The sequence below is a fragment of the Dipodomys spectabilis genome, unplaced genomic scaffold (assembly GCF_019054845.1).
Source record: "Dipodomys spectabilis isolate Male_0828 unplaced genomic scaffold, ASM1905484v1 ptg000213l, whole genome shotgun sequence".
In the NCBI taxonomy this organism is placed as follows: Eukaryota; Metazoa; Chordata; class Mammalia; order Rodentia; family Heteromyidae; genus Dipodomys; species Dipodomys spectabilis.
This window is the reverse complement of record NW_024870890.1, coordinates 33,958-103,804: the sequence shown is the minus strand read 5'-3', so window position 1 is coordinate 103,804 and position 69,847 is coordinate 33,958. Positions and strand designations below refer to the sequence as shown.

General features: G+C 53.8%; 2 protein-coding genes across 2 annotated transcripts; both read left to right on the top strand.

The window, feature by feature from the left end:
* The first annotated feature begins 14,253 nt into the window (after positions 1–14,253).
* Hmgcll1 (3-hydroxymethyl-3-methylglutaryl-CoA lyase like 1) lies at positions 14,254–65,230 on the top strand. Its single transcript, XM_042696956.1, has 9 exons — positions 14,254–14,391; positions 15,637–15,717; positions 15,946–16,053; positions 28,595–28,690; positions 29,279–29,427; positions 33,394–33,457; positions 35,977–36,165; positions 52,059–52,184; positions 65,006–65,230. The coding sequence occupies exons 1-9, from the start codon at positions 14,254–14,256 to the stop codon at positions 65,105–65,107; spliced, it is 1,053 nt and encodes a 350-aa protein (XP_042552890.1). The 3' UTR covers positions 65,108–65,230.
* Positions 65,231–66,171: 941 nt separating this feature from the next.
* LOC122122642 (keratin-associated protein 10-7-like) lies at positions 66,172–67,779 on the top strand. Its single transcript, XM_042696955.1, has one exon. It carries the CDS (start codon positions 66,172–66,174, stop codon positions 67,777–67,779), a length of 1,608 nt encoding a protein of 535 aa, XP_042552889.1.
* The last annotated feature ends 2,068 nt before the right edge of the window (positions 67,780–69,847 follow it).

Sequence of the window (69,847 nt, the reverse complement as noted above, 5' to 3'; positions counted from 1 at the left end):
ACAGTGAGATCACAGTGAGATCACTGTGAGATCATAGTGAGGACACAGTGAGGACACAGTGAGATCACAGTGAGGACACAGTGAGGACACAGTGAGATCACAGTGAGATCACAGTGAGAACACAGTGAGATCACAGTGAGAACACAGTGAGATCACAGTGAGATCACAGTGAGATCACAGTGAGAACACAGTGAGATCACAGTGAGAACACAGTGAGAACACAGTCAGATCACAGTGAGATCACAGTGAGGTCACAGTGAGGTCACAGTGAGATCACAGTGAGGTCACAGTGAGGTCACAGTGAGGTCACAGTGAGAACACAGTGAGATCACAGTGAGATCACAGTGAGGACACAGTGAGGACACAGTGAGATCACAGTGAGATCACAGTGAGGACACAGTGAGGTCACAGTGAGATCACAGTGAGGTCACAGTGAGGTCACAGTGAGAACACAGTGAGATCACAGTGAGATCACAGTGAGGACACAGTGAGATCACAGTGAGGTCACAGTGAGGACACAGTGAGATCACAGTGAGGACACAGTGAGGACACAGTGAGGACACAGTGAGATCACAGTGAGATCACAGTGAGAACACAGTGAGATCACAGTGAGAACACAGTGAGGTCACAGTGAGGACACAGTGAGATCACAGTGAGATCACAGTGAGATCACAGTGAGATCACAGTGAGATCACAGTGAGGACACAGTGAGATCACAGTGAGGTCACAGTGAGGACACAGTGAGATCACAGTGAGATCACAGTGAGGTCACAGTGAGGTCACAGTGAGATCACTGTGAGATCATAGTGAGGACACAGTGAGGACACAGTGAGATCACAGTGAGGACACAGTGAGGACACAGTGAGATCACAGTGAGATCACAGTGAGAACACAGTGAGATCACAGTGAGAACACAGTGAGATCACAGTGAGATCACAGTGAGATCACAGTGAGAACACAGTGAGAACACAGTGAGAACACAGTGAGGACACAGTGAAATCACAGTGAGATCACAGTGAGAACACAGTGAGATCACAGTGAGGACACAGTGAGGACACAGTGAGATCACAGTGAGATCACAGTGAGATCACAGTGAGAACACAGTGAGATCACAGTGAGATCACAGTGAGAACACAGTGAGATCACAGTGAGAACACAGTGAGAACACAGTCAGATCACAGTGAGGTCACACTGAGGTCACAGTGAGATCACAGTGAGGTCACAGTGAGGTCACAGTGAGGTCACAGTGAGGTCACAGTGAGAACACAGTGAGGACACAGTGAGATCACAGTGAAATCACAGTGAGATCACAGTGAGGACACAGTGAGGACACAGTGAGATCACAGTGAGATCACAGTGAGGACACAGTGAGGTCACAGTGAGGTCACAGTGAGGTCACAGTGAGATCACAGTGAGATCACAGTGAGGACATATTGAGATCACAGTGAGATCACAGTGAGGTCACAGTGAGGACACAGTGAGATCACAGTGAGATCACAGTGAGGTCACAGTGAGGACACAGTGAGATCACAGTGAGATCACAGTGAGATCACAGTGAGAACACAGTGAGATCACAGTGAGATCACAGTGAGAACACAGTGAGATCACAGTGAGAACACAGTGAGAACACAGTCAGATCACAGTGAGATCACAGTGAGGTCACAGTGAGGTCACAGTGAGATCACAGTGAGGTCACAGTGAGGTCACAGTGAGGTCACAGTGAGGTCACAGTGAGAACACAGTGAGGACACAGTGAGATCACAGTGAGATCACAGTGAGATCACAGTGAGGACACAGTGAGGACACAGTGAGATCACAGTGAGATCACAGTGAGGACACAGTGAGGTCACAGTGAGGTCACAGTGAGATCACAGTGAGATCACAGTGAGGACACAGTGAGATCACAGTGAGATCACAGTGAGGTCACAGTGAGGATGCAGTGAGATCACAGTGAGATCACAGTGAGGTCACAGTGAGGACACAGTGAGATCACAGTGAGATCACAGTGAGATCACAGTGAGGACACAGTGAGATCACAGTGAGGTCACAGTGAGGACACAGTGAGATCACAGTGAGGACACAGTGAGGACACAGTGAGATCACAGTGAGATCACAGTGAGATCACAGTGAGAACACAGTGAGATCACAGTGAGAACACAGTGAGATCACAGTGAGATCACAGTGAGATCACAGTGAGATCACAGTGAGATCGCAGTGAGGACACAGTGATGACACAGTGAGATCCCAGTGAGATCACAGTGAGATCACAGTGAGATCACAGTGAGAGCACAGTGAGATCACAGTGAGGACAAAGTGAGATCACAGTGAGGACACAGTGAGAACACAGTGAGATCACAGTGAGAAAACAGTGAGATCACAGTGAGATTACAGTGAGATCACAGTGAGAACACAGTGAGATCACAGTGAGAACACAGTGAGAACACAGTGAGATCACAGTGAGAACACAGTGAGATCACAGTGAGATCACAGTGAGATCACAGTGAGATCACAGTGAGAACACAGTGAGATCACAGTGAGATCACAGTGAGGACACCGTGAGATCACAGTGAGATCACAGTGAGATCACAGTGAGATCACAGTGAGGACACAGTGAGATCACAGTGAGATCACAGTGAGATCACAGTGAGTACACAGTGATGACACAGTGAGATCACAGTGAGATCACAGTGAGATTACAGTGAGATCACAGTGAGAAGACAGTGAGATCACAGTGAGATCACAGTGAGATCAGAGTGAGATCAGAGTGAGAACACAGTGAGATCACAGTGAGGAAACCGTGATGACACAGTGAGATCACAGTGAGATCACAGTGAGATCACAGTGAGATCACAGTGAGATCAGAGTGACGACACAGTGAGATCACAGTGAGATCACAGTGAGATCACAGTGAGAACACAGTGAGATCACAGTGAGATCACAGTGAGATCACAGTGAGATCAGAGTGAGGACACAGTGAGATCAGAGTGAGAACACAGTGAGGTCACAGTGAGATCACAGTGAGATCCCAGTGAGATCACAGTGAGATCAGAGTGAGATCACAGTGAGATCACAGTGAGATCACAGTGAGATCACAGTGAGGTCACTGTGAGATCACAGTGAGAACACAGTGAGAACACAGTGAGATCACAGTGAGAACACAGTGAGATCACAGTGAGATCACAGTGAGATCACAGTGAGAACACAGTGAACACAGGGAGATCACAGTGAGATCACAGTGAGATCACAGTGAGATCACAGTGAGATCACAGTGAGGTCACAGTGAGATCACAGTGAGATCACAGTGAGATCACAGTGAGAACACAGTGAGATCACAGTGAGATCACAGTGAGGACACAGTGAGATCAGAGTGAGATCACAGTGAGATCACAGTGAGACCACAGTGAGATCACAGTGAGATCACAGTGAGATCACAGTGAGGACACAGTGATGACACAGTGAGATCACAGTGAGATCACAGTGAGATCACAGTGAGATTACAGTGAGATCACAGTGAGATCACAGTGAGAACACAGTGAGATCACAGTCAGGACACAGTGAGATCACAGTGAGGACACAGTGAGAACACAGTGAGATCACAGTGAGGACACAGTGATGACACAGTGAGATCACAGTGAGATCACAGTGAGAACACAGTGAGATCACAGTGAGAACACAGTGAGAACACAGTGAGATCACAGTGAGAACACAGTGAGGACCCAGTGAGATCACAGTGAGATCACAGTGAGATCACAGTGAGATCACAGTGAGATCACAGTGAGATCAGAGTGAGGACACAGTGAGATCACAGTGAGATCATAGTGAGATCACAGTGAGAACACAGTGAGATCACAGTGCATCACAGTGAGATCACAGTGAGAACACAGTGAGGACACAGTGAGATCAGAGTGAGAACACAGTGAGATCACAGTGAGATCACAGTGAGATCACAGTGAGATCACAGTGAGATCACAGTGAGGACACAGTGAGGACACAGTGAGATCACAGTGAGATCACAGTGAGAACACAGTGAGATCACAGTGAGAACACAGTGAGATCACAGTGAGAACACAGTGAGAACACAGTGAGAACACAGTGAGAACACAGTGAGATCACAGTGAGATCACAGTGAGAACACAGTGAGATCACAGTGAGGACACAGTGAGGACACAGTGAGATCACAGTGAGATCACAGTGAGATCACAGTGAGAACACAGTGAGATCACAGTGAGATCACAGTGAGAACAAAGTGAGATCACAGTGAGAACACAGTGAGAACACAGTCAGATCACAGTGAGATCACAGTGAGGTCACAGTGAGGTCACAGTGAGATCACAGTGAGGTCACAGTGAGGTCACAGTGAGGTCACAGTGAGGTCACAGTGAGGTCACAGTGAGAACACAGTGAGATCACAGTGAGATCACAGTGAGGACACAGTGAGGACACAGTGAGATCACAGTGAGATCACAGTGAGGACACAGTGAGGTCACAGTGAGATCACAGTGAGGTCACAGTGAGGTCACAGTGAGAACACAGTGAGATCACAGTGAGATCACAGTGAGGACACAGTGAGATCACAGTGAGATCACAGTGAGATCACAGTGAGGACACAGTGAGATCACAGTGAGATCACAGTGAGGTCACAGTGAGGACACAGTGAGATCACAGTGAGATCACAGTGAGGTCACAGTGAGGACACAGTGAGATCACAGTGAGATCACAGTGAGATCACCGTGAGATCACAGTGAGATCACAGTGAGGACACAGTGAGATCACAGTGAGGTCACAGTGAGGACACAGTGAGATCACAGTGAGATCACAGTGAGGTCACAGTGAGATCACAGTGAGATCACTGTGAGATCATAGTGAGGACACAGTGAGGACACAGTGAGATCACAGTGAGGACACAGTGAGGACACAGTGAGATCACAGTGAGATCACAGTGAGAACACAGTGAGATCACAGTGAGAACACAGTGAGATCACAGTGAGAACACAGTGAGAACACAGTGAGAACACAGTGAGGACACAGTGAGATCACAGTGAGATCACAGTGAGAACACAGTGAGATCACAGTGAGAACACAGTGAGATCACAGTGAGATCACAGTGAGAACACAGTGAGATCACAGTGAGAACACAGTGAGAACACAGTCAGATCACAGTGAGATCACAGTGAGGTCACAGTGAGGTCACAGTGAGATCACAGTGAGGTCACAGTGAGGTCACAGTGAGGTCACAGTGAGGTCACAGTGAGAACACAGTGAGATCACAGTGAGATCACAGTGAGGACACAGTGAGGACACAGTGAGATCACAGTGAGATCACAGTGAGGACACAGTGAGGTCACAGTGAGATCACAGTGAGGTCACAGTGAGGTCACAGTGAGAACACAGTGAGATCACAGTGAGATCACAGTGAGGACACAGTGAGATCACAGTGAGATCACAGTGAGATCCCAGTGAGGACACAGTGAGATCACAGTGAGATCACAGTGAGGTCACAGTGAGGACACAGTGAGATCACAGTGAGATCACAGTGAGGTCACAGTGAGGACACAGTGAGATCACAGTGAGATCACAGTGAGATCACAGTGAGATCACAGTGAGATCACAGTGAGGACACAGTGAGATCACAGTGAGGTCACAGTGAGGACACAGTGAGATCACAGTGAGATCACAGTGAGGTCACAGTGAGGTCACAGTGAGATCACTGTGAGATCATAGTGAGGACACAGTGAGGACACAGTGAGATCACAGTGAGGACACAGTGAGGACACAGTGAGATCACAGTGAGATCACAGTGAGAACACAGTGAGATCACAGTGAGAACACAGTGAGATCACAGTGAGATCACAGTGAGATCACAGTGAGAACACAGTGAGAACACAGTGAGAACACAGTGAGGACACAGTGAGATCACAGTGAGATCACAGTGAGAACACAGTGAGATCACAGTGAGGACACAGTGAGGACACAGTGAGATCACAGTGAGATCACAGTGAGAACACAGTGAGATCACAGTGAGATCACAGTGAGAACACAGTGAGATTACAGTGAGAACACAGTGAGAACACAGTCAGATCACAGTGAGGTCACAGTGAGGTCACAGTGAGATCACAGTGAGGTCACAGTGAGGTCACAGTGAGGTCACAGTGAGAACACTGTGAGGACACAGTGAGATCACAGTGAAATCACAGTGAGATCACAGTGAGAACACAGTGAGATCACAGTGAGGACACAGTGAGGACACAGTGAGAACACAGTGAGATCACAGTGAGGACACAGTGAGGACACAGTGAGATCACAGTGAGATCACAGTGAGATCACAGTGAGAACACAGTGAGATCACAGTGAGATCACAGTGAGAACACAGTGAGATCACAGTGAGAACACAGTGAGGTCACAGTGAGATCACAGTGAGATCACAGTGAGGACACGTTGAGATCACAGTGAGATCACAGTGAGGTCACAGTGAGGACACAGTGAGATCACAGTGAGATCACAGTGAGGTCACAGTGAGGACACAGTGAGATCACAGTGAGATCACAGTGAGATCACAGTGAGAACACAGTGAGATCACAGTGAGATCACAGTGAGAACACAGTGAGATCACAGTGAGAACACAGTGAGAACACAGTCAGATCACAGTGAGATCACAGTGAGGTCACAGTGAGGTCACAGTGAGATCACAGTGAGGTCACAGTGAGGTCACAGTGAGGTCACAGTGAGGTCACAGTGAGAACACAGTGAGGACACAGTGAGATCACAGTGAGATCACAGTGAGATCACAGTGAGGACACAGTGAGGACACAGTGAGATCACAGTGAGATCACAGTGAGGACACAGTGAGGTCACAGTGAGGTCACAGTGAGATCACAGTGAGATCACAGTGAGGACACAGTGAGATCACAGTGAGATCACAGTGAGGTCACAGTGAGGACGCAGTGAGATCACAGTGAGATCACAGTGAGGTCACAGTGAGGACACAGTGAGATCACAGTGAGATCACAGTGAGATCACAGTGAGGACACAGTGAGATCACAGTGAGGTCACAGTGAGGACACAGTGAGATCACAGTGAGATCACAGTGAGGTCACAGTGAGGTCACAGTGAGATCACAGTGAGATCACAGTGAGGTCACAGTGAGGTCACAGTGAGGTCACAGTGAGATCACAGTGAGATCACAGTGAGGATACAGTGAGATCACAGTGAGATCACAGTGTGATCACAGTGAGATCACAGTGAGGACACAGTGAGATCACAGTGAGGACACAGTGAGGACACAGTGAGATCACAGTGAGAACACAGTGAGGTCACAGTGAGATCACAGTGAGGTCACAGTGAGATCACAGTGAGAACACAGTGAGAACACAGTGAGATCACAGTGAGATCACAGTGAGATCACAGTGAGGTCACAGTGAGGTCACAGTGAGGTCACAGTGAGATCACAGTGAGGTCACAGTGAGGACACAGTGAGATCACAGTGAGATCACAGTGAGGTCACAGTGAGGTCACAGTGAGATCACAGTGAGGTCACAGTGAGGTCACAGTGAGATCACAGTGAGATCACAGTGAGGTCACAGTGAGGACACAGTGAGGTCACAGTGAGGACACAGTGAGATCACAGTGAGGTCACAGTGAGGTCACAGTGAGGTCACAGTGAGGTCACAGTGAGGTCACAGTGAGATCACAGTGAGGTCACAGTGAGAACACAGTGAGATCACAGTGAGATCACAGTGAGCGTTGTGGCGGAGTCATCTTGGGTGGCACTTCTCCTGCTGGGGTGGAACTCTGGTCAGCCACAGGGCCGCAGGTGCTGCTGGACAACCGGAAGTGCTCTCTGCTGGCACCGGCCGCCGTCCCGCCTCAGCACAGGGAGTGAGGCCGTGTAAGTCGTCACTGAAGGTTGGAACAGTGAGACAGCTGACCACTGAGAGCAAGAGGTGGGCCAAAACGAGGGTCCGTGTGAGGATGTTGGAGTCAGTGAGCGTCCGTCCGTGTGAGGATGTCAGTGTGAGTGTCCGTCCGTGTGAGGATGTCGGAGTCAGTGAGCGTCCGTCCGCGTGAGGATGTCAGGGTGAGTGTCCGTCCGTGTGAGGATGTCGGTGTCAGTGAGTGTCTGTCTGCGTGAGGATGTCAGTGAGTGTCCGTCCGCGTGAGGATGTCAGTGTGAGTGTCCGTCCGCGTGAGGATGTCGGTGTCAGTGAGTGTCCGTCCGCGTGAGGATGTCGGTGTCAATAAATGACTATCTGTGCGAGGAAGTCAGCGTGAGTGTCTGTCTGTGTGAGGATGTAGGAGTCAGTGAGTGTCTATCCATGTGAGGATGTCAGTATAAATGAGCATCTATCCGTGTAAGGATGTTGGTGAGTGAGTGTCTATCTGTGTGAGGATGTTGGTGAGTGAGTGTCTATCTGTGTGAGGATGTCGGTGTCAGTGAGTGTCTATCTGTGTAAGGATGTTGGTGTAAATGAGTGTCTATCTGTGTGAGGATGTCGGTGTCAGTGAGTATCTATCTGTGTGAGGATGTCGGTGTCAGTGAGTGTCCATCCGTGTGAGGATGTCGGTGTCAGTGAGTGTCCATCCGCGTGAGGATGTTGGTGTCAGTGAGTGACTATCTGTGTGAGGATGTCGGTGTCAGTGAGTGTCTATCTGTGTGAGGATGTTGGTGTAAATGAGTGTCTATCTGTGTGAGGATGTCGGTGTCAGTGAGTATCTATCTGTGTGAGGATGTCGGTGTCAGTGAGTGTCCATCCGCGTGAGGATGTCGGTGTCAGTGAGTGACTATCTGTGCGAGGATGTCAGCATGAGTGTCTGTGTGAGGATGTAGGAGTCAGTGAGTGTCTATCCATGTGAGGATGTCAGTGTAAATGAGTATCCGTGTAAGGATGTTGGTGAGTGAGTGTCTATCTATGTAAGGATGTTGGTGAGTGAGTGTCTATCTATGTAAGGATGTTGGTGTAAATGAGTGTCTATCTGTGTGAGGATGTTGGTGTAAATGGGTGTCTATCCGTGTGAGGATGTTGGTGTCAGTGAGTGTCTATCTCTGTGAGGATGTTGGTGTCAGTGAGTGTCTGTGTGAGGATGTGGGTGTCAGTGAGTGTCTGTGTGAGGATGTGGGTGTCAGTGAGTGTCTGTGTGAGGATGTTGGTGTCGGTGAGTGTCTGTGTGAGGATGTTGGTGTCGGTGAGTGTCTGTGTGAGGATGTTGGTGTCGGTGAGTGTCTGTGTGAGGATGTTGGTGTCAATGAGTCTATCTGGGTGAGGATGTCAGTGTCAATGAGTGTCTATTGAGGTCTCGATTTGAGACTCGTGAGTAGCGCAGAGGACGGTGCTGGCATCTTTGGGGTAGTGGTGTCTGGTTTATAAAGTCTGAAGCGGCTTCCTGTGGAGAATATCCAGGCGTGTTCTGAGGAAAGGTGGGGAGAGTTTAAAGGAGACGCAGGTTTGAATGAGTCCAGCGACTCACGTGCTCTGACACGAGCACTGTTCTCTGCTCACCAGGGTCCCGACTCTGTGCATGTAGGTTGTTAATCCACAGGCAAGCTGGCGATGTGGGGTCATGCCTTCTGCGTGCAAGCCCGTGAGTGGGAGACTTGTCAGGGGAGCGTGGCCGTGTTCCCGGGCCTCTCACGCTCCTCTGTGTTCTCAAGCCCTCCCGATCCAGCCTGCTACTGTCTCTCTGGATTATCTCTACAGCCTCCTGATTCATAGTCTTCCCGTTTCTGCCCACAGACCATTCGATCTACTCTCACACCGCGCCATTTCTCTATTCCAGTACCCAGGGCCTTTCCATGGCCCCAAATAGATATCTTTACCCAGGCCCTCCCAGTGGCTCCAGTTCCAGCCTTTTCCACTCGTGTCTGGCCTTCTAGCTCTTCTTGGAACAGTTAGCCATTAACGTTTCCCATGCAAGTACTGGCTGTTCCCCCAAACCTCTGCACCCTTGCTCTCATCTTCTGATCTTCTCTCAAAACGCACATTCTTGTATAACATTGCAACATGTCTCCTGTGACCACGTTTCTCTTCTGTTTCCTCATAGGCTTTCTCTTCGTAGCGTTATGCTATGCCTACCTATCCATATTAGTTGTTGTTCTGACGTCTGTACATTTGTGAAACAGTGATCTTTTGAGTGTCCTGGTCACACTGCTGCATGCTGAAACTTACCAAATGAAGGAATCAAGGAACCAAACTTATCAATAACCACCGAGCACCACAGGCCCCTGGTTGATCTTATTGGCAATGACCAGGATCTTTTCAGCCTGTGACATAAAGTATCTCCAATGATCCTGTGACCTGGAAGGCGTTTGGAATGGTAGGCTCAAGCATCTTGATATTCTGGCAGTTGGTATCCATATAAAGATGCAACTCTACCCGACTCACCCCAGGACCAGGAGAAAGCCTGTTTTTAGAAGAGAAAATGGTGTTCAGCTTACCTTCCTTTTGGAGGAGCTTTCTTACTACATGTGTCTCCCATCAATGTGTTTTTGAGGGTGTTCCTTGGACAAGCCCTGAAGGAATACTGACGCTAGTTGTCTTCTCCAGGGTATCGGAGGTCGGGGGCCAGGGGAGAGGATTTTTGAAGCCATAACATGACATCCTCCCTTATATGACTAAGTGATTAGAAAAATTGGCATGTTTGTGAACTCTGGAGGAATCATTTCAATGTATTCTTTCCGTAAGTGATTTTTGCACACTGTCTGCACACCAGGCTCTGTTGTAAGAGGAGGAACACGCACTGAACCTACCAGAGTCGATATCCTCATGGGGACCTCAGTCTCGGGGAAGAAGGAAACATCAGACAAATAAATCGACACCTCTGTGGTAGCACAGGGCGACCATGGAAGCAAGACGCACAGCAAAGTGGAGAAGAGTTTGTTCTTGGCTTCATGTTGCTGGATTGGGGAGGTGGCAGTACTCAGGGCCTTGTGAAGATGAACATTTTCATAGAGAGTGTAGGGATCGCCACCCCAAAGGGATGGCAGCGTGCGTAGCTGGGTTATAGAAAGGCGTGTGGTGTCTACTCGGCTCATGGTCAACTCAAACCTCCCTCTGGGATGAGGAAGCCTAGCTATGCTCTTCCTTTGCCAGCTCTGTATCCTGCAGAGATCTGCATGATCGGAACAGGGAGACTCCAAGCTGCGCTTGAGGGGGAGAGGCCAAGTCCTGGAGTGAGGGAAGCAGAACCCAGACTCTGGAGAGGTGACAGGGCTTCCGAGACTCGCTTGCCCCTGAGCACAGGGTGCAAATCAGAACTAGCATTATGTTTTATCTTGCCTCTACATCAGCATATTTTCCACAGACACATTTGTGGCAAGTGAATTGCTGTGACTCCTGTATTAACGAATGGCGTTATCCAGGCCGGTCTTGAATTGGGCTTTTGTGTGTCTTCTGGTGGAGGAGAGGGCAGAGGAGAGGGAGGCTGGAGGCTGGTGCCGCTCTGAGGTTCAGAGTCAGGTTGGCGTGGCCAAGTGGAACAGCATGGGTGGGGCCGGTGGCGTCGGCCGGGGAGGCGCAGGACGGTTGGCAAGTCCGGATTGGCCTCACGCCTCTGAAGTGCCTTGCGGTCCTGGCTGAAAAACCTTGAATAATTTCCACGTACTTCTTTGATTGTGGCAAGCGGGGCAGAAAGCAATCCACTGTTCCATCAACAACGATCTCTTTCATTGAGACGTGCATTTCTAAACAATACATGGAGTATTTAAGTTGTTAATTTATCATAAAGAACCTTTCTGGGTCATCCAGTGACCTGTACAAAAGGCAAGTAACAGAAGCGCATCGAGTACTAAGTCCTCACTAGGCACCACGTCAAATCGCTTAGCCTCTCATGTAACCCGTCCAGCACAGTTAGGGGACTAACAGCACCAGAATTCCATCTCAGTGGGAGGGAGCCTTGGCCGCCTGTGTTAGCAAAGGGCTCTGTGGCTGGGCTCGTGACCCCCACGGGCTCTTTTTTCCCCCTTTTCTTTTGAAGCAGGGTCTCAGGAAGTCTCCTGGGCTAGCCGCACACACTCTTCTTGCTTGGGCTTCCTGAGTAGCATTCTTCTCAGTTTGAACACTAGTTCCCCATATTTGTGCCATAGTTGGTAGTATGTCCAGGATATGGGTCTCTGAACTTTTTCACGACTGCAATGACTAGCCAGCTCTAGTAAGAAATTTCCAAGGAAATGTGACTCCTCTAAAACCAATGTCTATATCCCAATAAGCTTTCTTTGATCAAGTGAGGCCTCAGTGTAAAACAAATGAGTAAACAAACAGAAAACAATTGGATCTGCATATTTTGTCTGTGTGTGTCACATATGAAGGACAGACAAGCCATAGGAACGTCTCCCACTACCCCAGAACAGCAAGTTGATGTTGCCCTGTTGGCTAGACTCAGCTCTTCGTGGATCTCTGGAGCTAGTGGGTGAGATCGCCTGGTGGTCGATTGTGGAGCAGATGGTTGTGCTGAAAAACTCCTGGAGAGCATGCCCAGGCTCCTGTGAGGATGGTTTATGTGTGACTGCATGTCAGTGTGTGTGATCGTGTGTGACTGCGTGTGATGGTGTGTGAACGGAGGAGGAGGAATTCACCCGACAGAGACAGGCTCTCTCTGTAGCATCTGTCAGACTATTTGGCCAATTGAATTCTATGCCGAGTATTTAAGATTGTTTTGTTTGTATATCTGCATTAGAAAGAAGTCCCTCCCCCTACATTACTTCTGTAATTTCCTAATGAACTTTTCCTATCTATATATAATTTCCTAATGAACGGCTTTTCTTTCCGTATGATGAGAGCTTTGATTGAGGATTCATCTATGCTGTGAGTTACAAGTCATTCGCTGGTTCTCTCTGTTCAGCGACCCGCCCCGCCCCGCCCCGCGGGCAGCCGAGCTGTGTGCTGCTGAAATGTGGTTCATTCCATCTGCCTAACTAATGTGACGTGTGATCAGTGAGAGGCCAGCCTTACTTCTCCTCTGAATCGTCTATTCATCAGCTCCACCTAAAGAGCATCCATCAAGTGTTTGAACGTTGTGGTGATGCCAAGGTTTCATGCAAGGGAAGGTTAGGGAGGGAGAGTACCTCTGCTTTCCTGCAAAGATTTTCTTGCAGCTGTATCTTTAAACCGGTCTTAGCATGAGGTTACCTACTCCATCCGGAGAGACCCTCGACCCGCGCGAGGCCCCTCGGTGAGGTCGGCCCCTCCCTCAGTGTTGCTGCCCGGCTTGGTGTTGAGCTTCACAGGTGTGCGATGTGGGGGAGAGCTCGCCAAGACGCGGTGCCAGCACAGAGAATGGAAGGCTACGTGTGCTCCAGCCCCCGCCGCTTCCGCCCGTGTTGAATGTGCGCATGGCCGGAGCTGACAGTTCGCTCCAAACCCAGCAGCCAGCACAGTGCATCACGGGCACTCCGTGCACGATCATTGCCAGTTGGTTGTTCCGGGGCATTCTCTGTCACTGGATTAGGATTGTCTAGAAAGACTAGAGGGCAGCATAGAACCAAGAAGAATCTAAAGTCGTATCAAAGGAACACATGCCCTGCTGGCACGGAGAGGTGACTTGTCTCTCCTCTGGGGGGGGGGACCTGTTAGGTAGGCACTCTACCACTTGGACCTCACCCCCAGCCTCTTGCTTTAGTTATTCAGGTACGGTCTCACTCTTGCTCAGGCCAGGCTTTGGGCTGTGAGTCTTCTTGAGCTGGGATTACAGGTGTGAACCCCCTGCTTGGCCTTGCTCGCTCTCCTCGGGACACACAGGAGCCGTGCTGGGTGGATCATGGGAATGCTAGGAACTTTCTCCTCAACATGTTGTCATCACCGTGCTCCTTCTTGGGGTGAACATTCTGGTGTAAAGGAGAAGTGCTCCTGGTCCATGCCTACTATGAGCCTGTGGCTCTTGAAACTGCCCTTTGGGGAAGCCATCACTGTCGGTGGTAAGGAGATCATGTGTTTAGGGCTGCCTGGCCTTTTGTTTTTGTTCCACTTGGGGATGTTTAGGACTGGATGTGATGGGAGAGGAGAGTGAGCGTTCCCTTTGGCCCGTCTTTCCATTCCATGCTTCCTGGTTATTGCATTAGGCATGCTTTCGTGATGGTCCACCAAACCTGCCTCGTCCCTCTCATCCCTCCCAAGTTCACTAACCCGCACAGGAGGTGCGGACATGAAGAATCCCTTCCCGTCTCCATTCCCTTTTGCTCATGAATCGCTCAAGTGTGTGGAAATGGTGGATGGTGGTGTCTTGAAGCCCCTTTGGGCCATCTGGTTACGTTCATTGACTTAGCACATGATGCTGATGAAGCCAGTCAGGGCTCTGGGCACACCAAAGGCTGCAGAACAATTTTCCTTGGTCATAAATTGCATCCTGCACCCAGAAGTGGGCACCTCCAAAGTGCCCACTGATGCCCACGGGGAGGGACATTGGGTAAACGGCCAGCGTCCAGCATCAAATCATCACACTTGACAAGAGACAAAGACAAAAGAAGAGCGCGCAGGGGATGAGGTCAATCTGACTTGATCATGATCCATGCACGTGTGAGTCACCATGGGGAAATAAAGCTAACAGCGAGACTTGAACGCAGGGCCCTGAGGTAGCTCAAGCCATGCCCTCGGTCCTTTGGTTTCTTGTGTTTGTGTGGGGTCTCACTAGTTGCTCCTGATTCCTCATGACCTTCCTGCCTCTGCTTCCTTAGCACCTGGGAATGACAGAGGTGTACGACCCCTGCCTAGCCCGTCTGACTTTTCACGGAATCTCTACGCTGCCTCATCTGCATTTTCACTAGCAGCGCGTGAGGACACGTTTGCTCACCATCTTCACTACATCTTCTTTTCTGTTGATGGAAGCCGTGCTGACTGAGATAAAATTTCAGTGTAGTTTTGGTGTACATCGTAAAGCAGTTAAAGATTGTGCTTTTTCCTTTGCAATATACCAGTCGAATGTACTTGTCCGTTTTTGGATTCGATTATTTGTTTTGGGGGGTGTGTGTACGGTGTGTGTCCAAATTCTTATTCTGAATTTCTTTCTGGACATGAGATACATAGCTGACAAAAGAGTTTTGGTTTTGTTTTTAATTGATCCTGGGGCTTAAACTCAGGGTCTGGGTGCTGCCCCTGAGCTCTTTTGCTCAAGACTAGTGCTTTTCTACCACTGTGAGCCACAGCGCCCCTCCCAGATTTTGACTGGTCATTTGGAGATGAGAGGCTCACATGGGGACTTCTCTGCTTCATCTAGCTTCCAATTACGATCCTCAGATCTCAGCCTCCTGAATAGCTCGGGTTACAGGTGTCAGTCCTCAGTGTCCCAACAGGGATTTTCTAATGAGTGATAACAGTAGCACAATTACAAATTTACACAAAATTGCTCAACACATTTGCTCTTTAGATCCTGCGTAGATTACTTAATCCACTGTTCTATTTTGGGAATTTTTATTCATTTGGGGATGAGTTACTTTGAATTTTAATCATAGACAGACGGAGTCCCACTTGGTTATAAGAAATAAACTCCTGCTTCTTGCCAATAGCATCGATGGATCGATGGATATATGAATTCCTTCTCTATGCTGCCTCCTCACTGTTCGAGCTTTCTGGAGCATGAATTCAGCAGAGTGCAGTTGTTTAACCTGTCAAGTCCACTGGTGATGTGTTATTGTTCTCATGTGTTGCGTTTCAGGAATCGCCTCCGTTGTCTGGACTTCCTGAGTGTGTCAAAGTTGTAGAAGTTGGTCCTCGGGATGGGCTGCAGAACGAGAAGGTAGGTTCAGGCTCATCTGGCTTCACAGAGTACATCCCAAGTTCCAAGCCCAAACCCTGACACTTGTTTAGGTTTCAAAGGCTCATTGATTTGTGTATGTTTCTTTGCCCACGGCTTCCGGAATTTATAAATTGTATTTGCTTTTCAGCCAGGAAGTCATTTTCTACTCGTGCTTCAACAGACCTTACGTCAATTAAATTACGAAAATACCCTCTTATGTTTTCACAGATTATAGTTCCTACAGATATAAAAATCGAATTCATCAATCAACTTTCCCAGAGCGGCTTGCCTGTGATAGAAGTGACCAGCTTTGTGTCCTCAAGATGGGTGCCACAGGTGCGTACGTAGCCTCTCGCATGCAGCGTCCCGAACGTAGCGTATTTGGTATTGTGGGGAGCGCCCCCGTGACACCACACTGTTGCCAGCTCACAGACTAGCAGGACTGAAGGAAGCCTTGTGCGTGGGGTCCTGTGTGGACTCAGTCTTGGTCCTGTGCACGGGTGGGGCTGACCTGCAGCCAGGGCCACGGGCCTTTGTAGCCACCATGTTGGGGGCTGCCTCCTGCCGGCCACTGGGAGCACGTCTGAGCCTCACTGTAGAGCAGTGTGGTAAGTGGCCGGTCGCTTCCCCCTGGAGCCTCGGCCCTGGGTGAGAAGTGCAGGCCTTGAGTCTTGCTTCTTTTAGCAATCGACTTTGTCGTGGGGATGGGGAGGGAGGCAGCACCGGAGGTGAGGCACCGGGTCGGGAGCTGCCCGTAAGAACGGCAGAGTGCTGGGCTTCACTGAGTGTGTACAGGCCATGGAAGAAGACCGGGTTCTGAGACTCGCTGAGCACAGGATGGAGCCCCCGTGGCGACTGGAAGCCCGCACAGGCTTCCTGTGCTGCTGCCACCGCGCCTGCCCTTGCCGCCCGCCTCCTGTCTCTCACCACCTGGTGGTCTAATGGATTTCTTGGTCTCTTCTCTTGGTGTCCGGTCTCTCCTCACTGGTCAATCACGGCCCAGCCTCTCCGCATCCTCGCTGAAGTCCTTCCGTAACCCCTGGGCTGGGGCTCTTACCTGACGATGGCCTCCTCCTCCTCCTGGTCTCTGTTTCTTTGTCCTTATCAGGGCCCCTTCTGTGGGGATGACGTTCCTAGCTCTGGTCCCATTTTCTCTGCTGAGCTGATTGTGTGCCAGACTCCTAAGTCCATTGGGTTCAAAATCAAACTCGTGCTGCCTGATGCTGACCCCAGTGCCTCCCGCTGGGATGCTGGACGTGCCTCTCCACGAGAGCTCTGGCCTTCTGTTCACGCTCTGCCCTGGGACTGTGCCCTCGGGTGGCTTAGCATCGGAGGTCTGCCTGTCCTGTCTCGGATCTGGAGGTCAGGAGGTCTGCGGCGAGCAGGCTGGCAGGGCTGGCATCTGGTGAGGGTCTGCGGCGAGCAGGCTGGCAGGGCTGGCATCTGGTGAGGGTCTGCGGCGAGCAGGCTGGCAGGGCTGGCATCTGGTGAGGGTCTGCGGCGAGCAGGCTGGCAGGGCTGGCGTCTGGTGAGGGTCTGTGGGGAGCGTACTGGCAGGGCTGGCGTCTGGTGAGGGTCTACGGGAGCGTGCCGCAGGGCTGGCGTCTGCTGAGGGTCTGCGGGAGCTTGTCGGCAGGGCTGGCGTCTGGTGAGGGTCTGCGGCGAGCAGGTCGGCAGGGCTGGCATCTGGTGAGGGTCTGCGGGAGCGGGCCAGCAGGGCGTCTGCTGAGGGCTCCTGCCCACACGTGGTGGACAGCAGAGGTTGTGCAGGCTTCCCCTGCCTCCTCTGAAGAGCGTGTTCTGCACTATCCCAAGGGCTTCCCGCCCAGGGCTCAGCTCCTGAGGGGCCAGGAGCTCCACGCACCAATTTTGGGTTCAGGCACGGTGACTAGCGACTCCTCAGTCCCTTTGGTCCCCGTGCGCCTCTGCCTGTCTTTGCTTTCCTATCCGGTGGATATGGTAGCACCACCCGCACTGAGTGGAGGCCACGCAGCCTCTCACGGATAGCCTACGCTGCCACATCCTCACTGCTTCTGCGCAGTCTCCAGAAATGCCGCCTCTGACAGGAGCTGCCTTCTTTAATAGTTCCCCTCCTTCCTATCCAAAACACAAAACCTCCAGACTTTGTGTGGTCTACAAGACTCCTGCGCCCTCCCCGCCGCGGCCTCCCCCCTGCGCCCTCCCTGCTGCGGCCTCCCCCCTGCGCCCTCCCCGCCGTGCCCTCCCCCTGCGCCCCGCCCCCTGCGCCCCGCCCCCTGCGCCCCGCCCCCTGCGCCCTCCCCCTACGCCCCGCCCCCTGCGCCCCGCCCCCTGCGCCCCGCCCCCTGCGCCCTCCCCCTGCGCCCTCCCCGTGGCGCCCTCCCCCTGCGCCCCGCCCCCTGCGCCCTCCCCCTGCGCCCCGCCCCCTGCGCCCCGCCCCCTGCGCCCTCCCCCTGCGCCCTCCCCGTGGCGCCCTCCCCCTGCGCCCCGCCCCCTGCGCCCTCCCCGTGCGCCCTCCCCCTGCGCCCCGCCCCCTGCGCCCTCCCCGTGCGCCCTCCCCCTGCGCCCCGCCCCCTGCGCCCTCCCCGTGCGCCCTCCCCCTGCGCCCCGCCCCCTGCGCCCTCCCCGTGCGCCCTCCCCCTGCGCCCCGCCCCCTGCGCCCTCCCCCTGCGCCCTCCCCGTGGCGCCCTCCCCCTGCGCTCCGCCCCCTGCGCCCTCCCCGTGCGCCCTCCCCCTGCGCCCCGCCCCCTGCGCCCTCCCCGTGCGCCCTCCCCCTGCGCCCCACCCCCTGTGCCCCTCCCCGCTGCGCCCTCCCCCTGCGCCCCGCCCCCTGCGCCCTCCCCCTGCGCCCTCCCCGTGGCGCCCTCCCCCTGCGCCCCGCCCCCTGCGCCCTCCCCGTGCGCCCTCCCCCTGCGCCCCACCCCCTGTGCCCCTCCCCGCTGCGCCCTCCCCCTGCGCCCCGCCCCCTGCGCCCTCCCCCTGCGCCCTCCCCGTGGCGCCCTCCCCCTGCGCCCCGCCCCCTGTGCCCCTCCCCGCTGCGCCCTCCCCCTGCGCCCCGCCCCCTGTGCCCCTCCCCCTGCGCCCCGCCCCCTGCGCCCCTCCCCCTGCGCCCCGCCCCCTGTGCCCCTCCCCGCTGCGCCCTCCCCTCTCTGCTGCGCCTGTTCCCGGCTGCGCCCCTCCCCGCCACGCCCTCCCCGCCGCGGCCCTCCCCCTGCGCCCCGCCCCTTGTGCCCCTCCTCGCTGCACCCTGCGCCCTCCCGGCCGCACCCTCCCCCTGCGCCCCTCCCTGCTGCGCCCTCCCCTCCCCGCTGCACCTGTTCCCGCAGCGCCCTCCCCGCTGCACCCTGCGCCCTCCCGGCCGCACCCTCCCCCTGCGCCCCTCCCCGCTGCACCTGTTCCCGCCGCGCCATCCCCGCGGCGCCCTCCCCCTGCACCCTCCCCGCTGCACCTGTTCCCGCAGCGCCCTCCCCGCTGCACCCTGCGCCCTCCCGGCCGCACCCTCCCCCTGCGCCCCTCCCCGCCGCGCCCTCCCCCTGCGCCCTCCCCGCCGCGCCCTCCCCCTGCGCCCTCCCCGCCGCGCACTCCCCGCTGCACCTGTTCCTGCCGTGCCCTTCCCCTGCGCCCTCCCCCTGCACCCTCCTCCTGCGCCCTCCTCCTGCGCCCTCCCCGCTGGCCTGTCCCCAGGCTCCCTTCTGCCCTTCGTTCTGTTACCCCACGTGCTCCGCGAAGCTCCTGCCTCCGTTTCCTTTCCTGCTTCTTCTAATCACACGGACCTTGTAGAGGACTGGATCTGCCTCTCGGTGTCAACATTTTTATCCTGCAGTTTTCACGGGGTGGTGTAAAAGAGCTGGAAACCATGGCGGCCTTGGTAATGTCGTACATGGAGATGGCACAGTAGGAAGGTGGCTGCCTGTGGCTTTCCACCCTTCCGTTTATTGATCCCAGTGATTTGTTCTGAGGGACAGAGGCCTGGCAGGGAGCCGACAGCGGGTGCAATGCTCTGGGTGCGAATGCCACAAGAATTACATACCTCACCTAGCCTCACTGTTTATTATATGTATATATGTAATATATATCACACACATACACCATGTGTGTGTATTTCCCCAGTGATGTGCTTCTGCCCTAAGCATTGCAGCAAATACTGTGTGACCAAGTCTCTGTGTCTCTGTGTCTCTTGGGGCATAGAATAATGAGTCCATAAGCCTAAAAGAACCATACAAATATGATTTCAGTTTTCCAGCCTAGGCAAGTGACTTCTTTTGGTTCATTTTTTTGTTCTCATAAAACTAGGGAGGCAAATATCTTACTTGGAAATGCACCGCGGCCTGATTTCCCTGAGATGCCTTGTTGCAATGTGACTACCATCGCATGGTCAGCTGCTTCCGCTCATTTAAGGACGCTCGGGAACGTCCTGCTCTTCACGGTCCTCCTCACACTGGATTGCTGCTGTGCAGGAGCCCGGCCTGCTTGCAGAGCTGGGATGGGCCTGGGAGAGGGGACAGCAACGAGGCCCAACTGTTACCACCACGTTACATTTCCCAGGGCTTTGCAAAGCTGCAAACAAAGCGTTCTCTTTCCCTGAAATGACGCTCAAGGCCACATCCTACTGCTGTACAATAGAAGAAACTGATCGCTTGCTTGCTTGCTTGTCATCAGCCCCATCTACAACACACCCACTGATCTTTAAGAGAACGTACTGGAATCCTGTTCTCAAGGCCATGCTTCCTTTAGAGCTGGCGAGGGGACAGATGGACGGGAAGAGCACGCAGGCAGCCCCCGCCCCCTTCCTGGCACATGGGATGGGGCTCTAAAACGACATGATTTATTCTGAGCTGGGTCCTGGGTTGAATTTGGCCCTGAGCCTGCGGAGATGTAATGAGCTCTTTCCAGGCTCAAAGTATTATCAAATCAGCGGCGGGCTTCCCCCCCACAGCGCCCGAGGCTTCATAGCCATGTGAAGAGGCTTCTAGGCGTGTGCCCTTGCCTGCCTTGTGCCTGGCGCTGGGTAAGGCTTTGCCGCCCCAGTGGATCCACGCAGCTCTGAGGCCTGGGGGGAGGGGGAGAGGTGCAAACCTCCTGTGCGCCAGCGCTCAGGGCTCCCAGGAGCCAGAGCGCCGCCCTGGCCAGCGCCCACTGTGCTGTGCACCGTGCTTACACTAATACGTGCTTAGTTCACCGTCCATAATCACCAGTTACGGACATGGAGCCAGCCATGTGTGCAGCATCGCAAGCAGCTTAGGGAAACCCACCAAATGGCTGTCATAAACAGGGGCTGGGTGGGAAAAGGTCCAGAGGCGATAAGTTTAATCACAGGGCCCTGTGCATGTTTGGAAGCTCCATGATAAGACGCCTCCTGCTACGACGCTTGCGGGACCAAGACAAACACTTGACAAGGAAAGGAGGCCAAGGGGGGCTGTGAAACGGCGTGCCAAGAGCCCTGTGTTCGGGTGACGGGGGCTGAGGTGCGGTCTGTGGCCTTCAGTGTCTGCCGCCTCCCTGCGGCCCGGTCACCGCCGCTGCGGAGGACAGGCGTTGTCAGTTTGGGGAACGGGACCGTTATTATTGAAGCATTTTAGAGGTCCCTGAGATTAATTTTTTAAAAAAAATCCCGTTAACATTTTTATGTTATTTTTGTGTTAGAAGCTCATCACGCGCCGGGCCCTTCCCCTCCCCCCCAGGACGTGGGCTAACCTGTGACCGGGCCCCTCCCCTCCCCCCCAGGACGTGGGCTGACCTGTGACCGGGCCCTTCCCCTCCCCCCCAGGACGTGGGCTGACCTGTGACCGGGCCCCTCCCCTCCCCCGGGACGTGGGCTGACCTGTGACCGGGCCCCTCCCCCCCTCCCCTGGGACGTGGGCTGACCTGTGACCGGGCCCCTCCCCCCCTCCCCTGGGACGTGGGCTGACCTGTGACCGGGCCCCTCCCCCCCTCCCCTGGGATGTGGGCTGACCTGTGACCGGGCCCCTCCCCTCCTCCCCCTGGGACGTGGGCTGACCTGTGACCGGCCCCTCCCCTCCCCCTGGGACGTGGGCTGACCTGTGACCGGGCCCTCCCCCCGGGACTCCCCCTCTCCCCCGGGACGTGGGCTGACCTGTGACTGGGCCCCTCCCCCCCTGGGACGTGGGCTGACCTGTGACCCGCGTCTGCTCTCTCCCCGCTGTGCCCGCGACCCTGTGGCTTATGCACGTTTGTGTTTTTCCCCATCCACCAGCGGTCGTGGGAACGGCTCTCCAGGTTATGTGTAGATTTCTGCTTGTTCACTTATTTCTTTTTTTAGTATTTTAAAGCTTTTTTTTCTTCTTCAGTTTCCCTCCTACTGTTTTGTTTGGCAGAGGTTTTCTAAGTCAAACAGCTGAAAGAAAGGCTCCACAGTAGGCGGATGCCATAGAAACCAGGGCCCCCACGGGAAAGCAGAAGAGCCACGCATGATAAAATGCCCGCTGTTTGAAAAAAATACACGCTCTTTACAACTTATCCGAGTTAAGAAGATTTCCTTAGCGTGACGTGAGAAAGCCGAGCACCGGGCCGCCGGGCCGCCTCGGCCGAAGCAGAGCAGCAGTGAAGGCAATGGCAACTTCCAGTTGTGGAACGCGACTGTGTGTGGCCAACTGTTCACCTTACACACGCGTGACTGGAGACCAGAGCTGGGCTCGCACACTCATCTTTTTATCATTCATTCACAGGAGTGATTCAGGTGCATGCCACGTAGTTATAAAAAGAAGATGACGTTGCATGAACTGTATGGTGGTTTTTGTGTGTTTTGTGTAAAGGCTCAGTTTAAATAGTTGTCCCTCCCCCCCCCCCCCCGTTAGTTATTTTTCAGCTGTTAGAGTAGAAAGGTAGAAGTAGAATTGTTTTATGAAAGTGGAAAGAAATGCACAGGAAACCCTGTGAAAGTTATTTGCCAATTGCTTGACTGCGTAGAAGCTGTGTGGTGGTTCCCTCCTTCCTCAAGCCTTCCTGTGGGAAGGGGCCGAGGAGGGAGGATCACAGGCGTAGCCCACACGGCCACGTCTACCCTGCCTGCCACGTGGCCACGTCTACCATGACTGCCACACGGCCACGTCTACCCTGCCTGCCACATGGCCACGTCTACCATGACTGCCACGTGGCCACGTCTACCCTGCCTGCCACGTGGCCACATCTACCCTGCCTGCCACATGGCCACGTCTACCATGACTGCCACATGGCCACGTCTACCCTGCCTGCCACATGGCCACGTCTACCATGACTGCCACATGGCCACGTCTACCCTGCCTGCCACATGGCCACGTCTACCATGACTGCCACATGGCCATGTCTACCCTGCCTGCCACATGGCCATGTCTGCCATGACTGCCACGTCTGCCCTGCCTGCCACGTGTCCACGTCTACCACGACTGCCACGTGGCTACGTCTACCCTGCCTGCCACGTGGCCACATCTACCCTGTCTGCCACGTGGCCACGTCTACCCTGCCTGCCACACGGCCACGTCTACCCTGTCTGCCACACGGCCACGTCTACCATGACTGCCACATGGCCACGTCTGCCCTGTCTGCCACGTGGCCACGTCTACCATGACTGCCACATGGCCACACCTACCCTGTCTGCCACGTGGCCACGTCTACCCTGTCTGCCACACGGCCACGTCTACCATGACTGCCACACGGCCACGTCTACCATGACTGCCACATGGCCACGTCTACCATGACTGCCACACGGCCACGTCTACCCTGCCTGCCACATGGCCACGTCTACCATGACTGCCACACGGCCACGTCTACCATGACTGCCACATGGCCACGTCTGCCCTGTCTGCCACACGGCCACATCTACCCTGTCTGCTAGCCACATCTATCATGACTGCCACACGGCCACATCTACCATGACTGCCACGTGGCCATGTCTGCCCTGTCTGCCACGTGGCCATGTCTACCCTGTCTGAGTGCACGTATGGCCATCGGAATGCCAGCACTCCTCCAGGAAGGCAGAATTAAAGGGCAGAAAAGGAAAGGCACAAGTTAAAGCCGGTAGCTTCCATCTCCACACCTGAATCCTGCCATCAACTCCGGAACACCAAGCCCAGACTCCCATAGAAACCACTGTACGCTGTATCATTGCCACATAGTCTAGAATCTCTGTACACTGTGTTATTTCTGTATTTCCTGAAGGCTGTGTCTTGCCTGTCCAGTGGGGCCAACTGTGTGTGTGCATACTTTGGGCTGACATCCTTACAGAGTGTTTTGTAAGTCTACAACTTAGTTGGATGTCTGCAATTATTTAGGTAATGCTTCTTGCTTCTGAAGGCATAAGTAAGGGAAAGGAGTTTTGTAGAATAGAAGTCACTGTAGTCCAGAAATAAAAAGTCCAGTTTCATTGATATCTTTGTTAGCACAAACACTGCATTATTTTAAGTTGCCATATGACAATGTTTCTCTAAGTACGCAAGGTTTTCTCCTCTCAAGGGAGATAATTCCTGCATTCTGAATATTAAGCTCCACGGTCTCCAGTATGGCAGTCCATCTGAATTCTGCCCTGTATGCGTTGCTTAGGTGATGGTAGGTCTGACCGCAGCTGAACAGTCCTACGATCCGCGGATCGTGAGTGAGAAGGGGCTGTGTAGATGCTGCCCCTGGCTTTACTCAGTGATGAACGTAAAGTGCAATGTTTTAGAATTGTTCCTTTGTGAAATTTTTATCATTGTTCATGTTGCAAACCAAGACAAGCCATCACCTAACGTATATCCACTAATCTCTAAAGATTTGTTTCTGTCAGGAAGGAGTATAGAAATATGAACAAAAATTTGGGGGGAAAGGTGGAATAAGGATGGTGAAACTACTTTTTGAAAAATTAATCTGGGGTTCTACAACAAGACTATGTCTTGGGAAGGAAAGTAAAAGGGAAAGAAGGAAGGAAAGGAGGGAGGGAGGGGAGAAGGGGGAGGGGGGAGATGGGGGGAGGAAGGGGAGAAGGGGGGAGGAAGGAAGGAAGGAAGGATCTGCAGGGAAATTAGAAAGCCATGCATTTTGCTGCTGACATTGTTTGGTGTTACACAGCACTCAACAATGCCTTCTCTAGCTGAGTTTGTTCTGCAGCAGCATCGAAGTGAAAGAGAAACTTACCATTACAAGACTGTCAGAGATTTCAATGGCTTGATTTCCTTATTTTTCAAGCAGAACATATAATAAATACTTCATTAGGCTATAACATATCATATTAAAAGTTTCATTATGTTCAACATATGCTTGCCTTCCTTCCTTCCTTCCTTCCTTCCTTCCTTCCTTCCTTCCTTCCTTCCTTCCTTCCTTCCTTCCTTCCTTCCTCTTGCTTTCCTTCTTTCTTCCTTTGTCTGTCTCTTTCTTTCTCTATACTTCTCTCCCTTCCATCCTTCCTTTCTTCCTTTCTCCTTCCTTCTCTCTTTCCTTTCTTTCTCCCTCTCTCTTGCTTCTTTTCTTTGTCTCTTTTGTTCTTTCTCTAAATTTTCTCCCTTCATCCTTCCTTCTTTCCTTCCTTCCTCTTCATTCTTTCTTCCTTTATCTATCTCTTTCTCTGTATTTCTATATTTCTCTTCCTCCCTCCCTCCCCCATCTCTTTCTCTCTTCTTCCTTTCTCTATCTCTTTCTTTCTTTCTTTCTTAATTTCTTTCCCTCCCTCCCTCCCTCTCTTAAGGTCCTTCCTTCCACCCATCCTTCTGGAATTACAGGTTCATGCTGTGACAATTGACTGATAATTAGTTGATTTGATCAGTTACATTTTTACAAATTGGGTTTTCTTCATTCTTAAGTTTATAAAGGTAACCAAAGTCAAATGTTATAATGAAACATTTCACCTTGTCTTTCAATCTGTTTACCATGTTTGTCAAGCATACTCATGGGAAAGGGAAAAGGTCAAGTCCATGTTGATTACATTAAAATGTCACTTTTGGGAGAAACTAGGGAAAGCAATGGAAGGGTGACAACCAAAACAGGAGAAAGAAATGTGCTCATTACTTGACTTGTGAAGTTGCTTTTCAACTCCCAAATAATAATGAAATTATTTTTAAAAGTAAAAAATGTCACTTTTAGATTCGATTAAAAAATTAAATTTGGCTTTATAGAATTATCTGACTGCTAGGATGTAGGAATCCATTGATAAAGTTAAGTGTTATCAGTCAAAATGGGTACATCGTACATTGATTGAATTCTGCTTCTAGAATATTTTGGACTAACCCCCCCCCCACCCTCTCCCATGCCCTCTCCTCCCACTCCCCCTGCTCCCGCCCCTCCGCCCCTCCCTCCCTCCACCCCAGGGCCTCCTCCTGTTCCCCCAGCTACAGGATTCCTGCCTTGGGGACCCCCATTATACCTGTTGTTTAACTTGAGCTTTCAGACGGCACCGCAGAAAGCTCTGAGACCTAGCTCTTATGGTTCTATAACATGATTTTGGCAAGGTATTTCATCTCTCTATGCCTTGGACCCTTTCCACTTATTCATTCTCTGGTTCATTGCTTTTATTGTGTCTCTATAAAAAACTGTATCGAGTTCTTTGTTGGTCTCACAAGTTGAATAGCAGTCAGTGGTTAACAGTCACCACAGTTTATGCCAGCCCAGCAATGTGAAGTTAAAATGGAAAATGGGAATGAAGAAGCACTGAAACAATTCAAGCTCACGCAAAATGTTAGCAGCCAGGTGGCTCTCACAAGGGTGTTGGAACGGAATAGACCACAGCGACTGGCCACATCGGGCACGGTGTCACAGGGCACACCGGACCACCTGGAGAGTTCCGTCTTTACCCTTTCCGCTGCTACAGAGATCTAGGCTCATCACAGGCTGTTTGCACGATGGCGTTGCCTGCAAGGTAACAAAACATGATCTTCTCCCTCCGTTCTTATCACTCGTGTCATATGGCTCATGGTTCACAGCCCAGGTCCCCCTCGCTCCTTACCAGCCAGCCCTCCTCCACACGGGTGTGAGCGACTTGCAGAAGGAGGTGAAGGAGAGAAGAGACGCTCAGTTACAGTCAGTGTAGACGTGCGCAGCTAGGTCTGGTATTTGAACGACTGCTTCTGCTTCCTTGCCAGGAACTGGCGGTGCTCGCCACGTGAGTCACACCATGTGAGTCACACCACGTGAGTCACACCGTGCTGTGGTGGTGCGGTGCGTGTGCAGCACTGGTCGGGTGGAGAGAGCATTATCCCAGGAGCCTGGCGCTTCGGCCCTGGGGAGACTGGGACGGTCACCAGACGCACCGACCCAAACCAAGAATAACCGATGTGCGGCCGTGGGGTTTGTCTTCAGAAGCTAAGACGTGTTACGGAACGAAAGGACTCTTGTTTTTTCTGTTGGGGACATTACTCTCCCACTTGATAAGCCATGAATCTACTGGGCTAGGTTTAGTTTATCCTGTGATTTCCAAACGAGCATTTGTAGATGCTGACAGATTATGGTAAAAGAAGATGTCTGGTGTGTGTTCTTCGTGAGCAAGAGTGTGGCTGGGCGTGCGGGGTCCCGGCGTCTGGCAGAGATGGTGACTGGGTACACAGACATAACGTTGCATAAGGAAGCACAGGAAATTGTACACCAGACACAATTAGTTTTAAGGCTTCTAGACTTAGGAAGCTGTGTGTGTGTGGTGTCAGACCATTTCAGCTTTGGCAGCCAAGACCAGGTATTGGGTAGGGAAAAAAAAGTGGAAAAAAAAACCTGGATGTTCAATTTTCCAGAGATTTCCTGTGTTTATTATTGTAAGACTGTGATTTATGAAAACCGTTTTACTTCTTCAAGCAGACCAAGATTTCCTCTGTGCTACTGAGGCTAATATATATGGGTTTGAGCAGAGTCTGAGAATGAGCCACAGTACCCAGGCTGCAGGGTTGGCGTTGGCCCTGCATCCTGGGCCGTCAGGAAGAACTCTAGTCTCATTCCCGCCCCCTGCCCCCACCACGGAACTTATGAATACTGCCTTTAAGAGGAATTACTGCTCAAATGGAGTTTTGAGTGATAGAGTCTGGAACTGCACTATCTGCATATTTACACTGATCGAGGCATGTGTGGAGGAGGTGGCGTGTCCCGTGTCTGTCTGTCCCACTGTATTCCGCACACCGGAAGTGATCACTTCTGCCATGGCCAGTTCATCCAGCCAGAGAGGCCTGAGGACAAATCTCTCCTGCCACATCCCCTTGTCCGCAGACGTGTGAGAAGCGTGGTGGAGGATGGCTCTCATGGTTGGCATGAGTGGAGGCTACTCCAGAAACTTAAAAGTTATTTAATGAGCACATGATCCATGGAGCTATTTCCCGACAAATATTTTTTTACTTTTATAAATGCTGGGGTTTGAATGCAGGATTACAGGTTTGAACTGTATAGATTTGGGAAGTATTGGCAGCACGGTTACATGTCTGTGCTGAGGCTCTCTCCAGCTGATAGTCATTTCTTTGCTGATGAGAGCCTGCCATATCCCAGTGGTTGTACTATAGAAAGTGTTCCAAGGATGACATGCCATGGGGAATGCCTATGCTAATCCAATCACACACTGATCACCGCCTCCTTGAGACTGACTGAGGGAGACACTCAGTATTCTCTAAACTAGGGTGAAATTTCACCCACTGGAAATTACTGAGGCACAGATTTCCGTGGAAAAGGAAGAACGGCGCATTGCCGATCTGCCTCTCCCCGGTCGGCATAGGAAGGGAGTAAACAGTGGTCGTGAAAAGAGTGGGATTGCTGACTTTCTGAACCCCTCTTTCTGAGGAGAGTTAATTAAGTGCATTTCTAGTGACTATGCGGCCGTGGCTCTGAGAGCCGTTGGTCTCAGCTGCGCCGACAGTGCTGTCGCGAATTCATGGCGAACATGTGCACTCGGTGTGGAACTCCCCGGGTGTCTGGCCCGCGGGGCTGGCTCAGGTCTGTGTTCACCTCTGACTCTTCTGTCTCAAAGATGGCCGACCACACCGAAGTCATGAAAGGCATTCGTCAGCACCCCGGCGTGCGCTATCCCGTGCTTACCCCGAATCTCCAGGGTTTCCACCGGGCTGTAAGTGTGCTACCATTTTCCCTCAATTTTATCTGTTTGTTGTTGTTTTGAGGATGGTTTCGAGGCCCCGTCCCGTACCACATCTCAGTTGTCATTCTGTAAGAAGTCTGCTAACATGGGAGCTGTAAACCAAAGCGGCCCATTCCCCTTTCTCCCAGTTCAGCCTCTCAAAAACCAAGCGAAAACTCTACCTCTCCTTCTTAATGGCTCTGTGTTTTCTTGGTGGGACGGAGGTTTGAACTCAGCCCCTCATCTTTCTGCCCATGCTGGTCTCAGACTCCAATCCTCCTTCTTAACCTCCCGTTGTAGCTTCACCTGGCTCGTGGGCGAGGGTGGGTGCTGGTCACTTCTGCCTCGATAGCCTTGGCACAGGATCCTCCTGACCTCAGCCTCCCAAGTCCCAGAATCACAGGCCTGAGCTGCACAGCTCAAGGGCAGACTTCACCTGGGGCCTTGTCCTTGTTCCTCACGGATTCTGACTTCCATTGTAAGTCAGACGCCAGCGTGGATGAACAGGGGCCTCAAAGCCGCTGTCCATCCACGCTGCTGTCGTCCACGCCCCTGAAGGCTTTGGATTCTGCGTTTCAGGTTGCTGCCGGGGCCACGGAGGTCTCCGTGTTTGGTGCCGCTTCAGAGACCTTTAGCCAGAAGAACATCAACTGCTCCATTGAGGAAAGCCTGGGGAGGTTTGAGGAGGTGGTCAGGGCTGCACAGAGGCTGAGCATCCCTGTGCGAGGGTAGGATGCGCGCGCACAGTGCATGGGGGGAGGGCAGCACGCGGGGCTGGGGGGAGGACGCGGGGCTGGGGGGGAGGACGCGGGGCTGGGGGCAGCACGCGGGGCTGGGGGGAGGACGCGGGGCTGGGGGGAGGACGCGGGGCTGGGGGGAGGACGCGGGGCTGGGGGGGAGGATGCGGGGCTGGGGGGAGGACGTGGGGCTGGGGGGAGGACGCGGGGCTGGGGGCAGCACGCGGGGCTGGGGGGAGGACGCGGGGCTGGGGGGAGGACGCGGGGCTGGGGGGAGGACGCGGGGCTGGGGGGAGGACGCGGGGCTGGGGGGAGGACGCGGGGCTGGGGGCAGCACGCGGGGCTGGGGGAGGACGCGGGGCTGGGGGCAGCACGCGGGGCTGGGGGGGAGGATGCGGGGCTGGGGGGAGGACGCGGGGCTGGGGGGAGGACGCGGGGCTGGGGGGAGGACGCGGGGCTGGGGGGGAGGACGCGGGGCTGGGGGGGAGGATGCGGGGCTGGGGGGAGGACGCGGGGCTGGGGGGAGGACGCGGGGCTGGGGGCAGCACGCGGGGCTGGGGGGAGGACGCGGGGCTGGGGGCAGCACGCGGGGCTGGGGGAGGACGCGGGGCTGGGGGGAGGACGCGGGGCTGGGGGCAGGACGCGGGGCTGGGGGCAGCACGCGGGGCTGGGGGGGAGGACGCGGGGCTGGGGGGAGGACGCGGGGCTGGGGGCAGCACGCGGGGCTGGGGGGGAGGACGCGGGGCTGGGGGCAGCACGCGGGGCTGGGGGAGGACGCGGGGCTGGGGGGAGGACGCGGGGCTGGGGGCAGGACGCGGGGCTGGGGGCAGCACGCGGGGCTGGGGGGGAGGACGCGGGGCTGGGGGCAGGACGCGGGGCTGGGGGCAGCACGTGGGGCTGGGGGGAGGACGCGGGGCTGGGGGGAGGACGCGGGGCTGGGGGGCAGCACGCGGGGCTGGGGGGAGGACGCGGGGCTGGGGGGAGGACGCGGGGCTGGGGGGAGGACGCGGGGCTGGGGGGCAGCACGCGGAGCTGGGGGGGAGGACGCGGGGCTGGGGGGGAGGACGCGGGGCTGGGGGGAGGACGCGGGGCTGGGGGGCAGGACGCGGGGCTGGGGGGAGGACGCGGGGCTGGGGGGAGGACGCGGGGCTGGGGGGAGGACGCGTGGCTGGGGGGAGGACGCGGGGCTGGGGGCAGCACGCGGGGCTGGGTGGAGGACGCGGGGCTGGGGGGAGGATGCGGGGCTGGGGGCAGCACGCGGGGCTGGGGGGAGGACGCGGGGCTGGGGGGAGGACGCGGGGCTGGGGGCAGCACGCGGGGCTGGGGGGAGGACGCGGGGCTGGGGGGAGGACGCGGGGCTGGGGGGAGGACGCGGGGCTGGGGGGGAGGATGCGGGGCTGGGGGGGAGGACGTGGGGCTGGGGGGGAGGACGCGGGGCTGGGGGCAGCACGCGGGGCTGGGGGGAGGACGCGGGGCTGGGGGGAGGACGCGGGGCTGGGGGCAGCACGCGGGGCTGGGGGGAGGACGCGGGGCTGGGGGGAGGACGCGGGGCTGGGGGCAGGACGCGGGGCTGGGGGCAGGACGCGGGGCTGGGGGCAGCACGCGGGGCTGGGGGCAGGACGCGGGGCTGGGGGCAGGCCGCGGGGCTGGGGGCAGCACGCGGGGTTGGGGGGAGGACGCGGGGCTGGGGGCAGCACGCGGGGCTGGGGGTAGCACGCGGGGCTGGGGGGGAGGACGCGGGGCTGGGGGGAGCACGCGGGGCTGGGGGGAGGACGCGGGGCTGGGGGGAGGACGCGGGGCTGGGGGGCAGCACGCGGGGCTGGGGGCAGCACGCGGGGCTGGGGGCAGCACGCGGGGCTGGGGGCAGGACGCGGGGCTGGGGGCAGCACGCGGGGCTGGGGGCAGGACGCGGGGCTGGGGGGAGGACGCGGGGCTGGGGGCAGCACGCGGGGCTGGGGGGAGGACGCGGGGCTGGGGGGAGGACGCGGGGCTGGGGGGAGGACGCGGGGCTGGGGGCAGCACGCGGGGCTGGGGGAGGACGCGGGGCTGGGGGCAGCACGCGGGGCTGGGGGCAGCACGTGGGGCTGGGGGGAGGACGCGGGGCTGGGGGGGAGGACGCGGGGCTGGGGGCAGCACGCGGGGCTGGGGGGAGGACGCGGGGCTGGGGGCAGCACGCGGGGCTGGTTGGAGGACGCGGATCTGGGGGGAGGACGCGGATCTGGGGGGAGGACGCGGGGCTGGGGGCAGCACGCAGGGCTGGGGGGAGGACGTGGGGCTGAGGGCAGCAAGCGGGGCTGGGGGGCAGGACGCGGGGCTGGCTCCTTAGATGAGGGATCAAAACCGTGCAATCCTGAGTTCTGAGAAAAAGATAGGTGACAGTGGTGAGTAGGTAAATTTGGTGACTAAGAGAAGATTGTTCTATGCAAAATCAAGTCATTTTACAAGGCAAGAACACTTTGCACATCTCTTCTGAAGACCCACTAAGGAAATGCAGCTTCACTCTGAAGCAAGAGCTGAGGAGCGTGGGCAGATGACTGGCCGGCTGAGTTTGGGGTCAGCAGGCGTCTGCTCTGCTGGCCCCGTGATGATCTTCTCGGGGACTTTACCCGTGTGATGATCCAATGCCTTTATGAGCTGGCCGTGCCTGGGCCCAGCCCATTTAATTGAAATCAGTCCACGATGGAGCATTTCCAGAAGCAGAAATCTAAGGATTCCAATCAGGTAGTCCGTCAGTGAGGGCAGAAAAGCAAGCTGTAGTTCCCGAAGATGTTATTTCTGGAAAATGATTCCATCTTTTCATGACCTTACCTCCTAAGCCTCTGCACAAGCTCCCCACATCCAGTACAGGCCCTTGCTAGGCCACGCTGCGATGCTCGAGCCGGAAGGACCACACCCAGCCTCCCGTGGCTCACCAGCCCTCAGCATCCAACATACAAGGCGTTATTTTAATACCAAGTGTTGTACAAATATCCAAGGGGAGTTTAAACAGGCGGGATTGGTGATGAGCTGACGTGAGCTCAAACGGACCTGTCCCCAAGCCGAATGGTTTTAGGATGCAAAGGGACTGGCGTGCCTGCAGGAAAGGCTTGGCATTTTATTTCAGAGTGAATGGCTGATAGAAATCTTTATTTGGAACATCAGACATTCTTCTGCTTAAGATGATTTATGTAAGCCATGATGGAGAAATAAGATGAGAGTCAAGGCCGGGCTCAGTTCTAGGGTTTGGGAGTGATTAAAAACTAACTCCACATCTAATGCTGTCAGAACATCCCGATAGCCAGGTGCTGGTGGCTGACTCCTGTAATCCTCAGGAAGCTGAGATCTGAGGATCACTGTTCAAAGCCAGCCCAGGCTGGAAAGTCCTTGAGTCCAATTTACCACCTAAAAGCCAGAAATGGAGCTGTGGCTCAAGTGGTAGAGCAGAGTGCTAGCCTTGAGCAAAAATGCTCAGGGACAGCGGCCAGGCCCTGAGTTCAAGCCCCATGATCGGCAGAAAGAAAAAGAAAATCCAGATGACGGTTCAAAGGGAAACCTAGTGTCAACATAGCATTCTAGACCTGAATATTGAGATGTTGAATGACATAATTATCTAAGTAAAGACCTGGATAGAGACAAGTTGAATTATGTAATTATTTTAATACAAATGTAAACTCGGTTGGGTTTGAAACATTGTAGGTCATTGTGGTGTCCACAGCCCTACATGGTAAGTAACTGATTTTGTGTCATCTGTCGTCAGATGACAACACATATCAAATTGTAGTTGTAAGAAAGGTGGAAAGATGAGTTGACTGAAAATACCCTACATAACCTTTGTTTGGTCTACGCATAAGACAGTAATGAAAGGAGAGTCTAGAGCCAGTCTCCCGGCCGCCTCTCCAGCTCTTCCGGCTGTCATGGAGTGGAGAGGAGATGGCGGATCCATGCCACGTGTGCTGACGTGGTGCTGTGTTCATTCAGGTATGTGTCTTGTGCCCTGGGCTGTCCTTACGAAGGAAGCGTCCTGCCACAGAAAGTGACCGAAGTAAGATTCACCTCCAGCCCTTGAGGCTCATGGTAAAAGCATGCGTTCTTTTCAAAGTGGACGTCGGTGTTTTCCTTTCTGTTCATTGCCTCTGTCCTATTTATTGTTTAGTGAGTCACGTGAGCACCAAGGACTGGAAAGTTGGCTGTCTTGTCTCAGAATTAAGTAGTGGTCAAGCCCCTTTGTTGTTCACGGGATGCTAACGATGGGAGGAAGGCACACCTCTGCTTTGTGCTTCTGTGACGTCGTGTAGTGAGCGCCTTCTCCTTTCCATGCAAGTGCAAGGGCAGCGTGCACACACTCCGCTGGCCGGCCGTGCTGGCGTTCCCGCGCCGCACTGTGGGCCGCACGCCGGTAGGCTGCAGTTCCACCAGGACGATGTCTCTGCGATAGAGCGCAGTCACGGAGAATGTGCTTATCGCTGTGTGTGACCTGTGTCCTTTGCGTCAGTCACTCACGCTGATGAAAGACAACGTCTAGACTGGGCGAGGCCCTGAGGGTCCTAGAAACGCATTTGCAGGCACAAACCCCTTGTTAAGGTTGCAGGTTTTTTCCTGGATTAAATAACATGACCCTGAAGCAGTGAAGATGTAGCTAGAAAACTCACATTTACTCTGATAAACCCGTCGGGCAGCTAAAGCCATTCTGCTTCTGTGTTCTCACTGGAACTTGGGAGAGTTGCTGTCGATTTTCCCAGCAGATTGATTTCATCCTCCTCATCCTCCTCCTCCTCCTCCTCCTCCTCCTCCTCCTCCTCCTCCTCCTCCTCCTCCTCCTCATCCTGGCTGGCTCTCACTCTCTCTCAGGGGCAGTGGGGTTTGAACTCAGGGCTTCATGCTCACTAGGCAAGTGCTCTACTACTTGAGCCAAGCCTCCAGCTCTTGTTGCTGTGCCATTCTTTGCTGTGGGACAGTTTGGACTGTGATCCTCCTATTCTTTTTGTCACAGCTGGGAGGTCAGGTGCTGCTGCTATTTATTTAACACCAGGGTTTGAACTCAACCTCATGCTTGATGTTCAGGTACTCTACCACAGGGCCATGGTTCCAGCCCTTCTGGTTATTTTGAGGTATGACCTCACTTCCTGTCCAGCCCCTGTGGTTATTTTGAGATGTGATCTTACTTCCGGAGTATGATCTTCCAATTTTTTAACTTCACATTGCTATATCCATTCCACTTTTCTCTGCCCTAGCATGTCCGTTGCTTTTCATATTCCATCAGCTTTAAGGTTGGTAGTCTTTCTAGAACATTCTTCTGAGACCATTTCTTCTGACCCCTTCCAAGCTTACCACATAAGCTTTCCCTGTTTGACCTGTCTAGGTCATGCGCCATGCTCAGAGCATCCTGTATGCGTGTGTCAGAATTCTTACTCTGGTTGACACTTCGGGTTCCTTAGTGCAGTGGATGTCTTGCCCAGCCCCTCCCAGCCCTCCCAGCCCCTCCCAGCCCCTCCCAGCCCCTCCCAGCCCCCCCCAGCCCCCCCCAGCCCCTCCCAGCCCCTCCCAGCCCTCCCAGCCCTCCCAGCCCCTCCCAGCCCTCCCAGCCCTCCCAGCCCCTCCCAGCCCTCCCAGCCCCCCCCAGCCCCCCCCAGCCCCTCCCAGCCCCTCCCAGCCCTCCCAGCCCTCCCAGCCCCTCCCAGCCCCTCCCAGCACAGGGAATGTTGGTATCCACAGGCCATTCCTTCTCATTGCCAGGTAGCTGAGCCGGCCCAGACACTGGGGAGAGCAGGCCGGAGGGATGGAGGAGTGTGCCAGAAATCACATACTTCCATTTAATCTTCAACTGTGCCATTAACAATAGCATGTCTCATTTGGAAAGTGTGTGTGTGTGGAATGAAGGGTTACCAAAGGAAGATATTTTGTTGTCTGCATTCTTCAGATTAGGGATTGAGGCTTAAAAAACTAATCTTCTGCCCAGCATCACATGACCAACCTGGAACTTTCTGATAGCATGCCCCCGCAAGCCCCGTGTCCAGGTGACATGTCTTCATGTGAATTCCCGTTGAGTTCACAAAAGCAGCGCTGGCGACTTAGGAAACCTGCTTCTTTTGATGAGAGCTTGCAATACAAGTCCCTCCACTTACGATCTAGAGAAAAAGGCCAGAAATAATGAGCAACAGCCGCGCTGTAATGGCTCTGGGTGTTGCTTGACCTCTAGTACCATGGCTAGAGTAAATTTTATGTCTACATGGAGTTAAGAAAATCTGTAATACTTTTGAGCCATTGAAGTGTCACTAAGTGTATGCCCCTCCTAATTGGGATGCTGGCTTAGAACTTTGTAGCTGAACAGGGAAGTTCATATTAAATAGATATGGCTCGAAGGCAAACTCAGAATGTTAGAAAAACAGAACGGTAATAATTGGGAAGTTGTGTGTGCTATTTAGGATACAACAAGCCAGGGAAAACACTAGAAAGTGCCAGTGTAAGTGTAAATTCATCCTGGCTGTGAGCACTCCCTCCGGAGGAGCGGAGCCTGGAGCCTCCCGCTCCGCCCCTTTTGCCAGCGCTCCCTTTTCCCTACAGGTATCGAAGAGGCTGTACGCCATGGGCTGCTACCAGATCTCTCTGGGAGACACGACGGGGGTGGGGACGCCAGGGAGCATGCGGCGGATGCTGGAGAGCATCGAGAAGGAGATCCCGCCCGGGGCGCTCGCCGTCCACTGCCACGACACCTATGGACAGGCGCTGGCCAACATCCTCACCGCCCTGCAGGTGGGCGCGCGCTGAGCCGCCAGCCGGCCCTCGCTGCGGCTGGACGTGTGGGGCCTTTAGCGGGAGAATAGCTGTGTGTGTTTATATATCACAAATACACGCGTGTTTCATATAATACTGACATACCATGAGATGTATATATATAACATAGATAATGCATGCTGCTTTATCAAGAATTGAACACCGTACTAAAGTATGAGAGACAGTAAAGAGCCGCTGGTAACTACTGCTTTTAGGGAATGGCTGCCCCTTGGGACTGCTAGTCTTCTTTGGTAACGTTTGAGGCTCTTCTTGTTAAGTGTTCCTCTAGGAGGAGGAAAGCCTGTCATTTCCGCTCCCACCATGCAGTGTGATAGATGGGCGGTGCTGGGATTTTGTGGAGTGAGTGCAGTTGAAGTCCCAGAGTGCACTGTGGGTGTTGGCACGAATGCTTGTTCGCTGGGTGTGTCATGGCGGCGTAGGACGCTGAGAAGATGTTTCCCTGATGTTACCCAACTCACTTTGACACACACCATGTTCTTTTTTATTCCACAAAAGAACTCAAGTGTGTCTCACACTTGAGACAAGGATGACCTCTGGAAAGCCGGGAGGTGTAGGAACTGAACTCAGTGCTATTCTAAGTTGTGCCTGTTTCAAAGAATAGAATTAGCATTTTGGAAATATGATTTTAAATGAATGTTAGTTCCTTTTCTCTGATATCTCTCCAAGCTCTGAGAGTTTCACCCCAAACGTTCTTCTCCTTGTCTAAAACTGAACTTGGTTGTCTTGTTGTTGCTGCTGCTACAACTGCTAGCGGACAACCACCAGAGACCATTTCTTGTCACCCACTCCTCCGAGTGGGAATCAGATTCTCCAGGACAGCGCTAGCTTAGGCTTCGGGAAGCCGTGGCCACGCCTCCTGTCTTGGTACAAGTGTGCCTGTGAGGTTGTCATGGAGGAGCTGTACAGAGGGCTGAGTTCCCTAGGTCAGGTGGTGAGCCCAGAGCCCTGGACCAGGAAGCTCACGCCTGCCCTCCCTTCCACCCTGCGTGGTTTTTTCCCCCTGGAATCTTTGAAGTGTCTCTCGTAAGGTTGGTGCTGGATGGGGAGTGGATATCGCTCGCTTTAGTTTGGGGTGGAGAGCCGCGCACAGGGCTCCCACTGGAAGCTAATATTAAGGCCAGGAGACAAGGACCGGGTGGAGCCTTGGCCAGGGCAGTAGAAAGGAGCGCCCCTCCTCGGGCCCCGAAAGCACACGCGAGTCACACGAGCGGAGGGATCGCTCCTGGCCTCCAGGTTTTACTGGTGCTTTTAAGAAAAAGTTACCTAGGCATATGACTTAGGGGACTAGAGATGATTGTGTGGAAGTCAAAGTCCATACTTGTCAGGTGTGATTTCATTCAAGAACTTGTATTAGCGCAGAGACTCCGGCGTGGGGAGTTTATAGCCGCTCAAGAGCAGGGGAACAAAGACGTGAGGTGGCCAAGCACACATCTGAACAATGGGGGCAACGTAGCAACCAGCCTGCTCGCCTCCAGTTTCACGCAAAGATGGAGCCTCGCTTGCCTCCTGTGCCCCAGGCCCCTAAGCCAAAGCCAGTGAACAAATGGCTCAATCTGTGGAATGCCACGCCACCGCTCACTGCTCTGCATGGCCGTGGCGGGAGGCTTCATAACTTCTGAAAACAGAAAACACACGGGACCCAGCGCCGCATGCTAATGAGCAGCGCGGAGACCAGCGCCGCATGCTAATGAGCAGCGCGGAGACCAGCGCCGCATGCTAATTAGCAGCGCGGAGACCAGCGCCGCATGCTAATTAGCAGCGCGGAGACCAGCGCCGCATGCTAATTAGCAGCGCGGAGACCAGCGCCGCATGCTAATTAGGAGCGCGGAGACCAGCGCCGCATGCTAATGAGCAGCGCGGGGACCAGCGCCGCATGCTAATGAGCAGTGCGGGGACCAGCGCCGCATGCTAATTAGCAGTGCGGGGACCAGCGCCGCATGCTAGAGCGCGGAGACCAGCGCCGCATGCTAATTAGGAGCGCGGAGACCAGAGCCGCATGCTAATTAGGAGCGCGGAGACCAGCGCCGCATGCTAATTAGGAGCGCGGAGACCAGCGCCGCATGCTAATTAGCAGCGCGGAGACCAGCGCCGCATGTTAATTAGGAGCGCGGAGACCAGCGCCGCATGCTAATTAGCAGCGCGGGGACCAGCGCCGCATGCTAATTAGCAGCGCGGGGACCAGCGCCGCATGCTAATTAGCAGCGCGGGGACCAGCGCCGCATGCTAATTAGCAGCGTGGGGACCAGCGCCGCATGCTAATTAGCAGTGCGGAGACCAGCGCCGCATGTTAATTAGGAGCGCGGAGACCAGCGCCGCATGCTAATTAGCAGTGCGGAGACCAGCGCCGCATGCTAATTAGCAGTGCGGAGCAGTGCGGGGACCAGCGCCGCATGCTAATTAGCAGTGCGGGGACCAGCGCCGCATGCTAATTAGGAGCGCGGAGACCAGCGCCGCATGCTAATTAGGAGCGCGGAGACCAGCGCCGCATGCTAATTAGCAGTGCGGAGACCAGCGCCGCATGCTAATTAGCAGTGCGGAGACCAGCGCCGCATGTTAATTAGGAGTGCGGGGACCAGCGGGCTGGCAGTATTTACATTTCTCATGAAGAAATACCATGTGCTTTTACTCTCTTCTCCTGAGCAGACTATTAGCTTTTTCCCATAACATTTTCCATGTGCTTACTCTTTTCTCTTAGAAAGACCAAGTTATTAACCTAATTTTCACATGAAAGCATTCATTTTTATATAGACTCTTACTAAAGCATATTAAAATGCCACCAACTGGCAAATCCTTATTCCTGTGATTTGTTTATGAGGTTCTCAAGGAGACTTTTCCAAATTTCCTGTCATTAGCCAGCCAGCAGTCTCTGATTCCCAGTTCTGTACTTGCTAGGGAGAGGGGGAGGAGGCAGGATTTCTAGTGCACTATCTTGATGCTCATGTTGGGTGTGGACAATTACTACTAGGACTGGGAATGACTTTTCATGCTTCTTTATGAGACAGGATGCATAAAGCTTTGCATTGCAGTGTGTTTTATAAATATATGCATTAGATATTTGTCATTCATGTTTTTCAACACATCTGTGTCAGTCATTCATAATTTCAACAGACAAATCCAAAGATTTCAAAATGGTTGAAAAAAACCTAGGTTTAAAAATTATCAGCCTCCTCAAGGGAATTTAAATAATCATGGGAATGAAATGAAGAAGTCAATTCTAAACTTAGATGAGAAATTCAGCATTTACTCAACACCTTGGTAAATCAAGTAAAAAACATTCAGAAATGGAAACACAGAAGTAGAACCTCGGAGTCTGGAATTTTTTTCTTTTTTACAAACTCAGATGCTTTACAAAGGAGTCAAACTGAACGCAAAAGAAGGAGGTGATTTCAGTACTGCCAAACGTTTTCAGATAACATTTAATTTTATGAATAATGCATTCTTGCTTGCCAGATCAGGAAGGAGCAGTACAGGGAATGGAAACTATGGCGACCCTCACCTGTGAACAGGTGTGCCAAGTTCTAACTCAGTAAACCACATGCATAAGATAATGTATCACAGAGGAGTTTGCTATCGTCAGAGGTTCAAGTTTAGTTCGACAGCAAGAAACAAGTATAAGAAAACACCTCCCGAGTGTTTAAAAGGAGAAACTACCGATTATCCCCAGTGCTTTACTTCACATATATACACGCATCTGTTCATTGATTTTCCATTTTTCTGTCACAGAAAACTCAGCCAGATTTTCTGACTACTCAGCTTTCTTTTTCATCTATAATTTAAAAGAGGTCTGGCAAGGAGGATAGCAAATTCTTCAGTGGCTTCATAAGTAGCGAATGCGAGGTACGGCCATTCTCTGAGATCACAGATGCTTGCACTCACTCTGTCTCCTTCCCTCTGACTACTCCGCCTGGGCCTCAGCCTCGCGGGGGTACAGGTGAAGTCGCCCACATTTCTTCAGCCTTTCTGGAAGCACCTTAGAAACACCCCGGAAGTGTTTCTCAGCCAGTTGGACCTTGGGATTAACCACCATGACAACACATATTCGTTTCAAGAAGAAATAATAAAGAAACAAGGTATCCGCCTAACCAAAAAATGTGAAGTGTTCACAGAAAACAATAAGATAGTGTGGAAAATGGCTTTCAAAAAATAACTGAGTGGAGCACTAAAAGAAATTGCTGGCTCAGAAGATCCACTATTTAACTATTGTCTTGTTTCCTTTATTTACATACTCAATGCAAGCTCACCAAATCTTCAATTGTGTGTGTGTATGTACAAGTCAATTATAAAACTCATATGAGAATGCAATCTAAACAGAAATTTTGTATCTAGAGAACTAGCCAAACAACAAACCTAACTTTATTTTATAAATCAAATAATAGTAATAATGCAAAGACGAACACATAGACCACAAAGGCAAAGTACGAAGCAGAAAAAGAGATTCAAACCCATGATTTTTAAAAAAAGAAATCACTATAAATTTGCAGGAAAACTTGATCTGTTAAACAAGTGTTACTAGTGCAATTGAATATCCACCTAGACAGAAGGAAATCTTAACTATGTCTCACGCTATACACAAAATCAGTTACAACTGATTTTAAGTGTAAGTGTGAAAGTAAATATCAGGAGGAAATATTATGCACAGACAACTATCACATAATGCAGAACAATATTGGTAAATAGCCTCAATTTTTAAAAGATTCAAATTAGTTGTGGACATCCAGGTTTGTCTCATGTGCAAAGAGCTTGGAAATCTTTCCCCTTTCCCCTGCAAACCAGGAAAGTGGGTGAGTAGAAAGAAGGAAGCGTTCTTGGATCCCAGGGCAGCTGAGCCCCAGGGCAGAGCCAGCCTTGCCCACGGGAACTCTGCCAATAGAGACCGTTAGCACGATTAATTGGTAGATTAAAAGGAGACTTTTTGGAGGAATATTTAGTGAAATCCGCTGGAAAGAGCATCAGTGACAGAGGCCCGGGAGATCTGAAGCCTCAGGCAGCCAGCCAGAGCCGACAGGCGGGGCCACTCACGGGTACCACCAGGTAGGAGATGCGGGCTCAACAAAATACACAGGTCAGGGCTGCAGCTCAGCGACAGGGGCTCACGCAGCGTCCTCAGAACCCGGGCTGAATGCCCACCACTGCAGAGTGCGGGGGGGGGGGGGGGAATAGCAAGGAGAAAGTGAAGAAGAGCCTAACCTGACTTACGAAACAGTCGCCCCCGCCCAACGCCTTAACAATACTAGAGTAGAGCCCGAAGAACTAGAGGAATCGCTAAGATCAGACACCATCGTGACTGTCGCGTTGAGCGCCAGCCAACGGCATGTAAGACATAGAAACGCCAAGAAGAGTTCGGAGGAAATGCTAGAAGAAAGTACACGTGTAAGAGAAGTGAACAATGCCCTAAGCCCTTCTTCCATGGATAGCAGCCGGGAAGAACAAGTGAACTGAATGGTTCTGCGAGGGAGCTTGAGAGAGGGCGGCGTGGGGTAACGCTCCAGATCTCCACCCCAGACAAACGCAGGCTCCTTGAGCTGTAATGCTCTCAGAAATACAATACATTATTTTCAGAACTGGAGGCCGGGGTCGTGGGGGGGCGGGGGGAGAGATATCAAGAAGTGGTCACAGGGAGTCCGAACTATTAGTGGTTTTCTATTTTCTTACCCCGTGCAGGGAATAGATGTATGGTCATTTTATTATGCCTTCAACTGTGTGTCCATTTCAAGTATACTTTTTATGCTAGTGGTGACAAATTTAAAAGTTAAAGAAAAAAGAATACAGTATGCTATTACAGTCACATTTGGACTTTGGACAAGAATTCCCCGAGCCACATCTATCAATTAAAAGTTTAAAGAAATATGTCACTCTGAAAATGCTTTTAGCCACTATCCATCGGATACTTTTCAGCCCAAGGCTGTGTGGGAACCTTCAGTGTACCATGCCAGGGCTTGTTCACACAACAGCAACAACAAAAATGTGGCTAGAGAAATGTTTTTTACTGATGTCTCCGAAACCAGAGGCTGGAACTTAACAGTGTATTCTTGTGCCAACACAAGCAACCATTATAATACCACGTGAGAAAAACTGCAAAGAAAAAACAAAGCCTGCTGGGTTTCAGTGGTTCACACAAGTCAGCAGATTTCTTTAACGGTGGAAGATTGGGCCCGGGCTTGGTTCTTAGCTTTGGTTCTTAGGATGTGAGCGGCCGGCGGGAAGGCCCGCGGTCCAGCCCACTCCTCCCAGGGACCCGCTGACATCTGGCTCCGCCGCGGAAGCCGGAAAACTCCTCTAAAATTCTCTTGACAGTAAGACTGGACATGTGGAAAGCATTCTGATCTGTTCATCTCTGGTGCTCCTGGAAGAGAGGACACTTGGCTTTGTACCTCACGATGATGAATAGGAAGCCTCCAGATCTAGCTGTAAATAACTTAATGGCACTTGAATACAGAATGGGCGTTTATTTCCCCAGGTAGCAAATGAGGAGTGCACACCTGCGTCCACCCCGGCCCCTCCCGGGCCCCGGGCTGCTGTGACGCAGCTTCCTGACTGGCGGCCGGCAGCGGCCGGCGGCCCCCCGTGCCCCTCCCCTGCGCGCTCCCCTGCTCCCGGCTCCCTGTGCTTTCCCACATCCCCTCTCCTCCCATTGCAGACAATCAAGAACCAAACAACCAAGGTTATGATATAGAAATGTATATTATATATGTAATACGCTTTAATTCTATCAGCCAATGACCTTACTGATCACTACGTAAGTACATTAGGATGTGCATGTGTAGAATGAAACCGAAAGCATGTACTACAGTATATAGCTAGCTTATCCTTGAACTCGATCTGACTTCAAGGTGAACAGGCCATCGAAGCTGTTTCTACTTTGTGGTGCCTGCAGGAGCATGCGCGTGCATGTGTGTGTGTGCACACTTGTGTGGGTGTGCGTGGATGCACATGGGTGTGTGTGCAAATGTGCATGTGTTCTCATGTGACTGGATGTGGGTGGATGTGGGTGTGTGCACATGTGTGTGCTCACGTGTGTGCTCATGCATGTGCTCATGTTTGTGCACGTGTGTGCTCACATGTGTGCTCACGTGTGTGTGCTCACGTGTGTGTGCTCACGTGTGTGTGCTAATGTGTGTGTGCTCATGTGTGCTCATGTTTGCATGCTCATGTGTGTGTGCTCAATGTGTGTGTGCTCACGTGTGTGTGCTCACGTGTGTGCTCACGTGTGTGTGCTAATGTGTGTGTGCTCATGTGTGCTCATGTTTGCATGCTCAATGTGTGTGCTCATGTGTGCTCATGTGTGCGCGCTCATGTGTGCGCGCTCGTGTGTGCTCACGTGTGTGCTCATGTGTGTGCTCATGTGTGTGTTCACCTGTGTGCACATGTGTGTGCTCACGTGTGTGCGCACATGTGCTCATGTGTGCGTTCATGTGTCTGCTCATGTGTGTGCTCACGTGCGTGCACATGTGTGTGCTTATGTGTGCATGCTCGTGTGTGTGCTCACGTGTGCTCATGTGTGTGTTCACCTGTGTGCACATGTGTGTGCTCACGTGTGTGCTCACACGTGTGCTCACGTGTGTACTCACGTGTGTGTTCACGTGTGTGTGCTAATGTGTGCTCATGTGTGTGCTCACGTGTTTGCACATGTGTGTGCGCTCATGTGTGCACAAGTGTGTGTGCTCATGTGTGCGTGCTCACGTGTATGCTCGTGTGTGTGCTCATGTGTGTGTGCTCACGTGTGTGCACATGTGTGCGTGCTCATGTGTGCACAAGTGTGTGTGCTCATGTGTGTGTGCTCGTGTGTGTGCAGATGTGTGCGCGCTCATGTGTGCACAAGTGTGTGTGCTCACGTGTGTGCTCATGTGTGTGTGCTCGTGTGTGCTCACGTGTGTGCTCATGTGTGTGCTCATGTGTGCTCATATGTGTGCTCATATGTGTGCGCTCATGTGTGCAAAGTGTGTGTGCTCATGTGTGTGCTCATATATGTGCGCTCATGTGTGCACAAGTGTGTGCTCATGTGTGCATGCTCACGTGTGTGCTCATGTGTGCATGCTCACGTGTGTGCTCATGTGTGTGCTCATGTGTGTGTGCTCATGTGTGCGTGCTCACGTGTGTGCTCACGTGTGTGCTCATGTGCTCACGTGTGTGCTCGTGTGTGTGCACACATGTGTGCACACGTGTGCGTGCTCATGTGGGGGGCACACGCGTGTGAGATGGCTCGGAGTCCTGGTCCGCGCCGGCCCTGTGCCCTGCCCGTGCCCGGGGCTCTGTCTGCTTCGTGGCACGCTCATGATCCTCTCTTCTCACCTCCACTGAACTGCTCTCTGCAGCGTGGGTGTGCTCATTTCACCTTCAGATCCTATAAACCTAGAGGCTGCGCATTTAAGTTCAGAAGTTGGACAGAGAATAAAGTCAATATTGTGCCCGCCCAGCTCCCGATCGGATGCTCGCTTCTGAAGCTGTCTGCTCTTTGTATTCCAGACATCATTCGTGGCCTTGAGACAAGACAGCTAGGCAGAGCCGCACTTAAACAAAGGGCGATAAACGGCAGCGGTTGTTTTGGACAAGTTGGTGCGTTAGTTTGTTTCTCTGGATGCCAACTGTACAGTGACACATCTCAGCCAGGAGCAGGGCTGCAGGAGTCTAGACGGCTTAGATCCCGTGGTGACTGCGGTTGTAGGTGGATTACCAAGCTCTTCTCTCCTCTGTGAATCTGAGCCGTGAGCAGCCTCTGCTGTGAGCCGTGGTCACGATTTAACTGGTTGGGCAGTCTCTTTGTGGCGTGTGTGTGGAGAGGGCGCCTGGTCATTCCTCTACAAACAGTTCTGCAATGGGAAACTGCAGCCCGCTGTCACCATGTCACAGACTCGGATTCACTTTTATGCCACAGGTAGGAAGCAGTCCTGCAAGGCGTACCTGGGCTGTACGTCCATGCTCACCACGCTCGTCCATCAGAGTTGTTGGCATAACGCCCTGCCGCTGACAGCACGTGGGTGCTGCCCTCAGTAGTGAAGAGGACTCTGTGCCCCACGCATGGCTGCGGTGCGGTGCTTGGGGTGGGCTTAGCCGTCCATGCTGCCGTCCTGGGAGGGAGGGGATGCTGTCCCAGCACGGTGCAGCAGAAACGCTCCATTGCTTACATCAGTGATGAGTGTGTGTGTGCGTGCACGCGTGTGTGTGCATGCGTGTGTACGTGTGTGTGCATGTATGTGTATGCGTGTGCGCGTGCGTGTTTAGCTTCTTGATCTTGCAGAATAGTCAACTACTATGTGAGTTCATAGTACCTAATGATACAAAAAGAGCAACACATCTGCCCTTAATGAGGGTAAACTCGGGGAAATCTCTGGAAAATGACTTATAACTCACATCTCTGATTTAGCTCTCCCCGTTTTCTTTAGCTGAGCTCCTGTTCAAATCCACAGTTCCGTTCTAGCTGTAGCTGGAGTGAGGCAGAGCAGTAATGAGACACTATCCCTTCAGACCACTTGCCGACGAAGCCTGCGTGTTCACACCCGTGAGGTGTGAACAGACACGGGTGTGCTCACACCCGTGAGGCTGGAACAGACGTGGGCGTGCTCACACCCGTGAGATCTGAACAGACGTGGGCGTGCTCACACCCGTGAGGCGTGAACAGATGTGGGCGTGCTCACACCCGTGAGGCCCGAACAGACGTGGGCGTGCTCACACCCGTGAGGCGTGAACAGACGTGGGCGTGCTCACACCCGTGAGGCGTGAACAGACGTGGGTGTGCTCACACCCGTGAGGCGTGAACAGACGTGGGCGTGCTCACACCCGTGAAGTGTGAACAGACACGGGCGTGCTCACACCCGTGAGGCCGGAACAGACACGGGACACCGGGTGGAGAGATCTGCAAACCACGTGATGGGACTGCACGCAGAGCAAGTGCGTGTCAGGTTCCATGGTGGCTGCATGGTTGGATGACAGGCCCCGGGACCCACCGAATAAGCCATACGTTTTGTATGTGTGCAGGAACTTCGTAAAGCTTTATTGGAAGGCAAAACGACTCCAGGAACGTGGCATCTAAGAATTGATGCCCTGGGCCGAGTCAAGGCCGAGGCACACGTTCCTGAAGGGCAGAGCGTTTGGGCAGGACGTGGAGAGTCTGCAGGCAATCTGATGCTGTGAAAGGAAGTTCAAGGCAGTGCAGTGCATGGACCGCGGCCCGGGCGTGGAGAGACACGGCCAGGCCGAGCGTGGGCTGGGTGGCACACCTGATGCCCAGGTCCCACCCCGCAGAGCGTTAGCAATTTAGACGTGTACCAAAGAAAAGCCCACTCCCTGGTGTATCAGTGTACTGCAGAGGAGCCGGAGAGAGGCAGCCTGGTAGCGGCTTGCTGTCGCTTGAAGAGATATCTTCAGTGAACCGGCAGAGCACGGCGGGACCAGCGTTGGTCATCGCCTTCCGGTGATCCCACACCAGCGATGGGACCCAGCCGGGCTGTACTTCCTCCTGCTCCTCCTCCTGCTCCTCCTCCTGCTCCTCCTCCTGCTCCTCCTGCTCCTCCTCCTCCTGCTCCTCCTCCTCCTCCTCCTCCTCCTGCTCCTCCTCCTCCTGCTCCTCCTCCTCCTGCTCCTCCTCCTCCTGCTCCTCCTCCTCCTCCTCCTCCTCCTGCTCCTCCTCCTCCTGCTCCTCCTCCTCCTCCTCCTGCTCCTCCTCCTCCTGCTCCTCCTCCTCCTCCTCCTGCTCCTCCTCCTCCTCCTCCTCCTGCACCTCCTCCTCCTGCTCCTGCTCCTCCTCCTCCTGCTCCTCCTCCTGCTCCTCCTCCTGCTCCTCCTCCTCCTCCTGCTCCTGCTCCTCCTCCTGCTCCTCCTCCTGCTTCTCCTCCTCCTGCTTCTCCTCCTCCTTTTCCTCCTCCTACTCCTCCTCCTCCTCCTCCTCCTGCTTCTCCTTCTGCTCCTCCTCCTGCTCCTCCTCTTCTTCTTGCTCCTCCTGCTCCTCCTCTTCCTCCTCCTGCTTCTTTTCCTCCTCCTCCACTTCCTCCTCCTCCTCCTCCTCTTCTTCTTGCTCCTGCTGCTCCTCCTCCTGCTCCTCCTCTTCTTCTTGCTCCTCCTGCTCCTCCTCTTCCTCCTCCTGCTCCTCTTCCTCCTCCTCCACTTCCTCCTCCTCCTCCTCCTGCTTCTCCTCCTGCTCCTCCTCTTCTTCTTGCTCCTCCTGTTCCTCCTCCTCCTGCTCCTCCTCCTCCACCTCCTCCTCTTCTTCCGCGATGCTCCATTTCTGCCTCCACCTTCCGGCCCCCGGCCCCCTCCTAGGGCTACGAGGAACTTTTACCGATGGTTTGTGGTGGGGGCGGCCCACGGTGGTGAACACAGAATCCCACCCCAGGACCATCACCTCCAAGGCACATGAGGACGCACCTTTCTTGTTTCAAAAGTCATTCCATGTGTCATTCACAGCTGGAGACTCCCAGGGCTGGGAATGCATTCCACATGTTTCTTCTTTTGACTCCAAAAACATTTTCTCTAAAAGAAAGAAAAATCTCCGCTGCCTCAGCAGCACGCCGGCGTGGCCACGCAGGGCCGCCGTTCCCTCGGACGCTCCCGGCCCGGCCCCGCTTCGCTGGGGTCTGGCTCCGTGGCGGCAGCGCTGACTTGGGAGACTGGGTTGCAGAGCCGGTGGCCGAGGCGGGAGGGTGGCGGTCCTGATGAAATGCAGCCCGTTGCGTCTCACGGCGAGACGTCGCACTCGGTCAGAGGAACGCTGAGCTGCCGCCGCTGCCGCTGTAACGACGCATAAGCAGTGTTGACATGGAAATTTAACATGCTACTAACCTGCAGAAATGGCTGGTTAAAAAAAAATCCAGGCTCAAAAACGGGAAGATAAACAGCAGCACTACCGAGCCGCAGCATAGGGAACGCTTTGCCCCTTGGACAGGGGGCCGTGCAGCGGGGCCAGTGGCCCACTGTGGACCAGATGAACCTGCACCCGGGGAGGAGGCCGCGATGTTTTACTGAGGATCTTGGAGGAATCCAGAGCTTACAGAGCATTTTGAAGTCTGAGGATGCATCTGTCTGAAAGACATCTGTTAGATGTTCTTTTTTTTTCCCTAAGGAGAATAATATATCTGAAAGACAAATACACTGTGCTTCATCAGGAAATATTCAGACTGCTGTACTAATACAAAACTTCACCGTGCCGCCATCAGACGACGCCACCCTGTAAATACTGGGCCAAGCTGTGACCAGGCCACACTGCGACCAGCCGCAGTCCAGCGTGCCGCCCACGAGACCACGTGCCATGCCAGACCGTGCTGAGACCAGACCAGGTCTGGCACGTGTAATAGCAGGACTTCGAAAGACGTCATACTCCAGCCTTTATCGCTCATGGCTGCTATAATTAGGATAATTCCGAGAAACTCTATTTTTTCTATTTTTAAGAACTGTTTTTATACATTAAAAAATAAAACTTTGAGGGTCCTGTGTAAGGAGCTGCCCCCAGCCTGCCCAGGCTTGAACCCAGGGTGGTCTCCTTTATTTTTTCACTCAGGATGCTCTCTACCACTTGAGCCATGCCTCCAATTTTGACTTTTTGCTGGGTAATTGGAGGTACAATTCTGCCTGGGTTGGCTTTGAACAGTGATCCTTAGATCCCAAACGCACAGGTAGCTTGGATTTCAGGTGTGAGCCACTGGTAACCAGCTTTCGACAGTTTTAAAAGAGTGTGGAAACGAGGTAAACAGAAGTCAGGTGACTGTCCCCAGGTCAGCCTCAGTTAAGGGAGAGCTACCGACAAAACCAACGCCACTCCTCCGGGGTATGCTGAGAAATCTCTTTCAGCCTCAGTAACATTTACAAATGTGGCCAGTGAAAAGACCAAATAAAGGTTAAGAGCAACTTTCTATGAATCACACGTGTTTTTTGATTTTCTCTAGTAAAGAGGAATGAGTTGTTTGTACACATATAGAATCCAGTTTAGAGAACTATCAAGTTGAAAATTAATTCTGGGTTATATATAAAATAATCAGCATTATAAATGTAGCATTCTCGCTAATTAACATTTACTATAAAACATTTATATAGACCTACAAATATCGTTACATAAACTGTGGATACCATATACATCTGAAATATGTATATGTAAGATGGCTAATTATTTCTGTCTCCATCTATCATCGATCATCGGTTTACCATCTGGCTATGATGCTGTTGTAGCACTTTGTTTTGTGATAGGTGTTGGATTTCCATTTTCATTAGTAAGCTAGGTTGCCTGCAGTATCTCGCCTCTGTAAAATATGTTGGGCAAGGCTATATCTTTCAGGGGCATGTGAGCATTTATTAACTGTCCCATAAACCTTGATCAGATTACTCCAGGATGGCTGTGATGGTGTGAGGAGCAAGGCTTGGCACTTGGCTGAGGTGGTGAGCAAGAGCAGAACAACCCCACGAAGCAGGCCTGCGCGCTCACAGAGGCTGCGCGGTGTGGGGACCATTCTTCCCACATGAGAGTTCATATTAGGGCCGTTATGAAGCATAGCCACACACACATGAACAGACGGCTAGTTCAACACAGAAAAGGATGACTGCATATATATTCATTTGTGGGTGTCTTCGGTGTAGTCGTGGGATAGCATTTGAGGGACATTTTAAAGTGTTTATGTGAATGTTGTTATACACATCATGCTAAAATCCTAGCTACTCAGGAAGCGGAAAATCTGAGGATCAAGGAGGTTTGAAGCCAACCCAGGCAGGCAAACCTGAGAGACCCTGGTCTCCAATGAACCGTGAAAAAGTCAGAACTGGAGGCATGGCTCACGTAGTAGAGCACCAGCCATGAGCAAAAAAAGCCAAGAGAGAGTGTAAGGCCCTGAGGTCCAGTCCCAGTACTGATGCTCGTGCACACACACACACACACACACACACACACACACACTTCTGCATCCACTCAAAAACAGGAAGGTGTAGCCAGTGCAGCAAGGAATTGTCCAGAGGACGTGCGTTGCATCTAGTAAATGAGAGCCAGCGATGGGCCAGAAAACGTCCGGGCATGTTGTGCTGGCTGAAGACAATGGCTGTGAACGCGAAGGGCACGCTTGCTAGTAAGGTTCACTCGTCCTGAGTGCTTGAGGGGTGTGTAGTTATTGCAGAGGGCTGAGGAAATCCAGAAACCCAAGTGAGTGCTACCACACATCATTGCTGGTTTTTTTCCCCTCTCACTTTCTGAAGATTATTTTTCCTAACCATTATATATTCTGTGAAAATATTTACCTGGGTCATATACAGTCCATTTTACACAGTCTCTGAACTATTTTCCTCCCATACGTTTGACTTAGACTTAACTTCGACTCTTTTAAGAATTATAAAAGAATATCCATTTTTGACCGTCATGCTATCTCAACCTTTCTGGCTCTTTTCTGGGACTGTCACGTGCACTCCCAACATTTCTTCCCTGAACGCTCCTGATAATGTTGCTAAGTGGAGTGGAAATCTGTGAGACTTGAAAAAAGACTCTTTGGGCTTCCCAGCGCGCTCTTCTTCCAGTCTTCCTCAGATTTCCCAGCGCTCTCTTTCCAAGTCCTCCTCTGTGTCTTGCCATCATTTTTTACAAATTAAATGGAGAATCCATATGAAGCCTGCTCAGCAGCCTGACACATAGTCGATGCTGTCGGTTAACTATTCATCCTGGACAGTACGCACGATGTTCACCCTGTGCTCCTTCAGACAAATTCTTTGGAGCCCCAATTTTCTCTTCCAGTGGGCTCACGTGACTGGCCGCACCGTATTACGTTTGCAGGGCGCGTAGTGTGTCTGTGGTCTGTCTGTCTGTCCCCGGTGTGGCCCCACTCCGATTCAGGCGCAGGTAGCTCTCTGTAGGGTAGAGGTTTGCACGGCTGAGCATCCCAGCGGCGGGCAGGGCTCTGATTCATAGCTTGAATCACGGGCTGTAAGAAAAGAGGGAGCCAAGGAGATGTTGGTGCTTTGAGAGATTTTTAAGCTTCAGGAACAATTGCTTCTCATCAGCTAACATGAACACCGATCTAGAATGGCTTCCAACAGTGAGTCCCACCAGCTACAGGATTTTTGTGTCGAATGTTGTTGGTTTAAGGACAGACAAGTCGAAGGAGGAATCAGCAAGCCTGAATTGGACATATTGAGTGCAGTTCCACGCGTCCGGTGCCACCAGTGAGTGTGTGCTTATTTTAAATGTGATAAGTATTTGATAACTATAAAACTAGGATCCTCTCTGCCCCTTCCTGGGGCTGGAAGGCTGGAGTTGAGCTTGGAGCAGTCCTGTACTGTACTGCCATCTTGTGGCCGTTCATCCAAAATCCATGATGGGGCGGGGAACGCAGAGACCCGAGATTGTTAGCGTTTTTATAGCCCAGCAGGCACGGCTGGCGTGGCTGCTATTGTGCTGCCTCTTAAATACCCTTTGCTTGCAGAGCGGCCTGGATCTGTGTGTAAAGCGGCGTTTCCATCAAAAGTGTGAATCGAATGGATGACCTGAGCCTACAAAATTAGATCACACACATCAGTCCCCCGGCCCCGGCCCCCATTGCTGGTCTTTTGAGGCGTCTTGGTCTCCAGCGGGGGCGCTGGGGTTGTTTCAGGTTGCTGATGAGGCTGGTGGGTTGAGCTGGCACTGGCGGCTGTGAGGCCTGGGTGTGGACGGGTCCTAACCACAGCTCGCCGCCTCGCGTCCTGGTTCTGTCAGCTCACGCACTTCCATGTCCGCCTGCTCGCGCACCGGGGCCTGAGCCGCGGCGCTGTGGTCCAGGAGAGGAGCTGGCCGGCACGGCCGTGGCATGGGGTCTGTGAGGGGGTGTGGAGCGTGCGTGCCTCTGCTGCGGGTGGAGCGCGTGTCTGGCACACACGTGTGAGTGGCCCGCCGGGCCTTGTGCTTTGTTTTCCAGATGGGCGTGAGCGTGGTGGACGCGGCCGTGTCCGGGCTGGGCGGCTGCCCCTACGCGCCGGGGGCCTCCAGCAATGTGGCCACCGAGGACCTGCTCTACATGCTGGAGGGCCTGGGGCTGCACACGGTAAGCCCCGCGCCCCACGCACGCACGGCTCACTCGCCGCCCCTCCTCCCTCGGCCCCACGCCCCTCGGGTCTCAGGAGTCATGTGCAGATCGCTTTTGTTACTTGCGTGAATGACCTGACTTGACCTTTACCTGTGCCTCCCGCTGGGCCTGCCTCTCACCTGTACCGCGGCCGGCCGGGCCGCGCAGCTGCGCTCTGGCGTGTGTGGGGCCCTCCCGCACACGCGGAGCCCCAGGGCTCCAACGCCAGAGCTTCTCCCTCCTTTCAGAGGCTCGGAATCTGTCCAACTCTGCCCGTGGGGCTCACGGGAAGAGGACAGGCACGCGCTGTGTGACTCCACGGAAACCAACTCCTAACACCAACCTGCCTAGTGACACTGCCCCGCGCCTGCCATCCGGCTCCAGCAGGTTCTGTCCCTGACCCCAACCCCGCTGGTTCTTCCGCAGCAGCCCGAGGGGTCTTCCAGACCTCCCTGCATCTCCCCTGGAGAGCCCGGGGCTGGGCTGGCCCTTTCTCTCCCTGGGCGACCCCGCGCTGCCCCGCTAGTCTCTGATTTTGCCTCTGGACGCCCCCCCCCCCCGGGCTGTCACCGTCTTGTTGCTCATCTGCCTTCCTGTGCAGTCAGAAAGCAACGGCAGCCCATCCTCCTCAGAGCCAGCAGCATGCAGATGCTCGGCGCGTTTACCGAGACCTAACTGGCACCACACACCCGCACCGTCCTCTACAAACACAGAAAGCTACTGCTTAGCTTCTCTGGTTAGGAGGTCTGTGTGTTTGTGTGTTGCACAGTAGCTTCATCATTTGCAATTCGAGGCGGATGATGACACTGCCTAGCAATCTCCATTGAGCCAGGAGTCCAAGCTAGCTGCGAATCCATGATCCTCCAGAGGCCACAACTCCACTCTAGTCTAAAGGCCGAGGCAACTACCAAGAACTAGTGGTTCCGTTTCTAGAATGTTCTGGTTGGTTATTGCTTCCTCACATAAACGCAGGCCTCCTCCGTCTCCCGTGGATGTGGCCCCCAGGCCCACGCCGGCCACACACGTGGCTTTGGTCCTGCACAGAATTTTATCTTTCCGGTCCTTGAGCGCTGTCACCTGCGCGCTCACACGGGAAGGAGCACACGGCACACGCACACAGTTTCATTGTCAGGCAACGTGGCAAGTCACAGAGCTGCCGCAGCGCCCGAGTGCATTGCTGTACTTCGTCTGTTGGGTAGACAGGAGCGTGTGTAGGTCTGTGTTGCTGTACTTCCTCTGTTGGGTAGACAGGAGCGTGTGTAGGTCTGCGTTGCTGTACTCTCTCTCTGTAGGGTAGACAGGAGCGTGTGTAGGTCTGTGTTGTTGTACTCTCTCTCTGTCTGTTGGGTAGACAGGAGCGTGTGTAGGTCTGCGTTGCTGTACTCTCTCTCTGTTGGGTAGACAGGAGCGTGTGTAGGTCTGTGTTGCTGTACTCTCTCTCTCTGTCTGTTGGGTAGACAGGAGCGTGTGTAGGTCTGCGTTGCTGTACTCTCTCTCTGTTGGGTAGACAGGAGCATGTGTAGGTCTGCGTTGCTGTACTCTCTCTCTCTGTTGGGTAGACAGGAGCGTGTGTAGGTCTGCGTTGCTGTACTCTCTCTCTGTCTGTTGGGTAGACAGGAGCGTGTGTAGGTCTGCGTTGCTGTACTCTCTCTCTCTGTCTGTTGGGTAGACAGGAGCGTGTGTAGGTCTGCGTTGCTGTACTCTCTCTCTCTGTTGGGTAGACAGGAGCGTGTGTAGGTCTGTGTTGCTATACTTCCTCTGTTGGGTAGACAGGAGCGTGTGTAGGTCTGTGTTGCTGTACTTACTCTGTTGGGTAGACAGGAGCGTGTGTAGGTCTGTGTTGCTATACTCTCTCTCTGTCTGTTGGGTAGACAGGAGCGTGTGTAGGTCTGCGTTGCTGTACTCTCTCTCTGTTGGGTAGACAGGAGCGTGTGTAGGTCTGTGTTGTTGTACTCTCTCTCTGTCTGTTGGGTAGACAGGAGCGTGTGTAGGTCTGCGTTGCTGTACCCTCTCTCTGTTGGGTAGACAGGAGCGTGTGTAGGTCTGTGTTGCTGTACTCTCTCTCTCTGTCTGTTGGGTAGACAGGAGCGTGTGTAGGTCTGCGTTGCTGTACTCTCTCTCTGTTGGGTAGACAGGAGCGTGTGTAGGTCTGCGTTGCTGTACTCTCTCTCTCTGTTGGGTAGACAGGAGCGTGTGTAGGTCTGCGTTGCTGTACTCTCTCTCTGTCTGTTGGGTAGACAGGAGCGTGTGTAGGTCTGCGTTGCTGTACTCTCTCTCTCTGTCTGTTGGGTAGACAGGAGCGTGTGTAGGTCTGCGTTGCTGTACTCTCTCTCTCTGTTGGGTAGACAGGAGCGTGTGTAGGTCTGTGTTGCTGTACTTCCTCTGTTGGGTAGACAGGAGCGTGTGTAGGTCTGTGTTGCTGTACTTCCTCTGTTGGGTAGACAGGAGTGTGTGTAGGTCTGTGTTGCTGTACTTCCTCTGTTGGGTAGACAGGAGCGTGTGTAGGTCTGTGTTGCTATACTCTCTCTCTGTCTGTTGGGTAGACAGGAGCGTGTGTAGGTCTGCGTTGCTGTACTCTCTCTCTGTTGGGTAGACAGGAGCGTGTGTAGGTCTGTGTTGCTGTACTCTCTCTCTCTGTCTGTTGGGTAGACAAGAGCGTGTGTAGGTCTGCGTTGCTGTACTCTCTCTCTGTTGGGTAGACAGGAGCGTGTGTAGGTCTGCGTTGCTGTACTGTCTCTCTCTGTTGGGTAGACAGGAGCGTGTGTAGGTCTGCGTTGCTGTACTCTCTCTCTCTGTCTGTTGGGTAGACAGGAGCGTGTGTAGGTCTGCGTTGCTGTACTCTCTCTCTCTGTTGGGTAGACAGGAGCGTGTGTAGGTCTGCGTTGCTGTACTCTCTCTCTCTGTTGGGTAGACAGGAGCGTGTGTAGGTCTGCGTTGCTGTACTCTCTCTCTCTGTTGGGTAGACAGGAGCGTGTGTAGGTCTGTGTTGCTGTACTTCCTCTGTTGGGTAGACAGGAGCATGTGTAGGTCTGTGTTGCTGTACTTCCTCTGTTGGGTAGACAGGAGCGTGTGTAGGTCTGCGTTGCTGTACTTCCTCTGTTGGGTAGACAGGAGCATGTGTAGGTCTGCGTTGCTGTACTCTCTCTCTCTGTCTGTTGGGTAGACAGGAGCGTGTGTAGGTCTGTGTTGCTGTACTCTCTCTGTTTGTTGGGTAGACAGGAGCGTGTGTAGGTCTGCGTTGCTCTACTATCTCTCTCGGTTGGGTAGAATGGAGCGTGTGTAGGTCTGTGTTGCTGTACTCTCTCTGTCTGTTGGGTAGACAGGAGCGTGTGTAGGTCTGCGTTGCTGTACTCTCTCTGTCTGTTGGGTAGACAGGAGCGTGTGCAGGTCTGTGTTGCTGTACTCTCTGTCTGTTGGGTAGACAGGAGCGTGTGTAGGTCTGCGTTGCTGTACTTCCTCTGTTGGGTAGACAGGAGCATGTGTAGGTCTGCGTTGCTGTACTCTCTCTCTCTGTCTGTTGGGTAGACAGGAGCGTGTGTAGGTCTGTGTTGCTGTACTCTCTCTGTCTGTTGGGTAGACAGGAGCGTGTGTAGGTCTGCGTTGCTGTACTCTCTCTCTGTTGGGTAGACAGGAGTGTGTGTAGGTCTGTGTTGCTGTACTCTCTCTGTCTGTTGGGTAGACAGGAGCGTGTGTAGGTCTGTGTTGCTGTACTCTCTCTGTCTGTTGGGTAGACAGGAGCGTGTGTAGGTCTGTGTTGCTGTACTCTCTCTCTGTCTGTTGGGTAGACAGGAGCGTGTGTAGGTCTGTGTTACTGTACTCTCTCTGTCTGTTGGGTAGACAGGAGCGTGTGTAGGTCTGTGTTGCTGTACTCTCTCTGTCTGTTGGGTAGACAGGAGCGTGTGTAGGTCTGCGTTGCTGTACTCTCTCTCTGTTGGGTAGAAAGGAGCGTGTGTAGGTCTGTGTTGCTGTACTCTCTCTCTGTCTGTTGGGTAGACAGGAGCGTGTGTAGGTGTGTGTTGCTGTACTCTCTCTCTGTCTGTTGGGTAGACAGGAGCGTGTGTAGGTCTGCGTTGCTGTACTTCCTCTGTTGGGTAGACAGGAGCGTGTGTAGGTCTGTGTTGCTGTACTCTCTCTCTCTGTCTGTTGGGTAGACAGGAGCGTGTGTAGGTCTGTGTTGCTGTACTCTCTCTCTGTCTGTTGGGTAGACAGGAGCATGTGTAGGTCTGTGTTGCTGTACTCTCTCTGTCTGTTGGGTAGACAGGAGCGTGTGTAGGTCTGTGTTGCTGTACTCTCTGTCTGTTGGGTAGACAGGAGCGTGTGTAGGTCTGTGTTGCTGTACTCTCTCTGTCTGTTGGGTAGACAGGAGCGTGTGTAGGTCTGTGTTGCTGTACTCTCTCTGTCTGTTGGGTAGACAGGAGCGTGTGTAGGTCTGCGTTGCTGTACTCTCTCTCTGTTGGGTAGACAGGAGCGTGTGTAGGTCTGTGTTGCTGTACTCTCTGTCTGTTGGGTAGACAGGAGTGTGTGTAGGTCTGTGTTACTGTACTCTCTGTCTGTTGGGTAGACAGGAGCGTGTGTAGGTCTGCGTTGCTGTACTCTCTCTGTCTGTTGGGTAGACAGGAGCGTGTGTAGGTCTGCATTGCTGTACTCTCTCTCTCTCTCTGTTGGGTAGACAGGAGCGTGTGTAGGTCTGTGTTGCTGTAATCTCTCTCTCTGTTGGGTAGACAGGAGTGTGTGTAGGTCTGCGTTGCTGTACTCTCTCTCTCTCTCTGTTGGATAGACAGGAGCGTGTGTAGGTCTGCGTTGCTGTACTCTCTCTCTCTGTCTGTTGGGTAGACAGGAGCGTGTGTAGGTGTGTGTTGCTGTACTCTCTCTCTGTCTGTTGGGTAGACAGGAGCGTGCGTAGGTCTGCGTTGCTGTACTTCCTCTGTTGGGTAGACAGGAGCGTGTGTAGGTCTGCGTTGCTGTACTCTCTGTCTGTTGGGTAGACAGGAGCGTGTGTAGGTCTGCGTTGCTGTACTCTCTCTGTCTGTTGGGTAGACAGGAGCGTGTGTAGGTCTGCTTTGCTGTACTCTCTCTCTCTCTCTGTTGGGTAGACAGGAGCGTGTGCAGGTCTGTGTTGCTGTACTCTCTCTCTGGTGGGTAGACAGGAGCGTGTGTAGGTCTGTGTTGCTGTACTCTCTCTCTCTGTTGGGTAGACAGGAGCGTGTGTAGGTCTGCGTTGCTGTACTCTCTGTCTGTTGGGTAGACAGGAGCGTGTGTAGGTCTGTGTTGCTGTACTCTCTCTCTCTCTCTGTTGGGTAGACAGGAGCGTGTGTAGGTCTGCGTTGCTGTACTCTCTCTCTCTGTCTGTTGGGTAGACAGGAGCGTGTGTAGGTCTGTGTTGCTGTACTCTCTCTCTCTGTCTGTTGGATAGACAGGAGCGTGTGTAGGTTTGCGTTGCTGTACTCTCTCTGTCTGTTGGGTAGACAGGAGCATGTGTAGGTCTGCGTTGCTGTACTCTCTCTCTCTGTCTGTTGGGAAGACAGGAGCGTGTGTAGGTCTGCGTTGCTGTACTATCTCTGTCTGTTGGGTAGACAGGAGCATGTGTAGGTCTGCGTTGCTGTACTCTCTCTGTCTGTTGGGTAGACAGGAGTGTGTGTAGGTCTGTGTTGCTGTACTCTCTCTCTGTATGTTGGGTAGACAGGAGCGTGTGTAGGTCTGTGTTGCTGTACTCTCTGTCTGTTGGATAGACAGGAGCGTGTGTAGGTCTGCGTTGCTGTACTCTCTGTCTGTTGGGTAGACAGGAGCGTGTGTAGGTCTGTGTTGCTGTACTCTCTCTGTCTGTTGGGTAGACAGGAGCGTGTGTAGGTCTGCGTTGCTGTACTCTCTCTCTGTCTGTTGGGTAGACAGGAGCGTGTGTAGGTCTGTGTTGCTGTACTCTCTCTCTGTCTGTTGGGTAGACAGGAGCGTGTGTAGGTCTGCGTTGCTGTACTCTCTCTGTCTTTTGGGTAGACAGGAGCGTGTGTAGGTCTGCGTTGCTGTACTCTCTCTGTCTGTTGGGTAGACAGGAGCGTGTGTAGGTCTGCGTTGCTGTACTCTCTCTCTCTGTCTGTTGGGTTGACAGGAGTGTTTGTAGGTCTGTGTTTCTGTACTCTCTCTGTCTGTTGGGTAGACAGGAGCGTGTGTAGGTCTGTGTTGCTGTACTCTCTCTCTGTTGAGTAGACAGGAGCGTGTGTAGGTCTGCGTTGCTGTACTCTCTCTCTCTGTCTGTTGGCTAGACAGGAGCGTGTGTAGGTCTGTGTTGCTGTACTCTCTCTGTCTGTTGGATAGACAGGAGCGTGTGTAGGTCTGTGTTGCTGTACTCTCTCTGTCTGTTGGGTAGACAGGAGCGTGTGTAGGTCTGTCTTGATGTACTCTCTCTCTCTCTGTTGGGTAGACAGGAGCGTGTGTAGGTCTGTGTTGTTGTACTCTCTCTCTGTCTGTTGGGTAGACAGGAGCATGTGTAGGTCTGTGTTGCTGTACTCTCTCTCTGTCTGTTGGGTAGACAGGAGTGTGTGTAGGTCTGTGTTTCTGTACTCTCTCTGTCTGTTGGGTAGACAGGAGCGTGTGTAGGTCTGCGTTGCTGTACTCTCTCTCTGTTGGATAGACAGGAGCGTGTGTAGGTCTGCGTTGCTGTACTCTGTCTGTTGGGTAGACAGGAGCGTGTATAGGTCTGTGTTGCTGTACTCTCTCTCTGTTGGGTAGACAGGAGCGTGTGTAGGTCTGCGTTGCTGTACTTCCTCTGTTGGGTAGACAGGAGCGTGTGTAGGTCTGCGTTGCTGTACTCTCTCTCTCTGTTGGGTAGACAGGAGCGTGTGTAGGTCTGTGTTGCTGTACTCTCTCTCTCTGTCTGTTGGGTAGACAGGAGCGTGTGTAGGTCTGCGTTGCTGTACTCTCTATCTGTTGGGTAGACAGGAGCGTGTGTAGGTCTGCATTGCTGTAATCTCTCTCTCTGTTGGGTAGACAGGAGCGTGTGTAGGTCTGCGTTGCTGTACTCTCTCTCTCTGTCTGTTGGGTAGACAGGAGCGTGTGTAGGTCTGTGTTGCTGTACTCTCTCTGTCTGTTGGGTAGACAGGAGCGTGTGTAGGTCTGCGTTGCTGTACTCTCTCTGTCTGTTGGGTAGACAGGAGCGTGTGTAGGTCTGCGTTGCTGTACTCTCTGTCCGTTGGGTAGACAGGAGCGTGTGTAGGTCTGTGTTGTTGTACTCTCTGTCTGTTGGGTAGACAGGAGGGTGTGTAGGTCTGTGTTGCTGTACTCTCTCTCTCTGTCTGTTGGGTTGACAGGAGCGTGTGTAGGTCTGTGTTGTTGTACTCTCTGTCTGTTGGATAGACAGGAGCGTGTGTAGGTCTGTGTTGCTGTACTCTCTCTGTCTGTTGGATAGACAGGAGCGTGTGTAGGTCTGCGTTGCTGTACTCTCTCTCTGTTGGATAGACAGGAGCGTGTGTAGGTCTGCGTTGCTGTACTCTCTCTGTCTGTTGGGTAGACAGGAGCGTGTGCAGGTCTGTGTTGCTGTACTCTCTCTCTGTTGGGTAGACAGGAGCGTGTGTAGGTCTGTATTGCTGTAATCTCTCTCTTTGTTGGGTAGACAGGAGTGTGTGTAGGTCTGCGTTGCTGTACTCTCTCTCTCTGTTGGGTAGACAGGAGCGTGTGTAGGTCTGTGTTGCTGTACTCTCTCTCTGTCTGTTGGGTAGACAGGAGCGTGTGTAGGTCTGCGTTGCTGTACTCTCTCTGTCTTTTGGGTAGACAGGAGCGTGTGTAGGTCTGCTTTGCTGTACTCTCTCTGTCTGTTGGGTAGACAGGAGCGTGTGTAGGTCTGTGTTGCTGTACTCTCTCTCTGTTGAGTAGACAGGAGCGTGTGTAGGTCTGCGTTGCTGTACTCTCTCTCTCTGTCTGTTGGCTAGACAGGAGCGTGTGTAGGTCTGTGTTGCTGTACTCTCTCTGTCTGTTGGATAGACAGGAGCGTGTGTAGGTCTGTGTTGCTGTACTCTCTCTGTCTGTTGGGTAGACAGGAGCGTGTGTAGGTCTGTGTTGCTGTACTCTCTCTCTCTCTGTTGGGTAGACAGGAGCGTGTGTAGGTCTGTGCTGTTGTACTCTCTCTCTGTCTGTTGGGTAGACAGGAACATGTGTAGGTCTGTGTTGCTGTACTCTCTCTCTGTCTGTTGGGTAGACAGGAGTGTGTGTAGGTCTGTGTTTCTGTACTCTCTCTGTCTGTTGGGTAGACAGGAGCGTGTGTAGGTCTGCGTTGCTGTACTCTCTCTCTGTTGGATAGACAGGAGCGTGTGTAGGTCTGCGTTGCTGTACTCTGTCTGTTGGGTAGACAGGAGCGTGTGTAGGTCTGTGTTGCTGTACTCTCTCTCTGTTGGGTAGACAGGAGCGTGTGTAGGTCTGCGTTGCTGTACTTCCTCTGTTGGGTAGACAGGAGCGTGTGTAGGTCTGCGTTGCTGTACTCTCTCTCTCTGTTGGGTAGACAGGAGCGTGTGTAGGTCTGTGTTGCTGTACTCTCTCTCTCTGTCTGTTGGGTAGACAGGAGCGTGTGTAGGTCTGCGTTGCTGTACTCTCTATCTGTTGGGTAGACAGGAGCGTGTGTAGGTCTGCATTGCTGTAATCTCTCTCTCTGTTGGGTAGACAGGAGCGTGTGTAGGTCTGCGTAGCTGTACTCTCTATCTCTGTCTGTTGCGTAGACAGGAGCGTGTGTAGGTCTGTGTTGCTGTACTCTCTCTGTCTGTTGGGTAGACAGGAGCGTGTGTAGGTCTGCGTTGCTGTACTCTCTCTGTCTGTTGGGTAGAAAGGAGCGTGTGTAGGTCTGCGTTGCTGTACTCTCTGTCTGTTGGGTAGACAGGAGCGTGTGTAGGTCTGTGTTGTTGTACTCTCTGTCTGTTGGGTAGACAGGAGGGTGTGTAGGTCTGTGTTGCTGTACTCTCTCTCTCTGTCTGTTGGGTAGACAGGAGCGTGTGTAGGTCTGTGTTGTTGTACTCTCTGTCTGTTGGATAGACAGGAGCGTGTGTAGGTCTGTGTTGCTGTACTCTCTGTCTGTTGGATAGACAGGAGCGTGTGTAGGTCTGTGTTGCTGTACTCTCTCTCTGTTGGATAGACAGGAGCGTGTGTAGGTCTGCGTTGCTGTACTCTCTCTGTCTGTTGGGTAGACAGGAGCGTGTGTAGGTCTGTGTTGCTGTACTCTCTCTCTGTTGGGTAGACAGGAGCGTGTGTAGGTCTGTATTGCTGTAATCTCTCTCTTTGTTGGGTAGACAGGAGTGTGTGTAGGTCTGCGTTGCTGTACTCTCTCTCTCTGTTGGGTAGACAGGAGCGTGTGTAGGTCTGTGTTGCTGTACTCTCTCTCTGTCTGTTGGGTAGACAGGAGCGTGTGTAGGTCTGCGTTGCTGTACTCTCTCTGTCTTTTGGGTAGACAGGATCGTGTGTAGGTCTGCGTTGCTGTACTCTCTCTGTCTGTTGGGTAGACAGGAGCGTGTGTAGGTCTGTGTTGCTGTACTCTCTCTCTGTTGAGTAGACAGGAGCGTGTGTAGGTCTGCGTTGCTGTACTCTCTCTCTCTGTCTGTTGGCTAGACAGGAGCATGTGTAGGTCTGTGTTGCTGTACTCTCTCTGTCTGTTGGATAGACAGGAGCGTGTGTAGGTCTGTGTTGCTGTACTCTCTCTGTCTGTTGGGTAGACAGGAGCGTGTGTAGGTCTGTCTTGATGTACTCTCTCTCTCTCTGTTGGGTAGACAGGAGCGTGTGTAGGTCTGTGTTGTTGTACTCTCTCTCTGTCTGTTGGGTAGACAGGAGCATGTGTAGGTCTGTGTTGCTGTACTCTCTCTCTGTCTGTTGGGTAGACAGGAGTGTGTGTAGGTCTGTGTTTCTGTACTCTCTCTGTCTGTTGGGTAGACAGGAGCGTGTGTAGGTCTGCGTTGCTGTACTCTCTCTCTGTTGGATAGACAGGAGCGTGTGTAGGTCTGCGTTGCTGTACTCTGTCTGTTGGGTAGACAGGAGCGTGTGTAGGTCTGTGTTGCTGTACTCTCTCTCTGTTGGGTAGACAGGAGCGTGTGTAGGTCTGCGTTGCTGTACTTCCTCTGTTGGGTAGACAGGAGCGTGTGTAGGTCTGCGTTGCTGTACTCTCTCTCTCTGTTGGGTAGACAGGAGCGTGTGTAGGTCTGTGTTGCTGTACTCTCTCTCTCTGTCTGTTGGGTAGACAGGAGCGTGTGTAGGTCTGCGTTGCTGTACTCTCTATCTGTTGGGTAGACAGGAGCGTGTGTAGGTCTGCATTGCTGTAATCTCTCTCTCTGTTGGGTAGACAGGAGCGTGTGTAGGTCTGCGTTGCTGTACTCTCTCTCTCTGTCTGTTGGGTAGACAGGAGCGTGTGTAGGTCTGTGTTGCTGTACTCTCTCTGTCTGTTGGGTAGACAGGAGCGTGTGTAGGTCTGCGTTGCTGTACTCTCTCTGTCTGTTGGGTAGACAGGAGCGTGTGTAGGTCTGCGTTGCTGTACTCTCTGTCTGTTGGGTAGACAGGAGCGTGTGTAGGTCTGTGTTGTTGTACTCTCTGTCTGTTGGGTAGACAGGAGGGTGTGTAGGTCTGTGTTGCTGTACTCTCTCTCTCTGTCTGTTGGGTTGACAGGAGCGTGTGTAGGTCTGTGTTGTTGTACTCTCTGTCTGTTGGATAGACAGGAGCGTGTGTAGGTCTGCGTTGCTGTACTCTCTCTGTCTGTTGGGTAGACAGGAGCGTGTGTAGGTCTGTGTTGCTGTACTCTCTCTCTGTTGGGTAGACAGGAGCGTGTGTAGGTCTGTATTGCTGTAATCTCTCTCTTTGTTGGGTAGACAGGAGTGTGTGTAGGTCTGCGTTGCTGTACTCTCTCTCTCTGTCTGTTGGGTAGACAGGAGCGTGTGTAGGTCTGCGTTGCTGTACTCTCTCTGTCTGTTGGGTAGACAGGAGCGTGTGTAGGTCTGTATTGCTGTACTCTCTCTGTCTGTTGGGTAGACAGGAGCGTGTGTAGGTCTGCGTTGCTGTACTCTCTCTCTCTGTCTGTTGGGTAGACAGGAGCGTGTGTAGGTCTGCGTTGCTGTACTCTCTCTCTGTTGGGTAGACAGGAGCGTGTGTAGGTCTGCGTTGCTGTACTCTCTCTCTGTTGGGTAGACAGGAGCGTGTGTAGGTCTGCGTTGCTGTACTCTCTCTCTCTGTTGGATAGACAGGAGTGTGTGTAGGTCTGTGTTGCTGTACTCTCTCTCTGTTGGGTAGACAGGAGTGTGTGTAGGTCTGTGTTGCTGTACTCTCTCTCTCTGTTGGGTAGACAGGAGCGTGTGTAGGTCTGCGTTGCTGTACTCTCTCTCTCTGTTGGATAGACAGGAGTGTGTGTAGGTCTGTGTTGCTGTACTCTCTCTCTGTTGGGTAGACAGGAGTGTGTGTAGGTCTGTGTTGCTGTACTCTCTCACTCTGTTGGGTAGACAGGAGCGTGTGTAGGTCTGCGTTGCTGTACTCTCTCTCTCTGTTGGATAGACAGGAGTGTGTGTAGGTCTGTGTTGCTGTACTCTCTCTCTCTGTTGGGTAGACAGGAGTGTGTGTAGGTCTGTGTTGCTGTACTCTCTCTCTCTGTTGGGTAGACAGGAGCGTGTGTAGGTCTGCGTTGCTGTACTCTCTCTGTCTGTTGGGTAGACAGGAGCGTGTGTAGGTCTGCGTTGCTCTATTCTCTCTGTCTGTTGGGTAGACAGGAGCGTGTGTAGGTCTGCGTTGCTGTACTCTCTCTCTGTTGGGTAGACAGGAGCGTGTGTAGGTCTGCGTTGCTGTACTCTCTCTGTCTGTTGGGTAGCGGGAGCGTGTGCAGGTCTGATGTCAGCATCTTGAGGAGCTCCCATGCTGACTTCCATAGTGTGTGCAGTCCTTTACGGTCCCAGCTGTGGCTTTGAATTCGTTCTCCGTGTGGCCATCTGCGGCCGTCTCAGTGTGCTAGCACGAGTCCAGCAGTGGCCGCATATATCTCCTCCAAAACCAGAGAGAAACATGGAGGATGGCATTTCCAGCCATAGTTCTGATCTCCTTCTAGGATTCCTGCTGTTCTGGGCGCAGCGCCTGCTCCCGCTCCCTCCCGAGGGCTCCCACACTCCACCCGCGCCTGGGTCAGCGCCGCCGCGCCCGCCCTGCCCCAGCTCCTCCTGGCTGGCTGTCCCCCCTCCATCTCCATAGTCACCAGGATGCACCTGTGTCCACGCCGCTAACCAGGGAGCACAGCCTCCCGTTTCCATCCATTACCTACACACATGCACATGCACACGCATGCGCGGGATCCAGACCTCCGTCCTCACACACCCATGTGAACGATTTCCATCACAGCGCCTCCTGAGATGCCGCTTTACTGAGTAGTGTTTGATCACTCCAAAATGTGATCTGCTGGAAAGCAAACAGCGCTCTGAGACGAAATAAAGATGTCTGCATTTTTGGAAACAGCGAATACTGACGTATCTATGATAGGAAACAAGGCTGGACTTCTGGGGTGATGGAGGCTGTTGACCTTTGAGTCCCGGTCGTGTCTGGTGCTGAAGGAGGACCCTGGGGTGGCCGGGGGGGGGGGGGTGGGGTGGATGCGGCCCAGCCCCGGCCAGTGCACAGGCTGTGCGTGGCGGTCACAGGAGCCAGGCTGGGACTCCACCTGGCAGGGGTGACAAACAGTGGACTTTAAAATGGCTGGTTTCTGGTCAAATTTTAAAGCTCTGTTTTCTCTGTGTGTGTCTGTGTGTCTGTGTGTCTCCTCTCTCTCTCTCCCTGTCTAAATCCCCTCCCCCCCCCCGTTCCCTTCCCCCCAGGGCGTGGATCTGCACAAGGTGATGCGAGCTGGGGACTTCATCTGTAAAGCTCTGAACAAAACCACAAACTCCAAAGTGGCGCGCGCCGCCTTCCAGCCCTGACCCGAGCGGATCTGTGAGACCCTGCAGAGCGCATGCAGGCGGGATGGGGAGGGAAGGGGTCTCATGGAGGATGCACCAAGGCAGCCGTGAGCGTCGGCGGAAAGCGGGCCAGCCTCAGCCTAACTGCAAGCTGTGAGCAAAGAATAAAACGTGTAGAAATAAGTTCTTAATTTAGAATGTGTGAGCATTGAATTCAGATCTCCCTACGTACGGCCTGCGGTGCTCGTACTTAACCCAGCTGCTCAGCACGGCGCGGCGTCAGTGGTGTGTGAGTGTGGCCTGGTGTGCGTCAGTGGTGTGTGAGTGTGGCCTGGCGTGCGTCAGTGGTGTGTGAGTGTGACCTGGCGTGTCAGTGGTGTGTGAGTGTGGCCTGGCGTGTCAGTGGTGTGTGAGTGTGGCCTGGCGTGCGTCAGTGGTGTGTGAGTGTGGCCTGGCGTGTCAGTGGTGTGTGAGTGTGGCCTGGCGTGCGTTAGTGGTGTGTGAGTGTGGCCTGGCGTGCGTCAGTGATGTGTGAGTGTGGCCTGGCGTGTCAGTGGTGTGTGAGTGTGGCCTGGCGTGTGTCAGTGGTGTGTGAGTGTGGCCTGGCGTGTCAGTGGTGTGTGAGTGTGGCCTGGCGTGTGTCAGTGGTGTGTGAGTGTGGCCTGGCGTGTGTCAGTGGTGTGTGAGTGTGGCCTGGCGTGTCAGTGGTGTGTGAGTGTGGCCTGGCGTGTGTCAGTGGTGTGTGAGTGTGGCCTGGCGTGTGGCAGCCGTGTTCTGCGCGGCGCTCCTGGAGCTCTGCCTTCCTCCGAGGTCAGTGGAGTTACCGACCGAGAGCCGGAGCTGCCTCCGACCCCACCTAAGCTCTAGCAGCAGAAGGTTGGTGTCAAGCAGGGCTCGCATCTGTTAACTATTGCTGGGGATATCTTGTCCCAAGGGGCTGTGGCCAGTGGCAGGAGCCGGTCTCACGGCCCTGCCCTGCGTGCCCAGGCGTCCGGTGTCCACACCACACCCTTCATCAGCGCCATGGAATCCAGTGCCTGCACGCAGCCACGGAGAAATGAGAGCGTAAGTTGTGCTCCCCTGCTATGCTCCCCCTGCCGTGCTCCCCTGCTGTGCTCCCCCTGCTGCTGTGCTCCCCCTGCTGCTGTGCTCCCCCTGCTGTGCTCCCCCTGCTGCTGTGCTCCCCCTGCTGCTGTGCTCCCCCTGCTGTGCTCCCCCTGCTGCTGTGCTCCCCCTGCTGTGCTCCCCCTGCTGCTGTGCTCCCCTGCTGTGCTCCCCCTGCTGCTGTGCTCCCCCTGCTGTGCTCCCCCTGCTGCTGTGCTCCCCCTGCTGCTGTGCTCCCCCTGCTGCTGTGCTCCCCCTGCTGTGCTCCCCCTGCTGCTGTGCTCCCCTGCTGTGCTCCCCCTGCTGCTGTGCTCCCCCTGCTGCTGTGCTCCCCTGCTGTGCTCCCCCTGCTGCTGTGCTCCCCCTGCTGTGCTCCCCCTACTGCTGTGCCCCCCTGCTGCTGTGCTCCCCCTGCTGTGCTCCCCCTGCTGTGCTCCCCCTGCTGCTGTGCTGCCCCTGCTGCTGTGCTCCCCCTGCTGTGCTGCCCCTGCTGCTGTGCTCCCCCTGCTGCTGTGCTCCCCCTGCTGTGCTCCCCCTGCTGTGCTCCCCCTGCTGCTGTGCTCCCCCTGCTGCTGTGCTCCCCCTGCTGTGCTCCCCCTGCTGCTGTGCTCCCCCTGCTGTGCTCCCCCTGCTGCTGTGCTCCCCCTGCTGCTGTGCTCCCCCTGCTGCTGTGCTCCCCCTGCTGTGCTCCCCCTGCTGCTGTGCTCCCCCTGCTGCTGTGCTCCCCCTGCTGTGCTCCCCCTGCTGTGCTCCCCCTGCTGCTGTGCTCCCCCTGCTGCTGTGCTCCCCCTGCTGTGCTGCCCCTGCTGCTGTGCTCCCCCTGCTGCTGTGCTCCCCCTGCTGTGCTCCCCCTGCTGTGCTCCCCCTGCTGTGCTCCCCCTGCTGCTATGCTCCCCCTGCTGTGCTCCCCCTGCTGTGCTCCCCCTGCTGTGCTGCCCCTGCTGCTGTGCTCCCCCTGCCGCTATGCTCCCCCTGCGGCTGTGCTCCCCCTGCGGCTGTGCTCCCCCTGCTGTGCTCCCCCTGCTGCTGTGCTCCCCCTGCTGTGCTCCCCCTGCTGCTGTGCTCCCCCTGCTGCTGTGCTCCCCCTGCTGTGCTCCCCCTGCTGCTGTGCTCCCCCTGCTGTGCTCCCCCTGCTGCTGTGCTCCCCCTGCTGTGCTCCCCCTGCTGCTGTGCTCCCCCCCTGCTGTGCTCCCCCTGCTGTGCTCCCCTGCTGTGCTCCCCCTGCTGTGCTCCCCCTGCTGTGCTCCCCTGCTGTGCTCCCCCTGCTGTGCTCCCCCTGCTGTGCTCCCCCTGCTGTGCTCCCCCTGCTGCTGTGCTCCCCCTGCTGTGCTCCCCCTGCTGCTGTGCTCCCCCTGCTGTGGTCCCCCTGCTGTGCTCCCCCTGCTGTGCTCCCCCTGCTGCTGTGCTCCCCCTGCTGTGCTCCCCCTGCCGGCTGTGTCCCGTGTGTGGGCTGCAGGGGGAGCACAGGCTGGCGCGTCCCCCTCCCCCACTCCCAGCATTCCCAGTTTGCTCCCAGATCGCACAGGGAGATGGAGCCAGTGCATGAACGTTCCGTGAACATCCGGAGCCACTCTGATAGAAGTCCTTGAGAGGAAAGTTTGGCGCAGGCCAAGCTCGGGAGCTGGGATCTGACACTGAGGGCAGAGGCGCTTGGGGCCGGAAGGCCGGCTCATCTGATGGTAGTATGGCCGCTCTGGCCTGCTCACGAATGCCGTTTACTTGAAAACCCTCTGACTAGGATTCTTAGTACACGTGTTGGGTGATACGCAGGAGGTTAACAAATGTATTACCTGAAATACGGTGAGTTCAAGGGAGATTTCTATAGGGTACTTACCTAGAAAGGCAAAGCAAAAGCTCAGGAAAATCAGACACCAAGAAGCAGGTACTTAAAGGAGGGGGTGGGGCAAGGGGAAGAGGGGCAAGAGGGGGAAATGCAGTCAACATTAAGAAGCGCCAGGAAGGGGAGGGACCGTGGAAGGGGAGGGACCGTGGAAGGGGAGGGACCGTGGAAGGGGAGGGACCGTGGAAGGGGAGGGACCGTGGAAGGGGAGGGTCTGTGGAAGGGGACGGTCTGTGGAAGGGGAGGGTCTGTGGAAGGGGAGGGTCTGTGGAAGGGGAGGGTCTGTGGAAGGGGAGGGTCCGTGGAAGGGGAGGGACCGTGGAAGGGGAGGGACCGTGGAAGGGGAGGGTCCGTGGAAGGGGAGGGACCGTGGAAGGGGAGGGACCGTGGAAGGGGAGGGTCTGTGGAAGGGGACGGTCTGTGGAAGGGGAGGGTCTGTGGAAGGGGAGGGTCTGTGGAAGGGGAGGGACCGTGGAAGGGGAGGGACCGTGGAAGGGGAGGGACCGTGGAAGGGGAGGGTCCGTGGAAGGGGAGGGACCGTGGAAGGGGAGGGACCGTGGAAGGGGAGGGTCTGTGGAAGGGGAGGGTCTGTGGAAGGGGAGGGTCTGTGGAAGGGGACGGTCTGTGGAAGGGGAGGGTCCGTGGAAGGGGAGGGACCGTGGAAGGGGAGGGTCCGTGGAAGGGGAGGGACCGTGGAAGGGGAGGGACCGTGGAAGGGGAGGGTCTGTGGAAGGGGAGGGACCGTGGAAGGGGAGGGTCCGTGGAAGGGGAGGGACCGTGGAAGGGGAGGGACCGTGGAAGGGGAGGGTCTGTGGAAGGGGAGGGTCTGTGGAAGGGGAGGGTCTGTGGAAGGGGAGGGTCTGTGGAAGAGGTGACATGAATCAAGATCCCCGTGTTCATAAACTGCTCCGCAGCTCCCGGGTGCAACTACTTAAGGATAATTAACTATTCAAAAAAGATTATCTGTGCCATTGGGTAAGGGTTTGTGTCTTAGGGGAAGGTTTCAGTCTTGCTATTTGAGAGCTTCACGTCCTTCCTTGTGTCCTTTGGGACCTCTAGCTGCAGAGACAGGTGGCTGCGTAGTTCCCTTCTTCCTCTTCTAGCCCGAGGACAGCGTCTGTCTCTGAGGACAGACTGCTGTCTGCCTGTCCCTGCTCTGCCCGGCATGCTCCTGAAAACCCCTCTGCTGCGTCCTGTATCCGCACACCTCACACTCAGCGCTGGGGGCGATGGCCCTCCCGCACAGCGCAGGGCCTGCTTCCTTCCACATGCCCTCGGCAGCACCCCTGGGGTTCAGAGCACCCCGGGGCAGCTGCCGCTCACGCGTGCATGGTGAGTGTGCCCGGCAGTATCGCGGGCACAACATAATAAAAGTGTTCAAAACGATGGCTCGGCTTTCTACGACTTTCCAACCACAGTTATACGCATGTCAGACCAGGCCCGAACTCACTGTGTATAGAATGCTAGTTAACATGTCTTATTATTGCAGGGACTTGAAAAATGTTAGGGGACAAAATCAAAATTGCAGGGATAGCACAGTGTGCTTGCAGTGTGTGTTGGATTTTCTCAGACAGTGTAATTATACTTTAATGAACAGGAGGACTTCCAGTTAAAAAAGTAAAATCCAAAAGCACTCAAATTTGAAAATTTGAAGATGTCATTTTGTTTCAAAGACTCACGTTTGGTCTAACCAAATGTGCTTAGAAATGTAAAATCAATGATGATAATTTAGCCAATATTTTGAAAATAGATAAGAAACATGCAAATAGCAAGTATGCTGAATATTTTTATTAATAGTTTTAGGGCAAGTTAATGGA

Bases quoted from the DNA above. Each gene is read 5' to 3' on its own strand.
- LOC122122642 (XM_042696955.1), top strand. From the start codon at position 66,172: ATGCTCCCCCTGCCGTGCTCCCCTGCTGTGCTCCCCCTGCTGCTGTGC.
- Hmgcll1 (XM_042696956.1), top strand. From the start codon at position 14,254: ATGATGCTGATGAAGCCAGTCAGGGCTCTGGGCACACCAAAGGCTGCA. The intron at 33,458-35,976 runs GTAAGATTCACC...TTTTCCCTACAG, and splicing joins TGCCACAGAAAGTGACCGAA to GTATCGAAGAGGCTGTACGC. The intron at 52,185-65,005 runs GTAAGCCCCGCG...CCTTCCCCCCAG, and splicing joins AGGGCCTGGGGCTGCACACG to GGCGTGGATCTGCACAAGGT.